We start from the raw sequence: 72,089 nt of genomic DNA, 5'->3' as shown, positions 1-72,089 counted from the left end.
TCTCTTGTGATCCCGGTGCGTCTCCCTATTCCGTCCGGCCACTCGTTTATCGTCGCGGGACTCAATACACACACCGTGGATATGGATCTTTGCCATAACTCAATAATCTACATGATTTGGGCGTGTATTAGTAATATACAAACTGGAAATGGATCGCCTCGATCCCCACCACATAACTGGGATCTGTTTGCTCCACTCTCATCGCCCAACGGTACGAGGAGACTGACGTGAGTTTCAGCGTTTTTGTTTATCATTTTCGATACAAACTGCTCTGATCAATATATCACCCATACTACATAAATCATTTAACGTCGGTCACAGAATTATAAACGACCCCCCCCCCCCCTCCGTTCACCCGCGCATGATCAGTCATAACGTTTAGGACCATGTACAGTTGACATTTTTAATATAGCGTGCATCGGTATCAAACGGCATTTGATAATCTAATATATGCATTTATGTCTATATCTCACATTCTAGGAAATACTGCAGAAAACGATAAAAATATATTTATACTCTAGACGGTATTTTCGTATGAATGTGTGAATGAAAAAGTAAAACGTTCCTACATCCTGAACGATAGATAATCGATGTTGAATGGGCCATATAGTAATGTCAATTTAGCAATACAATTTAAAAAGTTATAGCCCTGCAAAGAAGGTGAACATCTCCATAGACTTACAGTACTGGCAGAGAATGGTATAAGATGATCAAAGTGGTGGCAGGGAATGGGTTAATAGAGCAAATAGCCGGGTTGATTTGCTCAATTTGAAATGTGTTCATCCAACCAGCACAGGACCTCCTTTGCTGGCAAATGTTCTGACAGACATTTACAAAAGCCCTAACCAGGCCTTGTGAGGTCTGAGAGTCAGCCAGGTGAAGAAGGTGTAGGATGTTAACCTAACTAGAATGGCACATTTCCACCAGACATTCCATTTACACACTATAGCATACTACTACACGATTATACTATTACACTATTACACACTAATACACTGTCACACTATTGCACAATTACACACTATCACACTATTAAACAGTATTACACTTAATAATAATAATAATAATAATAATAACTTTATTTGTACCTTTCATACAGGGGATTGCAGTTCAATGTGCTTTACATCAGTAAGAAATAAGACATAAAATCAGTGTAAAACAAGCAGCAAGAGCAAAGCATAAAGTGGGATAAAATAATGCAGATATATTAATCAAATCATATCAGAACCTCATGTTCCAATAGGCTTCTTGAATTTCTGTAATCTGTTACAAAACATGATAAAGGTTATAGTATGCACTATTACACTGACTATTGAGTGGAATAAACCTTTAAAAACGATTTCAATGGACAATGATGGAAATTAATTAATAAATGTTTTTAATGCATATATCAAGACAGTATAGGTTCACTATGGAATGTTGTAAACAGGTGCCAGAGAGCGGATTACCAGCGAACCTGTATAGTATACAGTCGATATTTGTATTTGACCGATCTGAAAGGTATTCCAGAATCCTGGTCGTTGGTTTGCTGTCAGCCTATGAGCAACGTTTCATCCAGATCGGCCCTGTACAGTAGTTTGCACAATTAGCTGCGGACAGAGAGACCGACAGACAGATTTGCGCACGCAACCGATTGCATGATCTCCCCGCAGGCTTCCACCTGGTGGAGATAATAATATCCGCAGTGAAACACAGCAGACCATTTTTCACTCTGATATATAGCCTTAATGCACCACATGCATCTGAAAACTGTCTGGCGCTGGGTGAAATATTACAGAAATATGCAGTGGAAATTATCAGTAAAGAAATATGGGACACAAAAAGGGTTTACCGACAATAATTTGAGGTCTCTGTTTGCACACTCACTCAGAAGGCTTCTGATGAGAAAAATACCCAATATAACATAGTGACATTAACCTTAGCCTATAGCACTGTGCAGATCTGGAGTCCAATACAACACACCATCAGACATCAGCCTACTAACGGTCCTGCGTTTATCTTTGGTCCAAAGAAGTCATGGCCCATTGATTTTGTATTATGCAACAGCAACAGGTAGGCTATGGGGTTATAAACACCCTCGTTATCGGTATATAAAAACATAATACCACAAAAGCCAGAAGGGCTATATCTAAGTAGATTGGCCTTTTTGTATGGTAATTGTATTATTGTCGTCAATTTGAGCCGCCGGTAGAGCCCCCTGCATGAAGAGCCCTCTTTGGCCACGAAGAATACATATAGGGAATAACAGTGCGCGCCATTCCAACGATGAGACAGACAGGCCGCAGGGTGAGAGGAGGACGGTATCATCCTCTCGCTTTTTCAACAGATGTCTTTGCTGCTATCTCCTTTTGAATGGGCAGCCCAGAAGAACGCGCCGTTGCGAGTTCTTTGCAAGGTCACACACGGCAGACGTCCGCTGGAATTAACCGAAGCGAGACGTGCTTTTTGATTGTTATCAGTCCTGAGTCGATCTCACAATCTGCAGCCACCTAAAGATGATTGATATCGGTCAGTCTGTTCCAAGCCGCGAATATGGCGAGTATAGCTGACAAAAAGGGTGAAGGTGATTGCATAAACCTACAACAATCATATTTCTAGATGGCTATAACTGTATAGATCATCCACTAATTTCGCACAATAAGCTTAGCCTGGGCTTGTGGCCTAATGATGATAATGAGGATGGTGAGGAGGAGGAGGAGGAGGAGGAGGATGATGAAGAAGAAGATGATAAAGGCCTTATGGCCAATTGACCACCTTAACCTAACATGACAAAATAGTAAATACTATAGCCAAATAGCCTGGACTATTTCAACACAACCTCAGGTCTGGGCTCAATGCGAGGATGCTGCCGCGACGTGCATTTGGCAATAGGCCCAATTGCTTTACAGATCGATCTTATAATTGCCATGGCAAACACGCCCATCGTCTATTCCTCGATGTCGTGAAGACTCGTGATGCTGCACGAGCTATACTTTTAGTGGATACAAATGGAAACCAACAACAACCAATTAATATACTATAATTTCGGCCACAGTATAAATAGTGACAGTTGATCTCACCTTGGTGCTGCTGCGACGGTAACCGACCCCTGCTTTGACTTGCAGCATGTCCCCCTGCTATAGATGATGGTGGTGGTGGTGCGAGGCTCTGGTACAGAGTGGTGCTCGTCACTTTGTGGACGGGCTCCTCCACGCCACCCAGATGCCTCCCAGTGACGACGATGCGAGCATCGCGAGGAAGAGCCTACACAGTGCGCAGGGGTCCCCTCCCCTCCCCCTCCCTCTCCGAGAATACACATTGAAACACATTAACGCCTATAGCTATCCTCCACACAACCTGTAGTCAGTTTGTCTGACCTTCTGCATTATATTGCACACAGCTCGTGTCGGCTTTTAGGTCCCCTTAGGTCCCCAACACGCAAATGTATGGATTAGGTCTAGAATGTATAAGGCTCAACACCAACACTGAACACACAGCCTATATCAGATTGTGCAGTGGCCTTAAATACACACAGTACACGCGTTTGGACACGCGAGCGGCCCGGGTACAACACACGCAGTTTACTAAAAAAAAAAACAATATGTGTATATGCAGCTGGATTGAGGGGTGAATTAGATTGCGTGCATGAATATGAATTTATGTGCAGACAACACAACACGCGCAAGCAAGCACACGCCTGCCTCTTCTTGTTGCTATGCCAACCACTTGCCTTTTCTTGATCACCGCATCACAGGACCTGCTACGTGAGCCTTCTCGACAGCCAGTGAGTGTTGCAGATGCGTCTCATCATAAAAACCTCTGCAGATGATTATTACACACACGTAGCTAAAAGCTTTTTTCCCCCATCTGAAAACCATTGGGAACCGCCCCCATTTAATAACAATGTAGGAAATGTCTTGCTTAATTATTTGTATAATGTTGTATACATGTTAGACTGTTTAGACGTCACATGCCAGAGGAGTTTTATTTTATTTTAATGGCATTTATGTTTAAACATAAAACATACTTTTTTCCCCTCGAAAATGATCATCTGCAACGTGGAAATATAGGCGGGGGTGGGGGCATGGCTAATTATAGTTATTTTCAAAAATGTGTCTGACAATTTCACATTAGACGGTGAGTTGAGTTTTTCTGTGTACTCAAATTGGCTACAATTCATTCCAACGGAAAATCGTCAGGAGCCTATTTATTTAACACAACTCTCTTAAATTGGGCAGTTGACAATATTTTAGTTGGAAGTGATTGGTATGCGGCCATAAAATATGGCCTAGGTTGAAAATAACCCGAAATGTGGCTGAAGGAATGGTTAAGCCTACATACTTGTGTTACTTCCTATACCAGTCACACTAAACATCACACTGTTCTATTTCTGATTCAAAGCCACCCAATTAAAGGGGCACTTCGCTAAAAACAATGATTCATTTTGCACATAATCTCACTTGCATCCAAAAACTCCAAATGGTTTTGCACAGATTAATTTAGTTAATTCAAGGGTACGACTATTGTTGTGAAGGGCCAGATTAAACCGAATATATATATTTATTTATATATATATATTTAATTGTATTTGTATATTCTCTAATATTCCCTGATATCCCTTGTATATTCCTTGTACAATATGCATTGAATATCCATTCTAGCCTACTGAACATCCCATAATAGTCTCCATTCTACTATTGGTCGAGACCTTGGTGCCAGGCTGCCATACCCCTCAGACCCAGTTCAAACGTACCGCTCGACATGTACGAACAAGTCCTAGTTCCGCGTAGGAATTTGGCTACCGCACCACTAATGGGACTATTTGTTCATAGTGCGTATATATACTGCGCTACTAAAGTAGGACTTTCTTTTCAGTCCAGTTTCTTACCCTCCAATAGAGTCACAGACGTAAAGCCTCCCCGCGACGCCACGTGTGGGAGTAAGGCCAAGTTCGCCTACCATCGGTATTGAGACATCGTGTATATTAATATTTGAATAGTCATATTTGGCACTATATCGTCGAGTTGGACGTAGTCTATTAAGCTAATAATAGTCTGTTAATATATAGTGCTTCGTGCGGTGAGAGTACTACCGTAGTCAGTACCCCATCGTTTCGGGCAGAGAACTGGCTGCTTACCCAGGGTGGTTGACCCTATGTGAAGCTGCACCCGAGGAGCCCCAGAGCCGACGAGCGAGTGGACCTGTATACCGGATTATTCTACCGACGACAGCCCGCCTTCCCAGGCACGGATTATGCTTTGGATACTTTGATTATTCCATGGATAAAGACCCCCGACACTGCCGTGTGTTGGAACCCCCCCCCCTGGAGAGGACGCAAGGTGAGGAGACGCTCTGCAAGACGAGGTCTCTTCACGTCTCTCCCCCGTGAACCGGAGAGAGCCGGCCCACAAAGAGTCCACCTGCTTTCATCTGTGGTCCAAGGATCGCCGGCGCATTGAACGGCACTACAGTGGGTTCACCTGGGATACCCTTGGCCGGACGAGGCAGCCGGATTCTACCCCCCCCCCCTCCTACTCCTGTCGGCTTACAAGCGACCGGATTAACCCCCTCTAGTGTATCCAGCCTATAATCATTAAAGTATCATTGCTGTTATTCCTTAACTATTCCAGGTCGTATATTTACCACCTGCGCCTTCAGAGATTGGACATTCTCTATTGATATACCGACGAATACTCCTTGCCATAAAAGTGCATACTATTTCAATTCATAAATGTAATTAAGTGATTAAGTGCTTATTCTACACACCATCGCTGTGTAGGAAATAAAGACCTGTTTCTAATTCGTACATTTGTGTTGGATCCGTTTCATCTACGTGAGAGTGTTCATGATAATATATTTATGCCGTGTACTGGGTGGCCGAATATTAAGTACAAAGGTAGTGGTAGTAAGTATCATATCTAGTAATACAGTCAGGGAATTGTACCCCTCAGTTACAATTGGTCCTTCGAGCCGGATGGTAATTAGTGTAATATTAATATAGTGTTATTAATATTGAAATGGCCTATGATGAACACTCCACGAAACGATCCTCCTAACCAACGCCCGCAGCGCAAACGACGGCTCCCTCAGTACTTAGAGGCTTACGCTGTCAGTCAACAACCTAGTCTTCTACTAACAGTAAACGCGGTAAAACTAGAAAGTAAAAGTATGTCTAACCCCAACGCCCAGACTACCCCGACCATAGAGGCCCCTACGGGCTCTAATGTAACTGACCAAGTTCACGGTGGGGACCAGTGGGAACCAGACATGACTTCACACCCCGCCAGTACTGAAGAAGTAGTCCCCGATGAGTCCCGGGAGGAATACAACGCTACCGAGAGAGAACTCGGCACGGAAGAAGACGGGGAGAGCACCGTGGAGATAGAGCTCCAAGGCTCCGCAAGGAGTACCCCGAGGGAAGGCTCCCCTATACAACCGCCTTCTCCCAGCGAGGCAGAGAGGACCCTACAGCAGGCATTCCTCGTCAGCCTGAAAGCCTCTACTGAACGCGATAGACTCCAGGGTGAACGCGATCGATTGCAGCTACAGCAACGGAGCGAAGAAGAGCACATACGCCTGGAAATAAGACGCATTCAGATGGAAGAGAATGTGGCCCGAGACCGAGCAGACAGCCAGCGAGCAGCTGCTGGTGCTCTACGGGACGCAGAGCGCGACAGACAGCAAGCGCAACTAATAGAACAGCTGATCAGACGGACAACACCCTCTCCCTCCGCCAGAGGCTCCAGGAACTCGTCTAGACACACCTCCAGGGCGGCATCCCCTAGCCGAGTAAACAACCCTGAACTTGACCAACAGACGAGGTCTATACCCCCCACAGACCACCTCCCCCCACCGGTCCAAGCGAGACCTAGCAACCGGGAAGGAGCAGCATATCCTGTGGAGAGGCTAAACCAGAGACTACAAGCACTGGATGACCTAACTGAAGACGAAGAGGAAGAGGAGGAGAACCACGCCCGAAGACAGCACAGTACTCTACCGGACCAGGAGGTCCGGTACAGCCCAGGCTATACTCCCGCGGAGCTGCGCTACAGACCCCCGACTCTATACACGGGTGAGCACGACGCACGACCCGCACCGAGGAACAGCACCTGGACAAGCGGGCCATGGTACACTGCCGGTACCAGCCCATACCAAGGAGCGGGAGGAGACTCGCCTAGGAGGCCTCTCCCCCAACGCTCGCCGATGTATCCACAGTCAGCGTCATACATTGGCACGCCTATGGTACCCGACTTCACCCAAGAGAACCGGGCCCAGTATACAGAACTCTGCATGTGTCTGGAGACCATGTTGGTGGATGTATTGGATGAACGCCACAAATACGCCATCCTACTGCAGCACTTAAAGGTGCCCCGCGCACATAATATAGCGCTCGCCTACGCGACTTCCACCACCCCATACACAGCAGCGCTGGTAGCATTGGACCAGAGGTATGGGCGCATATGGGATTACGTGATCCAGGAGATCCGACACATCGACCGCTTACCCCCAGCAATAGACAATCGAGCACTGGACGACCTGTCCATCAGAGTGCAGTCCCTGGTAGGGATGTTGGGAGCGCAAAGAGAGAAGGGGAGGCATGAACTTTACGCCAACTCAAATGTGGAAAGGATTCTGGAGAAGCTGCCGCCCGCTCGTCAGGAGCGCTTTAGGCGGCAGAGGGACCACAGAGACCCGAATGGCCCCGAACCGAACCTCCTCGATCTAGCAGACTTCCTGGCGAGAGAAGTCAGCAGCCTACGGCTAGATACATTCGGACGGAGCACCCCTGGCTCCAGAGAAGGAACCAGACGACTAAATGATGGAAGAAGATCGGTGACTGTGATGCACCAATCGGAGTCAGTACCGAGCAGCAGGAGCCACAGTACCCCCTCCAGAACGGAGAAGTGGAAGATAGTGTGCCCCTACTGTGAGAAAGAACACTGGTTAGCGCAATGTGACTCCTTCCCCAAGCTGAACGCGGAGGAAGCAGGTCAATGGATAAAGTCCAACAAGCGCTGTTTTCGCTGTGCGCGCTCACACATGGCAGCCGAATGCCGCTTAAAGAAAAGGTGCACCAAGTGCGATGGAGCCCATCTGGACATACTTCACGACAGTAACAGACGGCGCCCTTCACCTGCACCTTCCAGCCGCAAAGCGAGCGTCATGTACATCGATCCCGCCAGCAGCAGTGGAGCCCGAGTACTCCTAAAAGTAGTGCGTGTGACACTAAGCTACCAGAATAAAGTCCTGGACACTTACGCCGTCCTCGATGACGGGTCAGAGAAGACCCTGCTGCTCGCCTCCGCTGCGGCCCAGCTAGGGCTGCGGGGAAGCGAAACCCAAATGACAATTCGGACAATAAGACGAGATTTGAAGACGATAAAGGGCGAGAATGTCTCATTCTCTATCGCAGCAAGCGGCCAGCCTGAGCGACGGTACCAGATTGCAGACGCTTTCACCAGCCAAGAAATAGGACTGTCGCGGTACACATACCCGTCGCCAAGCTGATGGAGAAATATGCACATCTGCGCAAGTTACCGATCCCGCTCATAGACAATGCTATGCCGACCCTGTTGATAGGCTCCGACCATGCAGACCTCATTGTCCCGATAGACCGGGTTCATACCGGACCCCGAGGCTGCCCTGCAGCAGTCGAGACCCGTTTGGGATGGACTCTCCAAGGCCCGCTCGCCAAATCTCTCAACCGAAGTACAGCCACTAGATGTCTCCACTCCCGAGTCACAGAGGGAGAAACCGCACTCCTGCAACACGTAGAGCGGCTATGGACCCTGGAACAAATGCCCTTTAAGAACGGAAAGAAAGACATTCGCTCTAAAGATGACATTTACGCAATTCACCTCCTCGAGACAGGGACCAAGAGAGTCCCGGTCAACGGCGTGTTGAGATACGCCACGCCACTCCTGCGGCGAGAAGGAATGCCTACTTTCCACGCCAAGACAGACGCCACAGAACGGTACCTGCTGAACACGGAGCGGCGCTTAGCCAAGAACCCCGCCCAAGAGAGTGTATACCGCGCTGAGATTGAGAAGCTCATCACAGCGGGACACGTCACAAAGATGGACATTAAAGAGGCTGACCAGACCACTGAATCGTGGTACGTGCCCCACCACAAGGTCCATCACAACGGTAAAGACCGCATAGTATTTAACTGCAGCTACCAGATCGGATCCCAAAATCTGAATAAAGAGTTACTGCCCGGTCCCACACTCGGCCCCTCCCTACTCGGCGTTCTACTCCGCTTCCGCCAGGAAAAGGTGGCCATCAGCGGGGACATTAAAGGAATGTTCCTGCAGGTGAGATTAGTAGAGACGGACAAGCCCCTGTTACGGTTCCTATGGAGAGAGAAGCCAGGAGATGAGCACCCAGCCATCTACCAATGGGAAGTCCTCCCCTTCGGAACGACGTGCAGCCCCTGCTGTGCGACATTTGCACTACAGAAACATGTAGCAGAGGACCCAGCAGCGGACGAAGAGGTCCGACACAGCGTAAAGAACAGCTTCTACGTAGACAACTGTCTACAAAGCCTTTCAACCCAGGAAGAAGCCGAGGCTCTCCTGATTAAACTCCGCGCCTCATTGATCAAAGGCGGCTTTGATCTCAGGCAGTGGGCCAGCAGCGATCCGCAAGTACTGCGCAGCCTCTCCTCCGAGGACAAGGCAGCCAGCAGCGAGACCTGGATGGCTACAATCCCGGGAGAAGCCCAGGAGATGACCCTGGGATTGGTGTGGCGATTCAAAACAGATTCGCTTCACTACAGACACAAGCCCCTGACTACGGAGCAGGGAAGGCCGGCGGCGGCGCCGACCACCAGACGGAGTGTGTACACAACACTCGCCCGACAATATGACCCGCTAGGATGTATTCTACCGTACACCACCAGGGCAAAAATGATTGTACGAGCATTGTGGGACAAGGACCAGGGCTGGGACGACCCCATTCCCGCACACCTTGCATCCACCTGGAGAGAGTGGGAGATGGAGCTCCACTCACTCCCAGGCGTTAATATGCGCCGAAGCTACTTCCCACCCACGGTGAGGCCGGAGACATGTAAAATGGACTTACACGTCTTCAGTGACGCCTCAGAGGTCGCATACGGATCAGTAGCCTACTTGCGGGCCCAAGACCAGGGGGGAGAGATCTACACAGCATTTGTCCTCGCCCGCTCGAGAATAGCCCCACGCAAGCAACAATCTATCCCACGTCTAGAGCTCTGCGCAGCCCTAGCCGGAGCGCACCTAGCCACGCTCATCCAACGTGAGCTCACCATACCGGTGTCTAGAACAATCCTGTGGTCAGATTCCACGACGGTACTCGCCTGGATCAAATCGGACTCATGCAAGTACAAAGTCTTCGTGGGAGTCAGAGTCACCGAGATTCAAGACCTAACCGAAGAGTTAACCGGAGAAACAGAGTGGCGCTACGTTGATACAAAACAGAACCCAGCTGACGTCATCACCCGGGGGATGCCCCTGGATGACCTCACCCGTCGCAATGTCTACAGTGACGGCCCCGCATTCCTAAGACTCCCGGAAGGACAGTGGCCCATGCCTATCCCGAGGGAAGCAAGTCCAGAGGAGGTGGAAATTAAGAAGTCTGTGTTCTGTGGATTGAGCACCGTAGCCTCCACCGACCCTAACATAAACGATTGCACGTCCATAGAGAGTGCACAACAAAGAACATTCCTGCGGTACCACCCGGAGTGCAAGTCCCCCGCTGATATGTCAGCAGCTAACTACGAGGAAGCAGAATTGCTTCTACTGCAGCGAGCCCAGAGAGACTCGTTCCCCGATGAATTGGCCTGTCTACAGGGAGGAAAGCCCGTCCCATCCGACAGCAGATTAATTCATCTGGCCCCCGAGAGCGACGCTCATACCCTCATCAGAGTGGGTGGTCGCCTACGCAGAGACCCCAACACACTCCTGATGGGGCGGCTAGATCCCACATTACCCCAGACCATGTACCGGCCTGAAGAAGCGAACGGCCGACGAATGTGGAGGTACAGCCAAGTATTAGCCGACAAGTTTTGGAACAGTTTCCTACTGCACTACCTACCGTCTCTACAGACCCGCCAGAAGTGGGTAAAGGAGAGAGACAATTTGACAGAAGGAACAGTCGTCATGATTATTGATCAATCACTGCCCAGAGCTATGTGGCCGGCCGGCCGCGTAAGCAAAGTGATCACCGGTGCCGACGGCAAGGTCCGAGCAGCTGAAGTGCTCGTCCAGGGTCGCACTTACACCCGTCCCGTGGCAAGGCTCATAGAGCTGCCTCGACTCCCAGACACAATCGATGATGACCATGACCCTACAACCCTATGACTTTGTGAAGTTGACTGACCCCTACAGCAAACCCTTATGTGTAAATAGACAACGCGATTAATCTGTCTCTGTTTAACTGATTAGGTCTGGGACCTATTCAGGGGGTGGCTGTTGTGAAGGGCCAGATTAAACCGAATATATATATTTATTTATATATATATATTTAATTGTATTTGTATATTCTCTAATATTCCCTGATATCCCTTGTATATTCCTTGTACAATATGCATTGAATATCCATTCTAGCCTACTGAACATCCCATAATAGTCTCCATTCTACTATTGGTCGAGACCTTGGTGCCAGGCTGCCATACCCCTCAGACCCAGTTCAAACGTACCGCTCGACATGTACGAACAAGTCCTAGTTCCGCGTAGGAATTTGGCTACCGCACCACTAATGGGACTATTTGTTCATAGTGCGTATATATACTGCGCTACTAAAGTAGGACTTTCTTTTCAGTCCAGTTTCTTACCCTCCAATAGAGTCACAGACGTAAAGCCTCCCCGCGACGCCACGTGTGGGAGTAAGGCCAAGTTCGCCTACCATCGGTATTGAGACATCGTGTATATTAATATTTGAATAGTCATATTTGGCACTATATCGTCGAGTTGGACGTAGTCTATTAAGCTAATAATAGTCTGTTAATATATAGTGCTTCGTGCGGTGAGAGTACTACCGTAGTCAGTACCCCATCGTTTCGGGCAGAGAACTGGCTGCTTACCCAGGGTGGTTGACCCTATGTGAAGCTGCACCCGAGGAGCCCCAGAGCCGACGAGCGAGTGGACCTGTATACCGGATTATTCTACCGACGACAGCCCGCCTTCCCAGGCACGGATTATGCTTTGGATACTTTGATTATTCCATGGATAAAGACCCCCGACACTGCCGTGTGTTGGAACCCCCCCCCCTGGAGAGGACGCAAGGTGAGGAGACGCTCTGCAAGACGAGGTCTCTTCACGTCTCTCCCCCGTGGACCGGAGAGAGCCGGCCCACAAAGAGTCCACCTGCTTTCATCTGTGGTCCAAGGATCGCCGGCGCATTGAACGGCACTACAGTGGGTTCACCTGGGATACCCTTGGCCGGACGAGGCAGCCGGATTCTACCCCCCCCCCCCCTCCTGTCGGCTTACAAGCGACCGGATTAACCCCCTCTAGTGTATCCAGCCTATAATCATTAAAGTATCATTGCTGTTATTCCTTAACTATTCCAGGTCGTATATTTACCACCTGCGCCTTCAGAGATTGGACATTCTCTATTGATATACCGACGAATACTCCTTGCCATAAAAGTGCATATTATTTCAATTCATAAATGTAATTAAGTGATTAAGTGCTTATTCTACACACCATCGCTGTGTAGGAAATAAAGACCTGTTTCTAATTCGTACATTTGTGTTGGATCCGTTTCATCTATGTGAGAGTGTTCATGATAATATATTTATGCCGTGTACTGGGTGGCCGAATATTAAGTACAAAGGTAGTGGTAGTAAGTATCATATCTAGTAATACAGTCAGGGAATTGTACCCCTCAGTTACAACTATGCTTGCACCGCATGGTACCAAAGCACCTCAAAGGCGCTAAAAACAAAATTACAAACATCTCAAAACAAACTGGTCAGACTACTGCTTGACCTTACTCCTAGAACCCACCTCACCCCTGCCCACTTTGACAACCTAGGATGGCTTAGAGTAGACGACAGAGTACAGCAACTTGCAATGGGCCTGGTCTACAAAATACACTACACGACCAAGGTACCCATGTAGCCTACATGTCAAAATACTCCACAAAGGTCAGTGAATACCACGATCACAACACCAGAGGGAGCTCCACAAATCATGTTAAACCCAGATTCGGCTGAAACAAGGGACTAAACACGTTTAGCAATTATGCCACATTAATGTGGAACGCCTTACCCAAAGCTGTAAAGGAATGTGAATCACTACCCACTTTCAAAAACACTCTCAAAGAACACCTACGGGAGACTGCAATTCGAAACTGGCCCCTGTAAATGTCCTAACACAACCCCCTCCAATGTACAGTAAATTACCTAGTATGGTTGTCAATATTCCAATGTACAGTTTTGCTTGTACAGTTATAGTGTCGTCCCCCCCCCCCCTCCTACCCAACCCCCCCCCACCCAACCTTCTCCAATGTACAGCTCTTACGTCAAATGTATACTCTCTTTTCTGGACTCTTTTTGTATCACAAACAGTACTGTATTTGCAAATCTGGTATGTCATAAATGTATAGATGTAGCAGTACTGTCTATCTGTATGTCATATATGTCCTGATGAATTGAAAATGGGGGACCCTGATGTAAACAAGACGAAAGTCTTTCTCTGGTCTGCATCCCCATAACAATTGTGTGTATTGAGCTGTACTGTATTGTACCCATTCTGCAATCTGTTAATAAAGTTTTCAATCAATCAATGACAGTTATTGTAAATAAATGCGTTTGAATATGGCCAGTGATGTCATTGGGGACATTGAATCCTTGTGTTTACAGCTCCATAAAATAATGTAGATATCAACTTTTCTTATCGGGACTGCTACCTTATAATTTAATTGAGTTATAATTAACACAATGCACAAAGACTCAACTCAATGAATGTGTGTAAAACTGTTTCGTTTTTGGATGTGTGCCCCTTTAAGACCTGCTGAAGTGTGGAAACATGACTCATCAACTGAGGTCTGGGGGATTAGCCTATATGAAAATGTAATGAAAGGTGACAAGGAAATTGAATCAATAGGCTCTGCATTTATACAGCACTTTTATCCAAAGCACTTTACAACTTATGCCTCACATTAACGCACTCACACACGATGGCGGAGGCAACCATGCAAGGAACCTTGAAACTGCTCATCAGGAGTAGTTAGGGGTTCAGTGTCTTGCTCAAGGACACTTCCGAATCAGACCATGCTGCCAGGAGCCAGGATCAAACCGGGAACCTTCAGATTACCAGACGACCGCTCTACCTCCTGAGCTATAGCCACCCATTATAAAGCAGAGCTCACCAAAACCTTTTCACTTAGGAAAGACAATAAACATTATATTTAATATGGATATTGCACTGCCTACTCGCAAATATTATTCTTGTTCTTTTCCCAAAAATATACTAGGAACTAGGGGACAAAGGGGGTTGGTTGGCCGCTTTGAGGATGAGAAGCACTTGGAAAGGTGGGCAATAGAGTAGAACTATTATGGATAAAACAGAAAACAGTAAATATGATGCGAGGTCTGAAATACAGCCTCATGATGAAAATGTTTCTCAAACCACCATGTAGCTCAGAGGAACTTGACATGACAGTATCTGTCCAAGGTTCTGAAATTAACAGACTATAAGCTAAAGGCGAAATGTAGGTTTCATGAGCTTTGCTAAGTATACTTAAAACATTTTTGCACTAATTTCAGCGTAAATACTGTTGAGCTACAAAGAGCATCAGATGATTCTGATGACGTTTCTTTAATTGACCTCCTGAACTGATGCATTTGGCTTAACGTTACATGTGCACTTGCTGATTGATTGAAAACGTTAACAGATTGCAGAATGGGTACAGTACAGCTCAAGTCAATACACACAATTGTTAAGGGGATGCAGACCAGAGAAAGACTTTCGTCCTGTTTACATCAGGATCCCCCATTTGCAATTCATGCTACATACAAACTGGGTAAAAAAAGATTTCAGAAAAGAAATAGCCTACAGGTGTGCCTGTGACTTTTCACTGACACATTAGGATGTGAGATTTACAACACAAATGTTGGTGTGCTTTTGAGTCAGTAACGTGACAAACGAGTGGATGGCTGTGACCGCTTCTGAGGCTCACTGGGACAGAGACAAGGGAAGGAGGAAACTCCAGGTTATTGATTGGATATTGCAGATAATAGGATTGCTTGCAGATAGTTTTTTTTTTTTTTTTCTATTGACGGATTTACAAACAGTAAATTAACGTGGGTATGATTCTTGCTTGGAATCTTTTTTCATATGAAAGTCCATTATAAGGATGCAGTATGATAACTTCATCTTTTGTTTTTTCAAAACTTTGCTGATAGGTTCTTGATGCAGCTGTCAACCTACACTTTCATAACAGGTGAAAAGGCTCGGTTTTGCAAGACTGCTCTGCAATTATTTTGGTAGGGACAATTCATGTTTCCATGGCTTTGGTAGGGACATGTCCCTAGTGTCCCTATAGAAAACTATATCTATGAGATTTGTAAAGTTTCTTCATTATTATACCAAGGTCATGCATATCAAGTTTGGTCAATGTCAGACCTTGCAATACACTGTAAGGCACTGTAAGGCTACTGTCCTGCCTCACTTCCAGTGATGAAGCTAAGCTATGCTAACGGAGCGTCTATTCCCAAAGCTAAAATGCACACACAGAGACAAAAAAGGTATGCATCTTCTTGTCTAACTCCAGGGAAGATGTTAAATAAGCTAATTTCCAAAAAAAAGTGGAGTTCCCCTTTAACTGTGTCTGCAAAACCTTTTTCTCTACTCCCCATAGGTAGCTAGCTGACCTCAGTGCACATGCTAGGCCAATTGCACAAGTTAAGGTAGACAACTGCTACACCCCTCCCTTAAGACCTGTATATCTCATGGGGTTAAGAAAAAAAAGAATGTATCCACCTGTATTAAAACCTTTATTCCTCACATGTTGGAATTCTGTACAATGACAAAGAAAAGATACAAAGTCTTCGCGCACAATAGTTTCACAATTGCAAACTACAGTAGATCTAGATATTTAAAAAAGAAAAATAGCAAAATGGGAGCGGCTAGCTAATGTCCATGGTCGTCTTAAGGTGGCATGGGTCCTCTCATGGGGACCCGGGGTGGGGCACCGGGGGGTCTTGGCGGCATGGGAGGCCCTCTCTGGAAGCCAAAGGGAGGCGGGCGAGGAGGTCCACTGCCGTAGCCAGGTGGAGGCATAGGAGGAGGCCCTCTCATACCCGGATGCATGGGGGGACCTGAACACGGAGAGGAAAGAGGGGTTACAATGTGAGAAACTACCAATAATTATATTTACCAGGCTCTGACCAGAAACTCTGTTCACGTGCTTAAAATCAACCCCAACTGTCAATTCATCAGTTCTATCAATGAATCTACTTTACACTACAAATTACAGACCAGGGGTATTCAATTAAAATTCAAAAGAGGTGCAGTCAGAGAAAATGTCCTCAAGCTAAGATCTGCAACATCATAATGTATAACTTGTGTTATAGTGATGGTGTAGTGGTTAACACTGCCGCCTCACAGCTAGAAGGTCCAGGGTTCGATTCCTGCTTGGGGACCAGGTTTCCACGTTGCCAGGTACCCAGGTGGGGTATCTCCCGGGCCTTTCTGTGTGGAGTTTGCATGTTCTCCCCGTGCTCGCAAGGGTTCCCCCACCCCGATAAGATAAAAACCCAATGGAAAAACAGGCACAACAGAATGCTAACGCTGTCGCGTCCCTAACGAAGATGGACAGGAGCACTTGGATTGGTCCCCAAGGCGCGGCCCCACGCCGCAGGCTCCATTCTGCTCCTGGCTGCCCTTGGGGGGAAGGACGACGGGATGGGTCAAGTGCAGAGAGAGACTCAATCGCATCGTCGAACCAATAGAAATTGCATGCGTGTGTGTTCCTGTGTGTGTGCCGCCCATCGCATGTGTGTCACTGCATGCCGAATAAAGACTTCTTCAAAGTCCAGTTATTATGATGATTCAGTGCCATATATATATTGAAGTAGCCTAGTAGTTGTATCAACGTCAATGTAATCGACAACTGTCAAATCAAATAAAGAAAGTACAATTCAATAATATTTCAACAATATTCATTGTGAGTTTTTTCACATTGAACTAGCTTGTAGCTCTAGCTTGTCCTGCCAGGATTTAAAATCTGGACTGGAATGGTGTCAGGGCCATTCTCATACACATGTGTAGGTGCTCATAGGATTCTGGTGGATCCATCATACTGGGCTCTTAAATCTTAAATCCTTCGTTTTCTGTGCCATCAGTTTGGATTTGAGTGGGTATGTCTGCTCAAAAGATGTGTGCTTTGTCTCATAGTGGCGCTTCACGTCACTGCTTTTAATAATCATCACAGTCTTGGAATATATGAGACACAGGGTTTTGAACTGTGCATGGGAAAAATTAACATGCAAGTCTGTCCAATACTTGATTAAAAAGCCCCTTTTTCTTTTCTCTTTTTAGTTATTTACACTACTACTTACTATGTACAGTGTTCTATGTTATGTTCAATGGTCATTGGTCTGTAATGATTTTAAGTTATTATCAGGGTATTATACATAGGGCTGCCGCGGTATTGATTTTTTCCTTACCGCACAAATTTGCAAAATATTTCCTACCGCCGCGGTTACAGCAAAAAATAATAAAAAAAAAAAGTTTGAATGCATTTTTTTTTTTTTGTAGTAGTAGTCTACTCTTTATAGCATATAGCCTGCCTCTAGTCTAAATGTCTATCTTTAGAGGATGACTTTGCAGCATGAATATGGTTTGGGATTCGGCAAGCACGCATTCATTATTGAAAGTGAAACACGGATTCGAAGTCTCCCCTCTGGTCGTGCGCCGTTCACTCGGTGTCGTGGGCAGCGGTGGTAGTGCCCGGCGGTTACCCCCCGCGACCCTTTCTTCTTATTATTATTATAAAGTTACTACTTATGATTAACAAAGGCATTCGATGTGTGTTCTATTATGATATGTGTGTAGTGTTCTGATAACGACTATTGGTGAAGCGATGTCGAGATTAATTTGGTTTGGCAGCGGGAGCTAGATTTGCGAGAAGCATGCAACTGCAGAGCCACAGAGCTGACAGTTGTGCACGCACAGTGCAATACTCCAATTCAGCCATTGGCAATTCAGCTGTTGGGTGGGTGGCGCTGCTGAGCGGTCCCCAGACCGGACCTGAGAGCGCCGCTGGCTCTGCGGCTCTGCGGCTCTGCAGTTGCATACTATTGGTATGTTCTTCATTGGGAGGCGGAGATATAATAGTCATCACGCAACGTTTATATTTCACGATAATGTTGCCGTCTCTCTCTGCCAAATTTCTCAGTTCTTCGCTTGATATAATTAATACAAATGTCCAATATAACGGAATTCGTTAGCTCATAAAAATGTGATTATAACACACTAATGTCGGGCCGACTGCCGCGCATTGCTTTGGTTGAGAGTATTATTATAAAAAACAGCGGTGATGCGGTATTCAGCTAAACTCTGCGGTGGGCGTGATGTAACAGCGATACCGCGGTAATGCGATAACCGTGGCAGCTCTAATTATACATTTAGATTTAGTCATTTAGCTGACGCTTTTATCCAAAGCGACTTACAAGTTTGTGCCCTCCAGTGATGAGCTAGCTACACATAAGCCTAATCTAATATATATTCTACATCATTCTACAAATCATTAGCCTTCATCTTCATCCAGCCTAGGACATCACTGCTGGACAGCCCTTCCATTGCAGTGTGGCAATAGACATGTTTTAATTCTAACTTCATTGGGGGAAAGATTGGGGTCGTCACAAAAGACGTCCCAGAAGGTTAGCAGAAACATTGTAAACAACACTAAAGTATGAAACAAAAAAACACTTTCCCAACATAATGCATCTGCAATTAAATAAATTAACTTCAGACAGAAACAATAGAAACAATAGACCACTGCAACACTTCTCAGAGAGACCAATCCCAAGCTGATCGACAAGTTCTCTGCCGAGCTAGTCACTTTTCCGCACCTACTCCCGAACTCTGCATGCAGATTGCATGCAGAGTTCGGGAGTAGGTGCGGAAAGGTGATTATAGCTCGGCCGAGAGAACGTGCCGATCAACTTGGGACTGGTCTCTGTGTTCAGGAGACTCGGACGTATAAAAGTCTATTGGATCATGTCTCCAGCACCCCCACAGCCTAGCTACAACCACTTAATGTCAAGGCTCTCATCCACATTCATTCATTTTCTCCCGCCGCTCGCTCTCCCAGGAGCTCAATGTAACGCAGAAGTGCAGTGGTCAATGGTGTGATGGCAGTTACGCAAAGTGCATTACTGAGCCAATTCCTCCAGGGCACACTGGCAAATCTATCCCTACTATTATCTACTAGAAACCTGGGTTTTTGAGATAATAAACATAGGTTACCTAGTGAACCATTCAGATCCTGTGGTGCTAATTTTCTCCAATTCAATACAAGCAGAAGTGGTGTGGTTTATGGATGTTAAGTTGATATTAATGATGGTACTACATGGGGGGGGGTCATCGATATTTTGAGTGCCGATATTATATCGATACACTGACGCCAAGTATCAATAAAGTAAAATTAGATAATGACAATAATCAATTCCCAATCCCATTTTGCTGCAATAAAAATTAATGTGTGAGGTAAACGGACAGAAAACGTTAAAAAAAAAACAGGTGTTATAATATATATATATATATTAAAAAAAATTGCTACAAATGTTGACGTTTTTCATTAGGGACATAATTTGCAGTTCAAAAAAGGTAATAAACAGCAATATCACAATATTGTGACTCTACTATCGTGATAATATGGTATCGTGGGGCCTCTGGTGATGCGCACCCTTAGTACTACAGCACTTACCCATGGGTGGTCCGTATCCCCGGGGTGGCATCCCCATGTGTGGGTGTGGGTGCATGCCAGGCGGTGGTGCCCGATGCTGGTTGGAGCCTGGAGGTCCAGGGGGTGGCGGCACCATGCCGGGGGGTCCATGGGGCGGCATGGGCATCTGAGGCATGCCTGAGTGGAAGAAAACAGATAATTTTTGTTTTACAAGCAGGTATAAGCAGACATGAACATCCATGCCCGCACCAGAGTTCTCCTTTAACCTTTAGGAAATTCATATGAAGCATGGTCATCAAAACGGTCATCAAAACTATTTCTTCCTGTACCTTCTCGACGCCCCTTCATTTTGCATTCAACTCCACAAACGGTAGCAACATAAAACATCAGAGATTCCATACTTGGTGTAGTAAGGATGGAGGAGATTTGTGCATCAACAGAATCTTTGTGTGGGCTTGTCTTATAAAGCATTAAAATTGTTTTGTGCCACGTTCATCCAAGTCAAGTCAAGTCAAGTCAAGTCAAGAGTTTTAATTGTCACGGCATACAGGTATACAATGAAATGCGGGTGGTCTTGCCCGCAACGATGTGCAATACAGTGGTACATATAATAGAATCAAAAGAAGGAAACAACATTGTGCAGTAACAGGTAGCAGGTAACATGGAGTGACATCTCGGTATCTGTACATAGTTATTTACAGAGCATATGGGACATGCTAGTTAGCTTTGGTAGTGCAATACACTGTTCCTGTTATTCTAATTTAAAGTGTCCTTTCCTTTGGCCATAAGTGTGCGTGTGTGCGACATGAGTGTGTGCCCGCTCATGTTAAAGTGTTAAGTGGCTGCTCGTGTGTGAGCGTGCACAGTGTGCGTGTCGTGTGTGTGTTCATGTGTGCTTGTGTGTGGACAGTTCAATGTTCTGGGCACTCAATGTTCATTGTTCATGGCTCTGATGGCCTGGGGGAAGAAGCTGAGCCTAAGCCGCTCTGTCCTAGTAGCTGGGGTTCGCAGGCGTCTGCCTGACCTCAGCAGCTGAAACAGGCTGTTATTGGGGTGGTGAGGGTCTTTCATTATCCTGCAGGCTCTGGATTTGCACCTCTTGTTGTATAGAACCTGCAGGGGGGGTAGTGCAATACCCGTGGTACGCTCGGCTGAGCGCACCACTCTCTGTAGGGCAGTGATGTTTCCGGTCAGGATGCTCTCTACAGCTCCTGAGTAGAAGGACTGGAGTATCTTTCCCGATACTCTGAACTTCCTTAACTGTCTCAGGTGGTAGAGACGCTGTTTCGCCTTCTTTACTACTGTGTCTATGTGTGTTGACCATGTCAGGTCCTCTGAGATGGGGACCAACAGGTACTTGAAGCTGCTCACCCTGTCCACGGTAGCCCCGTTAATCATCCAGTGGGGACTTCCTGAATAGATGTATCATTTCAAAAAGGCTCAACTCTTGGAATTACTTTTTCATTCACAAAATTGCAAAACTCATAAGGCAAAGCTAAGCAAGGATTTTCTTTGTGATGTAATCAAGCTAATTCAGATTTTTTGTTGGTTCCTAAATTGTTAAGCGATCATTAAGAGTCTTACCACCCCCCCCCCCCCCCCCCCCCCGCAACATATATATATATTTTTTTTATTATGCTTTTGGTAGACATTTTATTGCTTTTTTCCGGGCAGTCCGGCAGAGAGAGAGAGGAAGTATGGGAGGATAGATGGGGGAAGACATTCGGCAAAGGTCACCGGGTCCGGGAGTCGAACCCGGGACGGCCGCGTTGCACCGCAGTGCTGTAACGTGGTGCGCCACCCTGGCGCCCCCCCACCTCACTATTCCACCAAACCTTCAGAGAGAACCATGGAGGAAATGCCTATTCTGGTGCAACCCATCTAAGCGTCAAAAGAGACTGAATTATTCTTGCTATAAGTCAACCATTGTATAATAAAGTATATGAATATATATAATATATATATATATTGAGCCCAGTGGAGCACTGACCTGGGTGCATGCCGCCTGGGGGGAAGGGAGGTGGCCCTGGTGGTGGTGCCGAGCCTGCGGGCTGTGGTCCAGGAGTCCCGGGGTTTGGAGGCATGGGCATGCCAGGTGGCATCCCCGGGGGCATGGATCCTGGAGGAGGCACAGGAGGGAAGGAACCAGGAGGGGGCATACCTGTAGGGGGAAGAATATAGATATAGCTTTACATGATACATAGTGCAGAATAATGAATTTAAGCCAACAGCCACTTTGTATGGATTTGACTGAAATCGTATTTAGGTGCAGAGGGAAAATTACTATGTACTCCTTTCTGTTTGGCAAGGGTTTTTACTCTTAGGTGTGCTGTAGCAAGGCAGGAAAGGAAATAATCTATTTAAAATGTGGTGTGTCCTAGAGAAAAAAGAGGTGGTGGGAAATAAATAATTAGAGACTATTTTTTTTTTGTTGCAAAAATTGTATACAATTGTTGAAAAGATACATAATATGTTCCCATTAACCCTTTGAGCGGTTTTCAATTAGACAAGAGATTATTCCAAGCTTTGCGATGACATCACACCATGCTAGCCAACAAGGAAATGTGGATCATGAGGAAATAAATGTTTTGTATGTAATGGAACTTAAGACAACAAGATGGCATCTCAAGTACAAATGTATCATTCATTACAGACATCCTATAGCTCAAATTAAATGTTAGAAAATCAGCCGAGGAATAATATGTACTTAGGGATACAGATAAAAATAGTTTCCTCATTTCTTATTCTGCAGGAAGTTTAGGTTTAAGAATGGACCATCTGTCCTACCAGGCATGGACATCCCCGCTCCCAGTGTGGTGAGGACCGGTGTGGGGGCGCTGGGAGGTGGCGGCGCATCTGCAAACAGCTGGTGAGGCCTGTCAGCCTGGGACAGCGGGTTCTGGGCCGCCAGGAGACGCTCGGCGGCCGAGCCGTGCCGCTCTCCTTTGGAGTCCTTCTTGAAGGCGTAGGACACGGTGATGGGTCTGTTGCAGAGGTACTGGCCGTTCATGGCCTCGATGGCGGCGTCCGACGCGTCAAAGCTGGCGAAATTGATGAAGGCGTAGCCCTTGGAGTTGCCGGTGTCTGGGTCGCGCATGATCTTGGGCGTCTGCAGGATGACGCCGAAGGCACTGAACGTGTCATACAGCAGCTTCTCGTCAATCTCGGGGTCCAGGTTGCCGATGAAGATGTTGGCGCCCACGTCCAGGTTTTTGTTGTGCGCCGAGGCCTTGTTGACTCGGATGGGTTTGCCGTAGAGCTTGATCATATTCATAATTTTGATGGCGTAGTCTGCATCCTCCTCACTGAGGAACTCCACGAAACCATAGCCTGGGAGAGAGTGAAGGCAGTTAACATGTTAACAGTGGCAAGTGCACAACCGCACCATCTGTTGATTATTTTACTACAAGAGAGACAGGGTTCTTCAGAGAAAATAAATATCAACTGTCAAATATATAAACTACAGTTTAATTTACCCATATCTCATTTACTGCAACATTGTTTGGGCAAGTACATATCCATCTAACTTACAGAAATGACTCATTATACAAAGGAGATTCACAAGGCTAGCCACCTTATCTAAATCGCTCCATCTGCTCCTCTGTTCTCAACTCAACTGACTCATCCCCCCCTCAGCCACACCACGGCCCCGGCAGACCAGCCGCGCACGCAGGCACTCGCGGGTTCCGTGCGAGATCGCGCTCGTGGCCTGGCACACCGAGTCCGAATTCAGAGCGGGTGAAAGTGCACAGAGGAAGGCACGTTTACATTGGAACAGCTGTAAATGCCTAGTCTATATGCGAAGTCAGTCCCCGTTTGAAGATTTCCAGTTCCAGTGTTCTATTGTCCATTTTGCATGTATAACCAGTTATTATATAATTAATTAGAATGTTAGAATTCATTTTAGAATGATGATGAGTGTGACTGTACTCCTGAAAAAGTATAGTAATATGGTTTATTTGTATTGGGAAAGATACACATTAGCTGGTTGAACAACATCTATATGTGTGGTAATAATGCAGATATTGAGTGTATTTCTGTGAAAATGCACGTGGCGCATGCCTCTGAATCGAACTGAAGCGAAAACTATCGCTTCCGCCACGCACCCGCTTGCGGCCAGTGGGCACAGCTACGTCCGTTAACATGGGAGCGAAAGTGAAGCGCTGGTCGCCCGCCAGCTGAAAAGTTGCGGCTGGTGTGCCGGGGCCGTCACTCGCAGATGGTGCGAAGTTGCAATATTCAGTCGATTGTTTGTAAAGTGCAATGTTTATAATCACAGCATTGTTTGCATATAGCTTTTCCTCAAACTGAGCTAAACTAATCTGACACGTTGCGATTGCATTTGCGGGTGACTGACCAGTGGCCATGCAAAAATTGAGTGACCCCCATTTTGACAAGGCAGGTCACATGAAAATGCAATCACGTGCCAGATTGCGTAGCTCAGTTTGAGGAAAATATGATACACGTTGTATTTTCAAAACGATGGAATGAATATTACAACTTCTAGCCATCGGCGTGACCAAGGTATTTTCACTGTGCGGTTGAGCACAGTAGAGGTTGAGTCTACCAGCTAAGTATAGGTTGAGTTTACCAGCTAATGCTACCACTGCCCCCATCTCTGTCAACACTTTCATGATCTATACAAGTCATCTAAACACACGTTTCACGTTGAAGCCTGAATTAATTCAAGCATATAACTGATATACTCACCCTGGTGTTGTCCCGTCACCCTGTCTTTGGGCATGTGTGTGTTAACCACAGGTCCAGCCTGGAGGAACAGCTCCCATAGTAGAGGCTCGGACACTTTCTCATCCAAACCACCCACATACACAGTGGCATCTATGTGGGAACACAAACAAGAAATGGCGGGTGGTGATGCATCAGGTAGGCACTGGTATATAGACCAGCGGTGGGGAATATTTTACAGTAGCCCGTAGTTGGTTAATAGCTACACAAACAACAATGGACCAGCGAGCACAAATGAAGGCTAACAATATCGTCGGGCCAATACACTGCAAGATACACACACGTTGCTAATGTTTAGGTGCGCTAGGAATGATCATTTGCTGGTCGACACAATGAAATTGTAACTATATCGCAAATGTTCAGATCAGATAAAACATGCCAAACAATTAACTGAAGAGACCTATAACATGTGTTTTCAGTTTGACTGGATTATCTCACCAAGTTACGTTAGCTAGTTAGCTAGTCTGGCAGTGTGTCAAACATAACGTTACTAAATAACGTTGCTGTTGTGGAAGTAGATTAAAACGTGTTAGAATATATTGGAGGGTATGGTTTACTAGTATAAACGTCAGACAGACATAGACATTTAAACTAAACAGATTAGGTTAGCTGGTTATGCTACCTTGATTTCGTTCCGAAATTGGTCCCGCCGCCATGTTGAATGAATGCAGGGTGAGCGACGAGCGTCGGAAGTAGGGTCAAAGGTAAGAAAACTAGAGAGTTTTTTTTTCGTGTCTCCCCCTGCTGGTAGCGTTCAGAACCGAGACCAAACCAAATACTTTTTTTATTTGCTTGACAAACAAGAATATTGCATTGTTGTGATTATATATATTAAAATATATTTTATTTTATTATTATATATATATTTATATATTATTACCACAACCTTTCATGGGAATGCAAGAGAGAATTTATTTTATTATTATTATTATTATTATTATTATTATTATTATTATTATTAATGATTGATTTATTGTTTTTACTTGTATTGTGCTGCCATACCATGTTTAGGGGAAAACAATCAACTCGATAAGTAAGAGAAATGATCATAAATCCTCAAATTATGTAAAAACGAAGAAATAAAAATAAGTACCATAGAGGCTGATTTGGATGAATGTGTAGTTCTCTTCCAGTATGGCTGCCTGTAACCATTGGTAAACAAAAAAATATATATATAATAATATATATAAATAAAACGCCTTTTGTGCAGTGGTAGAGTAGGTAAAACGTTATGTAAAAAAAGCATAATACTGTTCCACTGACTTGTTTATAATATCCAGTAATAAGACACAACATTTCAATATTTCTGTTGATATATATAGGGTTTGAGGTATCTTGATGTTAACAGGCGATAAAACACAAAATATCATCAGTTTGGAAAAAAAATTCAACCTGAAAATCTAATAAATTCCCAATAATGTAATTGTAATGTAATATACATTCAATTACATAAAATTGTATTACAATATCAGTCAGGACATTTTATTACATTATTGGTTGAGTTATTACATTATTTGGTTGTATTACATTTTCAATCACGTTAAGTGCCAAATTAGTTTTCAGGAGTTAATACATTATTGGGAAATTATTACATTATCGGGTACTACAAGACTATATAAACTAGCCTAACTACTGAACCGTTCAACAAATAAAATTAAGACTCAATAAAAAGTGGTATTTGCTGCTTTATTATAGTATATAAATTTACTTAAAGTATAAACATGGAATACAAAAAAAACAGCTTCAAATTGGTCGTAGAAAATACAGACAATAGGGGTCTTTATGAAACAAAATGTATTTTTTTTTTATAAAATAACACTGTTTAAAGTCTATATAATAGAAAACAAATTGTGAGTAATGAATCATGCAACGTTGAAAACCAAAGATGTTTGTAGTAATTGGACAGTAACAAAAACATTGTATACGCTTAATATTGTATAAAATAGAAATATAATGGTGAGAAAATCAAGATATCAATGATGGTTATGACGAGTTGTGAAGATAACGGCTTTAAAGCATGTGGTAATTCACAATGTGTAAAAAGTTACTGGATACAAATAAAAATAAACAATTAAACAAATGATGCCAGATTACCACCATCAAGCACCAGAGATAGAAACAAAAGCAACAATGTCCAGAGGTGATAACAACATGGGTGGGTGGGGTGGGCAGTAGGCTATGGGTTCACACATATTTTAACACTAGAACAGCTGGGCCGGTATTTTAGGAAAAGTCCAGGAGGGAGGGAGGGTCTTGTTATTTTTGTTCCAAATTATTGAAATTCTAAAATAATAAAAAAAAAAAGAAAAAGTTATTTGACCGGTCCAGCTGTTCTAGTGTTAAAAGCTGTGATGCCAATCAAACCTAAAGCCCCAAAGCCAAACTCAAAGAGACGGTGGTCGTGATGTTACCCCGTATGAACTTCCACTCATGAATGACCTCTCTTGAGTTGATTGTGTAGGGAGCAAACCGTTAAGTGAAACATTTGCAAATCAGTAACACTTCCTCACCGACTAGAATAGTTTAAATGTGAAAAAAAAACACATCACAAGTAATATAATAATAATATAATAATATAACACATAGATGAAGACTCATAAGTAACATACGTCAGCGCTCTCCATGAAAAGTAATATAATGTAACTTATAAATGCAGCTGTAATGTCACATAATGTAACCTCGCATGAAAGCAAATATGTAATCTGTAACATTACTTTTTTTTCTTTTGTACGTAACACTGGTACAAGTTATATGATAAAAGTTGTTCTTGAAACAATGACTTCAAAATGCCTTTTCCTAGAGTGCAATATTGCATTAAATGACAATCTTAATATAAAGAGGCGTTACAGACGGTCAAGCCTGCCTTCTCCCTCCCCAGGCTGTTTCCATTCAGATCCCCACCTGCACTTCAGTAAATCAACATCAACCATCATTTGTCAAGAGCCTGTTCAATTTCACTGGAAACCAGCTCCTTGTTCTTTAGAGTATCTCAATATATTATAGCGCAACATGGATTTGAAGGCCCCATTGTTATGTATCGTAAATATACATTCTGCTACTCTCGTGTTCACCAAACATATGGTAGTGTTTGCAGTGGCGTGCACAGATTCTGTAAGGCCCCAGGGCCGAAAATGTAAAGAGGGGCACCGACATGGGGCTCCACCTTGGTTTGTGGAGGTATGCATGCCATGGCCGAATTATACCACAAGGGGATAATGATAAAAAAGAAAAAAACAGCGCTGTGATCCTCATTTCAAGGGCCTTTTGGTAAAAGGATGTCTGACCAAATTGGGCCCCCTGTACTTTAAATAGTATGCTTGGGGCCCTTTCAATTAAAATTATGCTTGCATAATTACAATTGAAATTAGTGAATTATGCAATTAGAACCTTGGGGCTCTTTGGGCCTTTGGTTGTCTGGAGCCTTGAAGGCCTGGGGCCCCTTGAGCTGACCAGAGGGATACTGGAGCTCACCAGAGGGGCACTTGAGCTGACCAGAGGGGCACTTGAGCTGACTGGAGGGGGTAGAAAATTAAAGGCAGTGGTGGTAGCCCCTTCCTGTGCACGCCACTGTGTCTGGAAGGCTCAAAACATTTTCTCAATACTTCATATAAAGATTATAAGACACAAAATATAGATGATTCACTATGGATAAAGAGAGTGATCCATACCTTAAAAACAAGTGTTTGGCTTTGATGGATCATACTGCTGTACGTCCAGTAGTACATTCGTTAATGAAAGGCAGGTTTTGTCTCTTTACTTTGAGCAAACGCGGTCTGAAATAACGTAGGTTCCATAAAATGCACAAACCCCCGGGTCATCTAATGTGCCCGCGCAACATTTATAGGTCATTTTCAAAACAAAACGATATTGTCCCGTGATTATCTAGGCACAAGGAGGTATAGCACTAACTAACCACTTAGAGCCCCGCACTGTCTCTAGCGGGGCTGTTCGACTCTCAAGTCTTTTCATTATTACTGGCTGAATAAACACAGATTCTCCTCCAGACTACGTAGGTTATGAATGTCATCGATGAGGAGGATTAACATGAGATTAACACGAGTTATAAAACCACATAAAGTAGAAATGTGGTTCTCCATCTTCCCTGGACGTCTTGTACTATAATGCGCAAAATGCGAATTGGCGTTTTTTATATCCGTCTTCCAAATATTCAGTACCCCGGATAAAACAAGTACATTTCATCCTCCAGTTGTGGAGGGGGGGGGGGGCATTAAAAGGGTACATAGAATACATAATGACTATTGGTCCTTTAACAATGCTTCTCTCTTCATTTTACCGTTATTTCTGTTGGTTAATGTTCAAATCGAGGTCTCCGCTCTCCAACATCCCGGTTCATTTGGTAACAACATCGAGACCTGATTGGCTCTGAATCCCGTTCCTTTGGGCTCGAGTGTCTGCGTGTCCTCACAGCGTGGCAAGATACAAAAACCTAAAAGCTGAGACAGAGATCACCGTTATCCGTTATATAAAATACTGGTACCACAGGAATCCAAGTGGGAAGGCATTTCTCCGCGGAGAAAAACCCAGTGGATTTAGTGTGAGGGGAGTGTGGCGGCGTTGGCGGCGTTCAGCTGGCCCACGGCCAACATCAGGATGTCCTTCTTCTCCTTGTGGAAGCGCAGCTCTCTGCCGGCCAGCCGGGCGTCCTCCAGCTCCCGCTCCGTGGAAGCCAGCTCCTGGGACATGGTGCCCGCCACGCCCTGCTCCCTGTTCACCCAGTCGGCGGCCATTTGCGTGCGCATGTCGTCGTCCAAAGCCCGGTGGGAATAATGAGCCAGCACCTCCTGAGAGGAAAGACGAAAAGCTTCCGTGAATCAAATGGTGGTGTGATGCGGCGTTTCTTAAACCCCGGTTATGTGGGGCCAATGCGGGTCCCCTGGAGTTTTGCAGAGTAGGTCTGGTTAGTTGACATAGGTGTAGCGTTAGACAGATTTTCGTTTTTAGTTTTTGGTGACTGAAGCTTCAATATGACAATTTGACTATTTCTTCTTTTTTTTCATATAGCAATCAGAACACTTTCTGTAAAAATTTACACTTTTATTTGATCTTACCTCATTTTGATCGTACTACTATTAGTTATTGTTATTGGACACACATAAACACACCCTGCACTGCACCTTAACATGCATTGCACATACACCATACGCAAGACACTTTCTGGAAATAATTGACTATTATCTTACTTATTTAATATTTTATTTGATCTTGATTTTATTTTATTTGAAATCTTTATTTCGAACATGCAATGAATACAAACAAATAATAACAAAAGCAAAACACAACTCAATCTACATGTTCGAAAAGGAGTAGGAAGAACTTGTATACACTTATTTAATTCTACCCCTTTTCCACTACTCAAATGAGTGTACTATTTTAAAACATAAAAAAAAAAAAGAAAAAAAAAATATATATATATATATATATATGCAAAACAAAAACTATATGTAAAACATGAAATAAATAAAATAAAAATTTAAACACCCGTGAATATCAAGTCCCTTCCTCATCCCTGTACCTTGTGAACATAATTTCCTTATACATCAGTTTGAATTGTCTCATGTCTGGACATTGCTTTAGCACCACATTTAGACTGTTCCACAGTTTCACTCCACATATCGAGATGCAGTGTCTTCTCATGGTAGTGCGTACATTTACCACTTTTAAATTGTGTTCTCCCCTCAGATTATAACACCCCTCCCTATCAAAGAACAATTCTTGAATGTTTCTTGGAAGTGCATGACTTTTTGCTTTATACATTAATTGTGCTGTTTTAAATTCCACAAGATCATTTAGCTTCAATGTCTTTGACTCCAAAAATAATATGTTAGTGTGATCACGATAACCTGCAATGTGAACTATCCTTATGGCCCTTACTACTACTACTACTACTACTACTACTACTACTACTACTACTACTACTACTACTACTACTACTACTACTACTACTACTACTACTACTACTTATGGTTACCATTCTTTTATTCGTTGTTGTTTCTTAATTGTGCACTGTTGAGTTTGAGCTCGAAACACAAGAATTTCATTACCTGCAATGCCCCTGTATTGTTGTGTATCTGACAAATAAAGAACTTGAACTTGAACATGCAATACATTCAGGAAAATGTTTCATGCCTCTCCGTTGTTTCTCTTCTCTTCCTCTTCTCTCCATTGTGTGTGTATCTGGCCAGAGGCCTCGTTGCCTAGCAACTCACAAACTCAAGCAGGCTCACTGGCTTTCTCTGGCTTCGAGAGCATGCATTGTTCATTGCTGTTTTATGCACTTATTTTAGCCACTAAGCTGCTCACTAAGCCACTAAGTGTCTACTCACCGAGAAAAACATCTGCAGCGTATAGCAGAGTAGAGCACAGAGATCTTTAGTTATTTTTCACTATCTGACACCTATAATGAAGGAGACGGGACGCCATGGAGTCAGGTGAATGACAACAAGAGTTGAGTTTACTGAGTTACCCGGAAGTCCCCTACATTGCATTATGGGTACTGTAGTCTCTATGTTACACTTCTATCCAGTTAACACAACAGTTTATCAATCCCCTAACCCCCCACCCCACCCCTCTTAATAAAGGTTAAATAAACCCTTGAAGAATCTCAGTCGACTGAGGTGTTTCTGACAGATGATTTGACTTTCAGGGGACAGCCCTAATCAGGGTGTCGTATTTATGCTTTAGATAATAATCATTCAGGACAAGGAGAGTACGTTAGCTTCTTTATTGCAACGTCAGCAACATGAGTGTGACTCTATCCTAGGCTAGCAGCCAACTGGCCATCAGGACCCCGTGTGCGGGTAGTTAAACAGAAAGGTGCGAATATTACATGAGGCATGAATATTATACAGGGGACAGCCCTATTCCTGACCCTGTTGTTCGTCTGTTTGGCGCTTCCCAGCTCGCTTGGAACCAGGCAGCGGGCCAGAACTCCAACCACAGGACTCTGTGAGTAAGCTAATAGCATTGCATCAACTACACTACACTAACACATATTCCATACAACTGAAAAAGTTGTAAGAGTAGGGTATATCTGCAGAGCCGCACTGCCGTCTCTGTGATGTTTACACGTTTATAAAAATGATTTAAAATGTTTATTAGCAACGCCAAGCTTTCAAACCATTGCGTTTCTCTGTCCAAGACCAAGACCCTCATGCAACTGTGAGTACCTTTGACATTTCTCTGCGATACTTGTATAACGAACGTTTCGCGTCGGGTCGGACCAGTTTCCTATGGGGGAGCAAGGGACTGTGGATTCACTCGGCCAAACCTTGTTGGCGTGCATCACAGTCAAGAAAGGGGCTACCCTTCCTGCTGACCTGTTGTACAGAACTTGTTTGTCGCTTTGCATAAAAGTGTCAGCTAAATTACTAAATGTAATGTTAATGTCAGGCCAACCTTAACCCTAACCCTGGTCACACCAACTCTAACCCTAACCATGGACAGACCAACTCTAACCCTAACCATGGACAGATCAAAGCAACTAATATCTCCCCAAAGACAGCACAAGGCTTAGAGACTGAAAGCCCAGAAAGGTCTTATGAAAGAGCATTACTGTATATTGCTTATATTGCTTTTATGTGTTTGTGTCTGTGACCACCATTGATGTTACCTTGTTATTATGGGCTTTACATCTCATTATTATCACTATGTTTAATAACTGACTTGAGATTAAATTAAATTATACTGTGTGTGGTGTTTGGTACCAAATTGTACAGAGGTTTTTATTAACCCTTTGACTACCACACTACCAAAGGGTTAACCCTTTCACTGCGACAATACAGAAGGTTAACCCTTTCACTGCCACATGACAAAGGGTTAACCGTCTGTAGTGTGGTAGTGAAAGGGTTAACTAAGGAACTTTCTCATTATATTGTTTGACCATTCCAACTATTCTGATGGAAACATATAGCCGACCCATGAATCACCCATGAATCACCCACGAATCACCCACAAATCACCCATGAATCATCCAGGGCATGACATGCAGAGATCCCTGCAGCCTGCCCTCAGGTCAGTTCATATGTGCGTTTCTGCACTGATGATGTGGACGGAGAGATCTCCTAACAACATTGGTGTGGTCTTTAAAAACAGCTTCTCCAGGGATTAAAAGGTATGTGGGGGTAGGATTTTATTAGTGTTTGTTTATGGCGGTTACCGCGACGGTTTGAATGGCTTCACTAATTTGTGCGGTAAGGAAAAGATCAATACCGCGGCAGCTCTAGGTCACATACCAGTCTATGTTATTGTTGTAGCAACGTAGGTTGTAGTTCGTGTAAATCACGAGATGAAAGATTCTGGGAGAGAGATTCTGGGAGAGAAGCATCCTAAGTTATACCATATGTGGAGATGAAACTGATACTTTGTTTGTCTTGTCCCATATACCACCTAACAAATGAACTTTAGCTCACTTCTCCTCTCTTCTCTTACTCTCTTCTATCCTTTCCTATCACTTATTCTAATTGTATTAGTGGTCTGATGACTAATAAACATCGGTGTTGAACTACAGTCAACGCCCCCTGGTTGTTATAATATTATTATCATCCACATTCAAGAAAAGCATCATAACACCAATTAATCATAATTCTGTGTGCAACCCTGTCGACTTTTATGTTATTTGTTTGTGTATTATGTTATGTAGTAGTCAGTCATTCAACTTGTTTTAGAAAAAAGCTCTGTTTTGAATACCTTCATGCTCACATGACCATAGCCTTAAAATAATGACTTTCAGAAAGACTGATAAATGTTGATTCAAAGTGTATCACAAGAAATATACTTACTCTCTAGGCCTGACATGGAGTGGTACCCCTTTCATTTTAATAAATTAATTTCTTTCATCATTTCATTTAATCAGTTCATCTCAATATTAATCACACGCATTTAGATGAATCCAGGCAATATAAATGTATACCGGTGGTTACGAACACTCGTTTCCCTTTGATTGACAACAATGTTTGCTTGTTAGATTTTAAGGGAGAAGTATCGATCAATCAATTCAAAGCACGAAGATGTGCTTCAATAATGGGAAAATGTTGTTTACTTACTAGCGTTGTTTTCCAATTAATTTAGTATTTTTCATTGAAATGTGACGTTTTCTCAACTTTTTAGTATTTGTGTGCTTTTACTATATAATTTGTGTTTGTTTTAATGTTGTTTTATATATGATAATTGTCTGTATGCTGCCTTCTTAACCAGGGTCCACGAGAAGGAAATCTCAATGTGATTACCCTGGTTAAAGAAAAAAAGAAAAAGAAAAAAAGAAATAGTGGCAAAAAGTTGTATAGTATAGACTTAAAGCAGTAATCAGTAAGATCCACATTTTTGTTTGATTTGCCGACATCTACTGGTGATAAGCAGTCATTTCTGTTGCAGTTTTTGCACTAAATTGTAAATCGACTTGCTTTCCATCTTGAAAATTCATGCTAAACACAGTCTATTAATTCCCAACCTGCTGTTGCTGCTGGTGACATAGAACGCATCACTTTCTGTAAACCAGTGATTCTCAAACAGAACATTTTCGGAAAATTGAAATATTCCCCCATAAACGGCATTTATTGGAATATTCTCGAATACACTAGACACGTTGTCATTTGTCGGCCTATTTATGAATAGTTTTCAAATAAACACTAGATTATCGATAGTATATGTGTACTTATGCACGCTATAGAGGCGGGCTGAAAAATCTATTCTCTCGTTTCCTCAAGATCACACACACACATACAGGACACGCTGTTATCTCAGTGAATACAGCTCCGATTACCCCAAGACTGGTAACATAGACTCCTTACCTTAGATCAGATGTTCTCCAAAAAGATTATTCCAATTCCTGATCGCCATTCCAAATATCGATTACGTTTATTGATTGATTATTGGCTGCTGTAAATATATATTCCAGGCTGCTTTCCGTCTCGCGATCAGATCCCTCATCATCAGACAGCTCGCCAGCATAATGGAGCCAGTTGGCTCCACCTCTACAGATCCCACAGGGATCTCTCAGTATAATCAACTGACCTGCAGTTACACAGGGATAGACGATAGGGGGCGGTTTTTTCCCATCTGAGCTCCTGGAGGGGCTGCTGTACCAACGGGAGACTCGGTTGATGAAATATGAATTCAGATCGCTAATAAAAAAATCAAACGACAAATCGCGTCGTCGGCACTCAACGGGGGGCATGATAAGACGACAATTCTCGTCGTCGGCATTCAAAGTGTTAACGTCCAAGTGCACTTACTTCCTAAACATTTGAACAGTGCTAGCTAGTGCTACCTAGCGGTGCCAGGCAGATAACAGCAAGCAGCCAAGAAAAAGACCATGAGGATATTTATTCCCCTCTTGGGAATAAATCAGCAGTGTGGAAATATTTTGGAAACATCCCTGTGCTAGCGTTAAGGTGTCAGAAGCCTGCTCACCAGCTCTTTTGACCAGCTTTTCCCCCACAAAAACCGAACCACAATTCTAAAGGAGCGATGAGTATCACAGCTGGCATTTCATATTTCACTTGCAAAGACATGAGACCTTACAGTGTTGTCGAGAACGACAATTTCCGTGAGCTACTGCATAGTCTGGAGCCGAGATATGCAATCCCACCGAGACAGCACTTCAGTGAAACTCGCACACAATCGAGTTTAAGATGAGATTAAACTTGAGTTCATGAACACAGAACAAGTCGCTATCACTACCTATGTAACTGGAGAGAGATGCAACTTTCCAGTGAGGCTGCAGAGCTCAGGAAGTAAGTTCATATTTTTTGTCTATTTGTAGAAATGCAAAGACTATATTCATTACTTAGTTTAGTGTTAAAACATTTTCCATTTGCTATTGTGTGTGTGTGTGTGTTTGTGTTTGAGTCTCCCTTTTCCCCCTTTTATTTTATTCATTTATAAAAAAGAAAAATCTGTTATTATTTAAATTATTATTGTTGTTTTTCTGTCACATCTATTATGTTTATCTATTTTTATGTATGTGTATTCTGTATTGTTAAACGTATACGTTTGTTGTCGGTCTCCTTGGGTGAGATGGGATGGGGTAAAGGAATAAAAATTGTGGATAGGAAAATTTAAGATTTCTTTCATTTGCACTTTGATATTTTTGTACCTGCATAATGCTTCCAATAAAGAAAATAAAAAGGTGTGTAGTGATGCTAGTACATGAATGGTTGTTATCAATGTTACAAAGGTTTAGCGGTGGCCAAGTTCCCTGAGCCGAAGAAGCGAGGCAACCGCGGTTTCAACACCGGCCGGCGACCCTCTGGTCATAGAGAATGGAAGGATTTCCTGTTTGGTTTCCTACCTGTCGGGAACATTGTCTCTCTCTCATGGCCTTGAGGCTTCCATTCCAATGTAGGAGCTGGAAGACGGTCATTAGTTCCTGAAGGAGAAACACAGCTGAGCAGGCCAGAACAAGAGAGAGCCTTCTAGACGTACGTCTCGTACACCATGCATGTTATAAAGGGGCATTTCCACTATTTCTAACCTGAATCCTATCGTTCTGTTGTGAGGAGGACATGTGAGGAGGACATGTGAGGAGGACATGTGAAGAGGACATGTGAAGAGGACATGTGAGGAGGACATGTGAGGAGGACATGTGAGGACATGTGAGGAGGACATGTGAGGAGGACATGTGAAGAGGACATGTGAAGAGGACATGTGAGAAGGACATGTGAGGAGGACATGTGAAGAGGACATGTGAAGAGGACATGTGAGGAGGACATGTGAGGAGGACATGTGAGGAGGACATGTGAGGAGGACGTGTGAGGAGGACATGTGAAGAGGACGTGTGAGGAGGACATGTGAGGAGGACATGTGAGGAGGACATGTGAGGAGGACATGTGAGGAGGACATGTGAAGAGGACATGTGAGGAGGACATGTGAAGAGGACATGTGAGGAGGACATGTGAGGAGGACATGTGAGGAGGACATGTGAAGAGGACATGTGAGGAGGACATGTGAAGAGGACATGTAAGGAGGACATGTGAGGAGGACATGTGAAGAGGACATGTGAAGAGGACATGTGAGGAGGACATGTGAAGAGGACATGTGAGGAGGACATGTGAGGAGGACATGTGAAGAGGACATGTGAGGAGGACATGTGAGGAGGACATGTGAGGAGGACATGTGAAGAGGACATGTGAAGAGGACATGTGAGGAGGACATGTGAGGAGGACATGTGAAGAGGACATGTGAAGAGGACATGTGAGGAGGACATGTGAGGAGGACATGTGAAGAGGACATGTGAGGAGGACATGTGAGGAGGACATGTGAGGAGGACATGTGAGGAGGACATGTGAAGAGGACGTGTGAGGAGGACATGTGAGGATGATATGTGAGGAGGACATGTGAAGAGGACATGTGAGGAGGACATGTGAAGAGGACATGTGAGGAGGACATGTGAAGAGGACATGTGAGGAGGACATGTGAAGAGGACATGTGAGAGGAGGACATGTGAGGAGGACATAAACCAACGTGTTCCGTATCTCCAGAGCTCGGCCGCTTCCCCCCCCCCCCCACTCCACTCTGAGAAACCCCAGTGGAGAGCAGATGTTGAGTGAACTGCAAACAATTTCCTCAACTATTTATTCAACTCTCCTCGAGTTGGGCCTACTACAGTTGAAATAGCTGAGGAAATAGTGTCTGTAGTTTATTAAAGGTCTGCTCCCTGCCAGTTGACGTCTTCTGGCGAAGTTACTGGGGGGGGGGGGGGCAATGCGGCTGAGCTCTCGAGACGTTGGTGAGTCTGATTATCACATGAACTCTGGCCTTATTTTTTTAATCTGTAAACTAGCAATGGATGAACTTGGTCAATACTGAACCAAAACCATGTGGTTCTGGATAATGCTGTGAACTGAAGGCATAGAAGGGCAAGAGTGATTAATTGGTTCAATTGATACAATCCAAATCAGCATTGATTATGCCCAATTACCAATGTTTCCTATTTCCAAACATGTTAGTAATAGTTTTCAGTATCTATGGAGACAGGTGGTTACAGAATATATATATACAATTCCATTTCAATAAATCTGTACATCATAATGAATCAGTTTCAGTTTATGTCACAACATTCACTAGAGTTGTTTTCATGACCTTGTATGACCATGGTCAGTCTATTTTGCAAAGGCTGGCACTCCCTCTAGAGGTCATGGTCTTGACTGATTCTTGCATGCATGCACACATAACATTGCCACATCATTTCTAGCACACCATACAGTGTAATATATTGTCTTTTTGCATATTCCTCAGAGAAACACACATACATGATGCAGGCATTCCACCAGGGAAGTCAGTAGGTGTTATTTTAGAGCCCCCCGGGCATGTATCCAGGGGGGGATACCAGGGTGGCCAGGTGGCTAGATAGATCGTCTTGTAACATGAATAGAAGGTCACAGGTTGGATCTATTTCATGTACCTGAAACTCCAGCATGGATTTCCCTTTGTTTGACTCGAGCATGAAGCGAAAGGCCCCAATTCCTGTGCTGGGGTTGTCCGCCTCTTCCCTGTTCCCCTGTGAAGTACAACAACAAGATGTTATCGTCGACAACACAGGGTTCAAGAAGCCGCTATCGCGGTCACGTTTCTACATCCCTTCTACAACCAACGTGGGTTCGTTCGGGTGTCCCTTTTCTCAACAACAGAAGTGTTTACTGCAGCACTAATTTGTATATTTGTTTAAAGGATCCCCATTAGCTGGACGCCTTGATGACAGCAAAGTAAAATAAAAATGACAAACAATCATGGCATTTTTAATCAATTAGTTCATCTTTGTTTAAAAGATGTTCCAGTATGATATTATGGTAGTGAGAGAAAATGGTGGTTTTTTCAATGTATATTTGGTTATAAACTGATATAAAGAGACGCTTTAACACTTTGACTGCCGGGAAACGCTTTACAGCGTCATTCCCGGCCATGCTCAAGTTGCCGAAGGACGCTGTACAGCGTCTTTAATATCAATATTTCAAAAATCTGTGAACGGATTCATATTTCCCCTCCGCTGGCCTGAGATCCACCAGGAGGACCCACTGAGCTCTCTGGCGGTTCAGGAGTGCCATCTGGTGGCCGATCAGCGCAATCGCCAAACAGGAAGTGCTGTGGAGGTTGTGCTGGTCGGCCATATTACTTCCGGGCACTCGGTACATGTCCCGGGACTCTGGCTCGTCACAATATAATAGCGATCCATTGCCAATAACTCGATAAACAACATGATTTGGACGTATATAGTATTATACAAGCTGGAAATGGTTCATCAGGATAAACATCCCATAATCGAAAACGGTCTACACCACGCTGATCGTCCAACGGCGCGAGGAAGATCCGGTAAGATCCAGCGTTATTTTCTAACGTATTCCATATAAACTGTTATGATGAACATACACACTAGATGAATGATATAACGCTGCCCACGGAATTATAAACGATCCCCCGCCCATCCGGTCATCATCAGATCATACGTAGATCATTCTAGAAGTACGTCCAATTGAAATTTTTTATATCGCCCCGATTGCCATCAAACTGTATTTCATCATCAATATAATGCATTTGGGGCTATAGATCACGTTCTGGAAAAAGCTGCAGAAAGAGATGAAAACATACTTATACATTAGACCATACTTTACTATGAATATGTGAATGAAAAAGTTTAACGTTGCTACACAATGAACAATACATATAGGACTTTGAATGGGCCCTAATAATGGCAATGTAGCAATAGAATTTAAAAGTTATAGCCATGCAAAGAAGGGGTACTTCTCCATAGACAAATAGAGCCGGCAACCTATGGTATATAATGAATTTAACCCATGGCACCCATAGTGTTAAGAGGGTAATATCATTATCATCACGGGATGATATTGACGGTGGTGGAACCAGTGGTTTCACAGGCACAGGCCGCGTCAGCGAGGGTGTTTTGTTTTGAATTCCTTGTAAGAACAAAGATAAGGAGCGGTACAGAGCGAGGGAGAGGGGTGACCTCTTTAATGCAACAGTGAATGAAACGTTTTGAAGTGTGTGTAAAGGTTAAACGCAGTTGTCATGAGCGTCGCATGACAACCAGGAGAGGGGCGGGGGGCCGTCGTTGCTACGGCGAGGATCTATAAGTCGAACGGTGTTTCCGGGTGTAGGGCAGACTAAAATCTGGCAGACCAAAGAAACAAATCCCACAGGAGGGAAGGGACCAAGAGACTCTCTCCTCTTATCACAGAGGGGGGGGGGGGGGAGAATGCCACATCATCATTAGCTTCGGCTACCACGAGGATGGTCTTGGCTAACGAACAGGCCTGACCACTGTTGGACTGAGAGACAGAGGGACAATAGACTGGACTGAAAGATCATTAGATAGACTGAACACACCGAAAGATAATTAAAATAGACTCTTCAAGGACAATACAATCTGTTAACATCTGAGCTGAGGTTTCTGTTTATAGCAATAAATCACGTTTTTTCTTGTAAGGTATTTCACGTTGTCGAAGTGTCGGATTCTTACGGAGGTGGAGAATTATTATGGTTGGCGGATTGTACTAACGGGGAGGGATAAGGATCTTATCAGCCAGTATCTGAGACGTCGGGACCATTAAAATGACACAATGCAGAGGAATTGGATGGAGAGCCAAACAGACAAAGACGTGATACTGGCCAGTTTAATCAGGATCTAACAGTTGATGCCGTTTGGACCCGGATTATTGCTTGCTTTGAAGTTGCTTGAAAGGAAGAGACTGTGTGCAGTGCCGAGGCGTGAAGGGGTAGCCATGGACGCGAGCCAAGCCAGCGAGCGAGCAAGGCCAGCGCCATGGACCCAGCGAGCGAGCCGAGCAAGGCCGGAGAGATAAACAGCGCCATGGACCAGAACAACTGACGGTGAAAAGATAAAGTGAGTCTCAACAACTTCACAAGCCAATAAGAAAACGAACAATAGTATATCCGTAAACGTAATTAGTTTGACACAGAGAGAATGCCAGCTCCATAGTGTGTTTTGGGACAGAGCAGAGCGGCACAGTTTTGTTTTGAAAATCGAAGGTGTTATCTGAAAGGGAACCAAAACAGTCATAGATGACGAAAGAAAGCAAAATAGGGCAGAAGGAGCCATAATGAGAGAGATGAGGAGAGGGGGGGGGGGGGTGCTGAACCAGACTGAAATCTGTTATGGCGGGATTGTTATGACAAGACTGTCGCCTGAGACGGCCCACCTTAAACTGGTCGCTGTGGTCTCAAGACGGCCGGAATTTGTTTTGACGGGAGGAAAGTCGGTCGGGAATTTACCTTAAACTGTGTATTATGTCCGATAAGCAAGAGTTTAGTCCGGGAGAAGCGTCCCCTGATAGGAAACAGAGGAAAACAGCAGTGTTTTTAGGCCTTGGAAGGAAGGGCAGCGGCCATTTGTTTGAGAGAGTAGCCATTTGCACCGAGTCAAGATGGCCGCAAAGGAGCCACGAGGAGTTAACAACAGATAAAGAACCAGGAAGTGACACGTCAACTAAAACACCATAGAGGAGGAGTAGGTCGCCACCTAGTGGCGGAGGGGGGGGTAGTGCTGGGGAGTTTCCATTACCCATAGGGGAATATTTAGAGTTTAATTTAATTAAGGAGTTTAATTGCGGAGGGGGGGGTAGTGCTGGGGAGTTTCCATTACCCATAGGGGAATATTTAGAGTTTAAGTTAATTAAGGAGTTAAATTTTTTCAAAATTACCAACTGCTTGTGTGTATACACGGTGGTGTATGTGAGAACTTTGTAAAGGAACTCAAAGTGTGGTATAGAGCGACGTGACAGCTCCAGGGCGACGGTAGACAGCCCTGTAGGGTATAGAGCGACGTGACAGCTCCAGGGCGACGGTAGACAGCCCCGTAGGGTATAGAGCGACGTGACAGCTCCAGGGCGACGGAAACAGCCCCGTAGGGTATATAGAGCGACGTGACAGTTCCAGGGCGACGGTAGACAGCCCTGTAGGGTATAGAGCGACGGGACAGCTCCAGGGCGACGGTAGACAGCCCCGTAGGGTATAGAGCGACGTGACAGCTCCAGGGCGACGGTAGACAGCCCCGTAGGGTATAGAGCAACGGACAGCTCTGTTGTATGTTAGATGATAGTACGAGTACGTATGTGAGTTAGGGGCAGGGAACCAACCTGCTCTGTTGTATGTTAGAGCGATGCTCGGTTGGATGTTATTATCATAATAATAATATCGATATACGGGTTAATTAAATAGTTTAATTATTGAATGGGTTAAATAAGAATTGCACAGAGAGATGAGATGCGGTTAATTAAATAAGTTTAATTATGAAATAAGAGGGAGTTCGATCTCCAGTGGGGCCTTCTCACACCTAATAAATAGGCAGAGTCTTGAAGACACGTCACCAGAAAGAACTGGCGCGCGCTGGGGGTCACCCGTGGGACGAACAGATAAGAGCGCGGAGTGGGTATCGTTTAGCTGCTGGTGTCACGCCGGAAGACAAACAGGGAACAGCCCTGTAGGATTAGATATGGGTGTTGAGAAGGTGGGGGACTAATAGAGAACAAATAGCGCCATGGGCTGTAGGACACTCACACCGTCCAACAGTCTGGAAAGGCGTGGCCATGGCAGGGGCTTGCAGAGGGAAAATATATAGAGAACGAGCTGCAGGCCCAAAGCCACGGTAGACTAATAGAAAAACACCGGGTCGAGTGTACAGAAAAACTGCTGGCGTGGTGTTTCTGCTTTCCGAGTCTTGAGAGGGCCGACGGCGGTGGAGATGAGCCTCAACCAAGATGACCAACGGGGCGGAGATGGCCGACGGGGCGGAGTCCAGCGGTCGCAGGCGGTGTTGCCCAGGGGAGAACGAGGCGGACATCGGAGGGGTTTTCCTGCGGAGACGAGGGCTTTCCTGCGGAGACGCTGTTTAGAGAGCGTTTTGAAACAACAGAGCATGGGCGGTGAATCATGGACAAACAGGGACTTCCTTTCAGAGTCAATCAGGAGATCGAGAGACGAGACAACAGCGAGAAGTCCTGTGTTCATTGATTAGGAGTATGAGATATAAATGGAGGATTCATATATAAGATATATGTATAGAAGGATATATATATAGAAGGTAGATAAGAGGGAGAACAGTAAAACAACAGGATATAATTATTGGGAGCAGACAGAGGGGCTCTAATTGTTATGAGTCTTGGATGTTGTTGGTTTTGGTGGTCTGTTTCGGTTCCCTTTGTGCACGAAGGGGGGCGCAAGCAGACATCAGCCAGCGAGATCACTGGGTTGACCGTGGGCCGTCTTAATTTCTTGTGCACGAGAGATGAGGTTGGTTTGCTTCAACCACAGGCTATTTTTGGCATAATTAATTAAAAAACCAAATAATGATTTATGATTCTGAAGGGGTGATAAGAATCAAGGGGGGATTGAGAGAAAATGGTGGTTTTTTCAATGTATATTTGGTTATAAACTGATATAAAGAGACGCTTTAAGAGGGTAATATCATTATCATCACGGGATGATATTGACGGTGGTGGAACCAGTGGTTTCACAGGCACAGGCCGCGTCAGCGAGGGTGTTTTGTTTTGAATTCCTTGTAAGAACAAAGATAAGGAGCGGTACAGAGCGAGGGAGAGGGGTGACCTCTTTAATGCAACAGTGAATGAAACGTTTTGAAGTGTGTGTAAAGGTTAAACGCAGTTGTCATGAGCGTCGCATGACAACCAGGAGAGGGGCGGGGGGCCGTCGTTGCTACGGCGAGGATCTATAAGTCGAACGGTGTTTCCGGGTGTAGGGCAGACTAAAATCTGGCAGACCAAAGAAACGAATGCCACAGGAGGGAAGGGACCAAGAGACTCTCTCCTCTTATCACGAATGCCACATCATCATTAGCTTCGGCTACCACGAGGATAGTCTTGGCTAACGAACAGGCCTGACCACTGTTGGACTGAGAGACAGAGGGACAATAGACTGGACTGAAAGATCATTAGATAGACTGAACACACCGAAAGATCATTAAAATAGACTCTTCAAGGACAATACAATCTGTTAACATCTGAGCTGAGGTTTCTGTTTATAGCAATAAATCACGCTTTTCCTTGTAAGGTATTTCACGTTGTCGAAGTGTCGGATTCTTACGGAGGTGGAGAATTATTATGGTTGGCGGATTGTACTAACGGGGAGGGATAAGGATCTTATCAGCCAGTATCTGAGACGTCGGGACCATTAAAATGACACAACGCAGAGGAATTGGATGGAGAGCCAAACAGACGAAGACATGATACTGGCCAGTTTGATCAGGATCTAACAGTAGTAAACCTTGTTTACTCGCACGTGGGTGGATGTATGCATGCACATACTGTACACAACAGATACGCATACTCACATAATGCTGAGGGTGTGGGTGAAGTACAGTGTAGAAGGTGGATGTCATAGCAACACTTTCTTATGCAAGGGATTTTTACATAACAGGCTCATATATTTCCTGCCACTATGGAGATTCATAGCAATGCCGTTATGCATTTTCACTTGAACGTGCCTATAGGTTAGACCTGGGAGGTATCCTCTAGAGGTGCTAGGACTCACATTGAAGGAGGCCAGTGCCTCACATACGCTCTTCTCGATGAAGTCGTCCGTGATGCGACGGGAAGGATGCTCGTTAAAGACGGAGTTCATCAGAGCAATCTTGGCAGCGCTGCGTCTCGCCTCTGCCTTGGTCGGGCAGAACTGTCGAGAGTGGAAGAAGTTAGAAATTAGCTCAACGTAGACTTCAGATACGCATCCAAAAGTGGGCAACGCTTAAAGGAACACGACAACATTTTGGGAAATGTTGTCTCATCTCAGAGAGAGACAAGAAGATAGATACCAGTTTCCTCTCTGTGCGTTCAGTAGAAAGCTATCTGGCTGCACGTTAGCCTAGCTTAGCACAATGAATGGAAGCGGACAGTGCCGGTTAGCTTTCAGGAGAGGTGTTAATTGGACAATGCCTAGGCTAACCAGCACTGTCCGCTTCCATTCATTGTGCTAAGCTAGGCTAACATGCAGTCAGATAGCTTTCTACTGAACGCACAGAGAGGAAACTGGTATCTATCTTCTTGTAAGAAGACAGTAAGCTAATTTCCCAAAATGTTCCTTTAAAGGTGCATTATGGCATTATTCTGTTGTGAGGAGGTCCAACCCCCCCCCCCTTCCAGGGAGCAGACCTCTAGTGAACTGCAGACACTATTCCCTACTGTTTTCAACTGTAGCAGGCCTAGCTCGAGGAAAGTTTAAGAAATAGTTGGGGAGATAGTATCTACAGTTCACTAGAGGACTCCTCTCCTTTGGGTGACGTCCTCCGGTGGAGTTTGTTGGGGGGCGATGCAGCTGAGCTCTCGAGACACGGAACACATTGGTAACCTTTATGTCCACTTATCACATGTCCTCCTCACAACAGAACAATAGGATTCAGGTTAGAAATATGGGAAATGCCCCTTTAACTTAAGCTCTGGTTTATAACACATTCATGATGCCTGAACAAGTGTTTCATAAGAGCTACAATGGCAAGTATGGATACTAATTTCAGTTTTCAATAGGTTTTCATATAGTATGTCATTTGTGACAGAGCTGTGGAACAGCATGGCTATATACTGAGTTAAATCAGTATAATCTTCAATACTAAACTCCAAAAAAACAAGACTAGGCAAGCCTAGTTAAGCCTGACTCAGCCACGACAATCATGCATGTTGAACAATGGAGAGAGATAGGGTTAGGGTAACAGCAGCTTCTACAAGGGGAATTCTCAACAAACTATATCATTGTCAGATTGGTTGTGATACCTTGGTCTAAACAAATGAGACCATTGCTGAAACAAATGGTAGCCTAATTCTCATGATACGACCACTTTTCCCATAAAACCGCTTCCTGTTATGCCGTTAGCTCCCGTAGGGCTGGGCGATAAAACGATAATGATAATTATCGTGATATATTTTAATAATCGATATCGGGAAAAAGAATATATACAGAGACAGTGGACAGACTTGTCTTTCTTGCCTGCAACTTAAAGTAATGGCTTTGCTTGTCCAAATGACAATACTGACCAAATTGAGATATATTTTTCTCTTGTCCATTTATTTAGTTTGCTTTCTAATTTAAAATACAGTTTGAAACCGTCTGTACACAGTAGGCTATGTGTGCTAGCAGAGCTAGTCTCCAGTCACGAGTCACGGTGCACATGTGCGGTGGTTTGTCCACCAAAAAAGCGCCAAAAGATAGAAAAGAAACTAGCAGAGCCAGACCTATTCAACTCCCCTGGAGCCACAGCCAGCAGCGAAGCTCGTTTACTTTCGCTTTCAAACCAGCTTCAGCCTGAGAACTGGAGTGTGAGTGGATGTAACACTAAAGATGGCGGCAACGACAAAGAATTGCTGCAAAATAAACATACATCTGTTTAAAAAAATAAAAATAATTTTTTTTACTACTTATAACAATATCGATAATTAGTGATATCGAGTGATATGATATCTTTATCGATATCGTGATATAATTTTTTGCCATATTGCCCAGCCCTAGCTCCCGCATGGGAAATGTTCACAAAGTGGTTTGATGACGCAAGGAGAAGCTGAGAAGCCTTGCTAACGGTGAACGTGAAGTTATTTTAGTTGATAAAGCAAGTTTTGTTCGCTGGATTTGACCCGGACACACAATATCAATACAAGATATAGAGGATATCAATGATGGACTTGACTCGGTCCCGTTGCTTATATAACTCACAGGGAAGGCAAAATGTTGTTGCAACACCGGTAGTCTTGTGTAGCCATACCTCTCTCCACACTATGTTAGCGCTATGAGAGAGGTCTGGCTAAACCTATTATCATTCTGGTATTCTTTAACCAATCACAATCATCCAGGGCGGTGCTAAGCAGCGACGGTGCCCTTGTAAAACAGTGTCAGGGACGAGAATTTTGACTGAAATAGTCGACCAATGGCATTGCTTATATACCCACAGTCTCATGACGCTGATCAATACTACCACACCGGTGACTTGAGGGGAAGCAGGAGGATTGTCCAATTCTGTTTCTCTATCATCTCCGACTTAGCAGTGGACAGATAATGCAGGCTACTACCGGTGAGCTTGTGGGAGAATTTCTAACCCGCTTGTGATTTTGAAGGTTCAAAATCGAACGCTCATTTCAAATAGATTCTCGACTCGGAATTGAAAATCGTGACACCCCTAACAAAAGAAAAGGTCACTTTAGTTAAAGGGGAAAAAACACAACTGTATGTTCTGTGTGTATAGTTAGTATAGCTAGGATAGTTTAGTATACATAGTATAAATGTATATTGTATAGGATATTGTATAGTAGTGTACATATGACCCATTACCTTTTAATTCGTAAGTTTAGCATTGTATTGTATTTTATCTTAGTACTTTTTATCATGTCTATTTTATTATATCTATTCTATTTTATTCTATTAATATATAATTTTTTGCACAATCAAAGGCGGGCATGGCCACCTTCATTTCACTATATGTATTGTGTATGTATGTATGTGGCGATTAAACCTCTTGAATCTTGAATCTACAAATAGTCAAATAAAAAAGTAAATAAATAGACAGTACCTGGAAACTCCCGAAGCAGCTGCCCCCAGGAAGACTGACGTAGCAGACGTACGGGGGGTTGTTGGCCGGGACCATCTCGTAGACCACCAGAGCCCCGTTCCGCAGGTCTGCGCCTCTGGTCAGTTTCATCTGCCAAAACTCTTGCAAGGCTTCCACCACGTTGACTGGAGGACAAAGACACCGAAGATGGCTTGTGGTGAGATCATGGTATGTCAGTGGCGGACTGCGATAGGTATGGCTGCCGTCATGTTTGATAAATATATATACACAGTATATACTGTATAATTATGTGGTTTGATGTCATTCAGTCTTCTTAATCCACCCCTCAATGCAAACGTGTGTAACATAATGTGTAATGTGTAACATTTGCACTGCTGTGTCGGCTATCAGATGTTACAGCTGACGCTAGCTAGTGACAAGTTGTCTTTGATTAACAGCAGCTAGCGTTAGCCGCAACATTTGGTTGCTGACATTAACTGTACGTTTTGGCAGTTCGTGGCACTGCTAATGCCAAAGAGCTGGGAAGGAGTGTTATGTTATCTAGCATTAGATAACAATGGCTCAGCCAGCACTACCGCACTACCACTCTTCCCATAGGATAACAATGGCTCAGCCAGCACTACCGCTCTCCCCATAGGATAACAATGGCTCAGCCAGCACTACCGCTCTCCTGATAGGATAACAATGGCTCAGCCAGCACTACCGCTCTCCCCATAGGATAACAATAGCTCAGGCAGCACTACCGCTCTCCCCATAGGATAACAATGGCTCAGCCAGCACTACCACTCTCTACCACAGAGTTTAATGTAGTATTATTATTATTATAACAACATCCAGGGTCTTAGGTTACTGACGTTGTACTGCACAGCTGATTTTGTTGATTGACATGGGTAAGGCTGTTCCAAATGCTCTTCTTACTCAGAACCCTTGAACCCTCTTTGACTTCCTAACTTGTTAGTCCAGTATGTCAGTCCAGTCTGCGAGGGCTCAGTCTGCCATACAGAAGACCAGCACATCCGGGTTCCTTTTTTTCCCCGCAGCTGCGCCTATTTTTGGGGAAAACACAGATACTGTTCCTATTGACCGCCATTGTATTTGGCCTGTATAAAAACTGAGAGCTCTTACTTTGTTTTAAAAGTTTGTTTTGTTAGTGCATCATGTTAAGTCAAGCAATGGAATTTCCCTCTGGATAAATAAAGGATTTCTATTCTATTCTTACTATACTTTCCAACACTGGCCACCATTGATAATTCACACCATTGTGAAGAGTTCAAAATTGCGAGAGTGACCCCCCCTGCACAAAAAAGGCAGCAAATTAGACCCAGGCAACTACCGCCCTGTTTCTATTCTTACCTCGATCTCGAAAGTCATGGAAAAAATTTTCTATGAACAGGTCGAAAAGTACCTGGCGGAAAAAAATCGAATCTACGAATTCCAATCTGGCTTCAGAACATCCCACTCCACTGACACATGCGTTCTCTATTTGAACAACCACATCAAACAAGAGGTGGATGCAGGCAAATACTGCGGCATGGTCATGCTGGACCTCCAAAAGGCTTTCGACACTGTCAATCACTCCATTCTGATTGACAAGCTAAAAGCAATTGGTTTTTATAGATTATCAGTGAGCAGGATGCATCCTACCTGGAGGGGAGAGAACAGATGGTAGAGGCAAACGGTACCCTACCCCCCCCCCCCCCAGTGAGCTGTGGTGTTCCACAAGGAAGCATACTAGGACCGTTACTGTTCCTAATTTATGCAAATGACATGTCATCAGCTTCGCTTGTGACTGCAACTTGTTCATGTTTGCGGATGACTCAGCCCTGCTGGCCTCTGACAAGAACAAGTTACAGGTTGAACAAACCCTCAGCTCGGAACTCGGCAGAATCTGCACCTGGCTCGCTGATAACAAACTATCATTACACCTGGGTAAAACAGTCCATTCTCTTCGGATCATATAACAAACTCAGACCACTCTGTTACAGTGGGTAACAATATTATTGTCACAAGGAAAGATGAAATTACATACCTGGGTTCCATCCTAGAGGCAAATCTTTCCTGTGACAAGATGGCATCCAATGTAATCAAAAAAGTCAACCAACGAACAAGATTCTTGTACCGGATCTCCTCTCTGGTAAACAAGAATACCCTGAAGACTCTAACAGGAGCACTCATTCAAGGGTACTACGACTATGCTTGCACCTCATGGTACCAAAGCACCTCAAAGGCACTAAAAACAAGATTACAAACATCACAAAACAAACTGGTCAGACTACTGCTTGACCTTACTCCAAGAACCCACCTCACCCCTGCCCACTTTGACAATCTAGTATGGCTTAGAGTAGACGACAGAGTACAGCAACTTGCAATGGGCCTGGTCTACAAGATACACTACACCACTAAGGTACCCATGTACATGTCGAAATACTTCCCAAAGGTCAGTGAATACCACAACCACAACCCAGATTCGGCTCAAACAAGGGACTAAACACGTTTCGCAATTATGCCACATCAATGTGGAACGCCCTACCCACAGCCGTAAAAAAATGTGAATCCCTACCCACCTTCAAAACCGCTCTCAAAGAGCACCTACGGGAGGCTGCAATTCGAAACTGGCCCCCGTAAATGTCCAAACCCCCCCTCCCTATGCTTGCACCTTGCACCCCCCTACCTTCACCCACCCACCCCCCCCTCCCAATGTAGTCTCCTCCCCCTTGTGTGTATATATTTTCTGTTAGGATCTGTTTAACCCTTTCACTGCCGCACTACCAACGGTTAACCCTTTCACTGCGACAATACACAGGTTAACTCTTTCACTGCCACACAACAGCAGGTTAACACTTTCACTGCCACACTACAGAAGGTTAACCCTATACTATCACACTACCGACGATTATAGTAAGGGTTAACCTTCCGTAGTGCAGCAGTGAAAGGGTTAACAGTACTGTATATTTGCATATCGTGTATGTCACAAATGTAACAGTACTGTATATCTGTATGTCATGTCATAAATGTCATGATATCTGTATATCTGTATGTTGTGTATGTTTATGAATTGAAAATGGGGGACCCTGATGTAAACAAGACGAAAGTCTTTCTTGACATTTAATATTATGTTTATGATTCAAAGTGACCGTAAAACTAAGAGGTAATGACTATTTTTGTGCAACGATGGTCTTCCACGTGATTCATGTCCATGTGTTTTATCCTAAAGTTTTAGTTCATGAACAAACACGAGTTGTTTTCTCCCAAAGGGGGTGTGGCGTGACCAAAATAGAGGCATGGCGATCAAGATTCTGTGCGATTGACATTGCCGGTCTGATGTATGGTGAGGTGTATTCTAGATCAGTAGAGTCACAGTGAGCTGTATATGGTCATGTGACCTGAGCAGTGAACCCAGATCAGCGATCTTACCCTGACCAATGCATACGTGTTCTTTTAAAGGATTTCAGGTCTTCGTTTTTTGGAATGTTTTCTCTCAGTATTCTACCTTAGAATTTTACCACTCAATAGCTTTCAATGACCAGTAGCCAAGGTGATAATTCTCATTACAATGTTTAGTTCTCAAAATTGTTATCTCATATCCGAGATTGTACACACGGAAGGGGCTTTTAATTTTAATGTACACTGGCTCCCAGTCTCATTCCATACTGATTTTTAAAGCCTTACACTCACACAAGTCGTCCACAACACAGCTTGGTTAGGTACGTCTGTGACCTATTAAGCACATAAGGTACCATGTATGGTATCGACACGCTCCCTGTGCTCTCATCCTCAACCCTCATCCCTCTGTGAAAGAGTAGCGGTAGTACTAGTAGTAGTTGTAGTCAGTGTTGTGTAGTACTAGTAGTAGTTGTAGTCAGTGTTGTGTAGTACTAGTAGTAGTTGTAGTCAGTGTTGTAGTACTCGAGTCCAGGACTCTGACTTGGACTCGAGCATTGACTGCATTCGGACTCAGAAAGTGCAGACGAGGACTCAGACTTGTTCATTTATAAATATATATTATATTTTCTTTTTGTAATAGGCCCTAATCATTTGCCATAAGATATTGATGGCTATATTAATACCGTAACATTATTTAATTTTGTACAAGGGCAGACACTTGTGTTCCACCTAAATGCGGATTTGAGACCCTCATGTTCAGTACTTGCCTAAAGAGACTCAACCTTGATGACTTGGACTCGGACTAGGGTAATGGGGACTCGACTCTGACTCTTCTTTGGTGACTCGGACTCGGGACTCGAACACTGGGGATTCGAGACTCGACTCGGACTTGAGATTTAGTGAATCGACTACAACACTAGCAGTAGTAGTAGTAATAGGAATAGTAGTAGTCGACATCGTCATGGTAACAGTAGTAGCCGCCTAGTAGTAGTAGTAACAGTTGTAATAACAGTAGTTATAGTTGTCGTAAGTATAGTTGTCGTTTAGTACAATTTCCATTAGAGTCAGATGTCAGGGAAAACGTGACGTGCAAGCAGCGGCTGCAACTCTGAAATAATGGCAATTACATGAAGGACTGAAATAAACATTTGGTCATAGATTATACTTTGAATTCATGCACCTTTCTCTTTTCAATCTGTGTTATTGCATTGGTTTGTCTTGTGTTGTACCCTGGTAATACCCAGAAAAAAAGTTCTAGTGCTGCTCAAAATCTTTTTTAACATGGGGTCGTCTGGCTCAATTAACTACAGCAGAAGTGATGTGACAAATGTGGAAGTTCGTGGTCATCAGGGGGGCGGGGTATGTAGAATGCTCTACTTACATTATAAGAAACATCTGCCCCCACTCTCGAAATCCCAAACAGTAATCTGAGTATTTTTTTTCTCCCCACAAAAATGAAACAATACTGGAAGCCATAACTACGCTGTAGGCTATAGGCTACAATTAGGGTTTGTGTGGCGTTCGTTATCCTGAGGGGTGTTTTTATGGGTAAATGGGAACACTAGAGTAAAAGAGTAACACGTCTCTAAATAATTTTCCATCCTGTTTGTAGAGCACAGATTGATTGATTGAAAACTTTATTAACAGATTGCAGAATGGGTACAGTATAGTACAGCTCAATACATACAATTGTTAAGGGGATGCAGACCAGAGAAAGACTTTCGTCTTGTTTACATCAGGGTCCCCCATTTTCAATTCAACAGCATTCAATTATTAGCAACATTGTATCGTGTCGACCGTGACCAAGCCCATAATATCATCCTTCGGAATTCTGACTGATAGCCAACGACGCCAGCACGGAACTCCAGTCCACAACCCAAAAAGGACAAGTCCTAGTTACTGTTACACACTCCCCTGACGCGCATTTACTGACAACAATACATCTCTACAGCATATTAGTGCAAAGGAAGGGTATACCTCTCCCATAGCCCTGCGTGTGTTTCGCAAAGCTCCGAACCACAGCCTCCACGGCTTCCTTCAGAACAGCGGGGTTCCCGGGGTTGCACAGTCCAGCGGCCGCCCCTCCGCCGCCGAGCCCCGCCGCGCCGCCGATCACCGTGCCGTACAGGCTGTGGAACTGCAGCGGCGGCGGCGGGGGCGGTGGACCGGAGGACACGCAGAAAGAGGCCGGCGGGGGCAACATGGGTGCGATTGGAACCGTAACCCCGGGCCGGAGAGAAGAACGCAGAGGCAGAGTCCCAGTTGACCCTGTTGTTCCTCCAAACCCGATCCCTGGCTGTAGTCGATGATGAGAACGGATACCATCCGAGACAGATTCCATTGTCCCGACGTCACGTTTACGAAATCACGGCAGGATTTCTTCTAGTTGATGTCCGATGTGCGGTGTAAAAGTGAACTCAGTAATCTAAACAAAAAAGTACTGTAGGCTTTGGACAAAAAAAGGTATGTCGACGAAACAGGGGACTTAAACGATGTTTCCTCAAAACAGAGGCGCTGCTGTCCATGCGTCCTCTGGATTAGACCGCAGGGCTGTCAATCAGAGATGTAGGCGGAGAAATCTCAGACGAGGTCCGAGCTTCCGACGTGGGAAATAGGAGCTTCCCAGAAAAGAAAAAAAATAATCTTGAAAATAATGAACAAACATTTAGTCATACATACCAGTTAATTTAACAAAAATAAACGAATAAAAACAATACAGTCGAGAATAATATAAACATTAAAAAAAGTTTCATTATCATGACAGACGTTTTCAGACAAACATTTTCACTCTAAATGTTCGATTAGAAACAATAAGATGGTGTGAAAGTAAGAGATATAGCTTTATTTATATGAATTTCATAATAAAATAAAACAAATTACATTATTATCATTTGTAATGGCAATGTAGAACCCGTCTACTAGCCTACATGTCCCCTTGTGATGCCACACATAGAAATATGTCTCTTATATGACAATCATGTGTTTATTTAAATTTTTTGCACAATATATAATAAGTCTTAAAATGTTACTCAATGGCAAACTGTAGAATATAATATTTATACTTCATACTTTATTCTTCAGTCTTGCAAAAGGTACATTGTTATCAACATCTAAGAATTCTGAAATATAGGTCACATGCTTGTTGGATATATGATATGACAAATCGTAAAGAGATAGTTCAGATTTTTTGGAACTGTAGATAAGGGGCTACACAACCCGGACTGTATTAAAGATTGTGTTATGGTTTGTAACCGACCCCAATCGCACAACACAAGACAGGTATGAGAGTAAGCCAAGAAACGGGCATTTATTGAACAGAAGGAAAAACCGGCACTGTCCCTTTAAGGGAGAACCACAAAATACTGGAATAACAAGAAGGGAAAGGTACAGTGCCTTTAAGAGGCGAGCTGGCTAAGGGGAAGGCAAGGGAAGGCTAAAGGAAAACAGGGCGGAACTAGGAGGACCGGACGGGAAGGACTAGGAGGACTAGAGAGGGGAGAAAGGGACAGAGGCCCGCGAAGGCGGGCTGGGGACAGGGAGGACAGAATAGGCAAGTCTAACAAGACAGGTACACAAGCAAGGGGGAAAATGTGCTGCTGCTCTGCAGCTTCTCCCGTGGTGGTAGTAGGGGGTAGCAGATGCTGACGTCTGAGCCGCTCTGCAGACTTCTCTCGGCAGAATCTCCGAGGTGTTGCGGGACCGAGAGAGAGAGAGAGAGGGAGCGAGTCAACAAGGGTGCAGGCAGAACGAGCAGGAGAACAGGAGAGGTGACTTGTACCCAAATACAAAGTTATCCAAGTGAACTAATCTTCGTGTAAATACACACAGTGAGCAAAGTTCCAAAACACAATCCCAAGTGAATATCTTCGGTGCAAAAATAGACACTGAGAGTGAAGTCCAAAAAACAATCCAATGTGAATAATATCTTCGGTGTGAACAACACACAGTGGGAGATGTAAAGTCCCAAAATATTATCCCAGTGAGAACAACAAAAAGGCGATCGCTGGGTGAGTGACTGTCTGATAAAAAAGGTGGTAATCTTCAGTGTTAAAGAAACACACGAAAACGGAATTTGATCAAGACAGTCAGTAAAAACTCACCCAGGCGTTTGTGCGTAAAGAGCGCTGGAACAGCAGCGGGGCGAGAGCGTCGCCACCGGGGAGCCGGCTGTCCGAGCGGAGGTCAGAGTGGTGCGCCACTGCTTGGAGTGCGCGCCGTTACAGAGGACGCAATTGCTGCGCGGAGGTCTGGAGTGGAGAGCGCGTCTGCGCGGAATGCGCGCCGGTACGGAGAGACGCATCTGGAGTGCGTCTGCGTGGAAGAGCGCGCCAGGCTCGGAGGTCTGGATGATGCGCGTCTGCTGGGAGTGCGCGCTGGTACGGAGGACGCAATCTGGAGTGCGTCTGCGTGGAAGAGCGCGCCAGGCTCGGAGGTCTGGATGGTGTCTGGGCGTCTGCAGCGCGGAGGTCTGGATGTGCGTCAGGACGACTGCTGCGCGGAGGTCTGAAGTGGATCACTGGGATACCTCCCGTGGAAGTCTAGGGAGCGCAGTCCAGTCTCTCCCTCAGGCAACGGCGACAGGAGGCGAAGGCTGGAGCACATCTTTACGCCGGAGATAAAAACAGCATAGACAGAACAGAGGACCTCCCGAGGGAGTCTTGATGAAAGAGAAATGATACCGAATGTTACGGCATGTTACAACACGACCCCACGAGGAACAGAGGGGAAGAGCCAGGTACTTAAAGGCCACAGGGGAACTAATTAAAATGCACCACAGGTGCGAGAGGTAATTGATAAATCGAACTAAAAGTGTGAGTTCGGCACCAGACCAATCAAACACATAATGACAGGTAGTACAAGGGTGTGGCTGCTGAGAGCAAACGAGAGTAACGAACAAGAGGGTGGGGGCTAGTGAGAGTGAGTGAGAAGGGAATTCCTTAACAGTAGGCTTAAAGGAACAGAGAGAGTAGGTGAGCAGCGGACAAAACCTCACAGATTGTTTAGATTAAACCACTACTAAAGAATATTAATAGCCAGACAGTATAGTTAGACAAAATGGCGGACACTCAATTGACGGCGCGGGGACAAGGATACCAAGTTTACAGTATTTTAATAGTCATAGCAACATACATATTAATTATCACGGTTCTCCTTTAATAATAGAATGTCAGGGTATCAAAGTCAGCGGTAATGAATAGTTCCTAGGTTACGGACTCTCGACCGGAGCTCTGCAGGGAGTGAGAAGAAACGAGGCGATACTGGGAAAAGCAAATGGTAGCTGGAGACGATGGTTTCCCTCTGGAGCTCCAAGCTCCGGAGGAACGGTAGACCGGTCGGATAATCCTGTCGTCGCTGGAAGAAAAGGGGTCTCGTACGGAACCGGTCCTTGTAATCCTAGCGCCCGATGGCAGGGTTAATAGCTATTAATCCAAAAGCCCGTTGGCATAGATGGTAGCTAGCTAGCTTCGTTTGTACTGGAAGCTAACCCGCAGACGGTCTCCAATGAGTAGTTATATCCAAACGCTGCTGGGTTTAACTATACGTTTCTCCACGTTACTTCGCTTACACAAGTCACTATACTGCGCCAATAATGGCTCTACAATATTATAGTCGTATCCAAAATAGCCATTAGCTCTCTATAACGATACACTGCTTGTAGGTCTGTGTACAACTGTACCGGACGTATCACGCTCTCGCTCTGCTACTTCTCCTGTTATGTTACTGCCGCTACTGCCGGCTGCTTGCACCATCTACAATATATATACTCAAACTGATCCCTATGGGGCTCAGCCGATTTACCTGTCCAGAATCAATGCGCCTGCTCTGGGCAAGTCTGAACTTGTCTGAACATGTCTAGAAACCATGTCTAGGGGGGCTCGTCTCTGGCGCCTACAATGTCAAGGGTGGGACCCAATGAGGCGAGCGAAGAATACTATTATGCAAACAGATGGCGTAAAGATATATATCTTATATAAACAATATACAAGTTATACAAAATAATAAACGCAGACTTTCAGTGTTAATCTGGACCTTCAGAACAGCCGCACCCTAATTAGTCCGAACCTAATTAGTAAAATAAAATGTGGGGCACAGATTAATATTAGGGGTCAAGTCAACTTCTCCATAATGTGCTATGGGGAGTTAGAAAATAATCTATAAGGTCAGTGGGTTATCGTCGTCGTCAGGGGGGTCAGGGAACGCAGGAATCTCTATCAACTTGGCTACCGGTCTGGTATAAGTCCGCCCTTGGACGATGACTTCTGCCGCTCTGACCTTCCCATCTGAACCATTAATCACTCTGCTCACACGGCCGGCTGGCCACGTAGCTCGGGGTAGTGACTGGTCTATTATCATCACAACGGTCCCCACGGTCAGGTTGTCCCTGTCTTTAACCCATTTCTGACGGGCTGGAAGGGAGGGTAGGTAGCGTAGGAGGAAGCGGGCCCAAGACTGGTCGGCCAGTACTTGGCTGTGTCTCCACATTCTCCGTCCGTTCATCCCGTCCTGTCTGTACGTCCGAGAAAGGGCAGGGTCCGGCCGCCCCATCAAGAGGCGGTTTGGGGTGATGGGTTCGATGTCAGCTACGTCGCTTGGAGCGTAGCTGAGGGGCTTGGAGTTCAGAACTCCCTCTTCTTGAGCCCTCAGGTAGGCCACTGATCCGTACGCCACTTCTGAGGCGTCGCTGAAGACGTGCAGGTCTGTCTGACACTTCTCCAGTCGCACGGTAGGGGGGAAGTAACTCCGCGGGATGGCCACCTCGCGGAGTAAGACAAGTTCATCCTCCCACTCTCTCCATGTGGTAGCTAGGTGCTCGGGTATGGGGTCTTCCCAGCCCTGCTCCTTGGCCCACAGTTCTCTCACCGGCATCTTCGCTCGCCTCAAGAGTGGGGTTGCGTATCTGAACACTCCGTCGACCTCGACTCTCGTAGTCTTCTGATCTAGTAGAGCGATGGCATACTTGTCCTCTTTGGACCGAACCATCTTGCGTTCGGTCTTGAATGGCAGCGCGTCTAGTGTCCATAGCCTCTCAACGTGCTGTAAGAGAGTGTTGTCTGTGTCGCTCACCTTGGTGTAAAGGCAGCGTGTGGACGTTGGTTGGCTGGCAGGTCCATAGAGGGGGCCCTGGAGCGTCCACCCCAGTCGGGTCTTAACTGCGGCTGGGCATCCTTTGGGTCCGATGTGGGCCGCCTTGGTTGGGACAATGAGGTCCGCGTGGTCGGAGCCAATGAGTAGGGTCGGTGTAGCTCCGCTGATGAGCGGTATGGGCAGTTGGCGTAGGTGGTCGTACTTCTCCATCAGCTGTGGGATGGGGTAATCGTAGCGTGACAAACCTATGTCGTAGCTCATGAGCGCCTTGCTGATGCTGTACCGCTTCTCAGGGTGGTCGATCGCTGCAATGGTGAACGAGACGTTTTCACCTTTGATTGTCTGTAAATCTTGACGAATGGTACGGAGGGTCATGGTCTCCTCTGGTCCCCGCAGGTCCAACTGGGTCGCGGCGGAGGCGAGGAGGAGTGTCTTCTCCGACCCGTCGTCGAGGACGGCGTAGGTGTCGAGTACCTTGTCCCCGTGGCTGAGGAGTACTCGTACTACCTTGAGGAGCACTCTGGGGCTCCCACGATTCGCGGGGTCGATGTGGAGCACTTCTGTTCCCTGGTCGCTTTGTAGAGCTAATCTTCTCTTGTGGGCCTCGCGCAGTGATTCGCAGTAAGCGGCGTCCTTCTTGTCAGCCTCACCCCACTGATTTATTTCGGCGGGGGTCAGTTTCTTCCATACGTCGCACTGTGACAGCCAGTGTCCGCCGTGGCAGTAATAACATGTGCTCTTGAATTCTGGAACCTCCATTTTCCATTCCTCCTTTGCGGGGGGGTTGTGACTCTTCTGTTGTGACACAGACTCGGCCTGGTACATCACTGTGATGGGCCTACTTTGGTCTCCTGGTGGGCGCTTGTTGCTCTCGTGCAGTGCTTCGAGGTGAGCGCTGTCACACTTGCCACACTTCTTCTTAAGGCGGCATTCTGCTGCCATGTGGTCGCGCGCGCAGCGGAAGCAGTGGCGGTTATCTTTAATCCACTGACTCACTTCGGCTGTGGTCAGTCTCTTGAATGCGTCACACTGTGACAGCCAGTGTTCACTGTTGCAGTATTGACAGGCAATCTTCCATTTTCCCTTGGCGGGGGGGTTGTGACTCGTCTGCCGTGACACCGCCTCGGCCTGGTGCATCATGGTGATGGGCCTGCTTTGGTCTTTAAACCTCCTCGGTCCCTCTTTAATGTTTGAGCCACCCCATGCGAAGGTGTCAATTCTTAGGCTGCTAACCTCCCTGGCTAGGAAGTCAGCGAGATCCAGCAGTGACTGTTCTGGGCCATTCGGGTCACGGTAGTTTCGTTGCCGCCGAAAGCGTTCTTGGCGGAATGGGGGGAGCTTCTCCAATATGCGCTCCACGTTGGAGTTGGCGTACAACTCGTACATCCCCTGGTCTCGTTGGGACCCGAGCATCCCTACTAGGGACTGTACCTTGACGGATAGGTCGTCCAGGGCTCGGTTGTCTCTAGCCGGGGGGAGACGTTCAATCTCACGTATCTCCTGAATGACATAGTCCCATGTACGTCCGTAACGTGCGTCGAGGGCAACCAGGGCGTCAGAATAGGGAGTTTGTGAATTGGAGTATGCCAGCGCTATGTTGTGCGCTCTAGTTACCTTGAGGTGCTTAAGGAGAATGGCATACTTGTATGACTCGTCCTGTACTCCGGACATAATTGTCTCTAGGCACATACGCAGCTCGGTATACTGTGCTCGGTCTTCTCTTGTGAAGTCTGGGAATGTGGGTGTCCCAATGTAGTGTGCCATGGAGGGCTGCGACACTGACGCACGTGGGGGGAGAGGCATCCGTGGCGAGTCTCCCTGTACGTTGGGTCGTTGGTTCGTGCTGGGCGGGAACCAGGGGCTGGGTTTCCCGGCACTATTGCTTGGTGCCGTCGGGTGCTCGAACTCCCCACTGGGACGTGTTGGGGGTTCATAACGCAGCGTGTCGGGACTGAGACCGGGGCTGCGCTGAGCCTCCTGGTCTGAGATGGGGTAGTGCGGGTGGGCTTTCTGTCCTCCCTCGTCCTCCGTCAGGCTTTGTAGTCGCTCGGCTAGCTGCTCTGCGATGTAAGCAGGTTCTTCCCGTAGGCGGGGTCCCGTGTAGCTTTGTCGGGGAGGGGAAGGTGCCCTCGACCCGTGTCGTGATGATCTCCGGGAGCTCCGGGTGGAAGAGTGGGGTGTCACCCTCTGGAGCGCTTGCTCCATCATTTGTGCTTGTAGACGGTCTCGCTCCGTCTCGCGCTGTGCATTGGCACGGTCTCGCTCCATCTCGCGCTGCGCGTTGGCGCGGTCTCGCTCCATGGTTTCTTGAGCCTGGAGGCGCCTCTCTTCCAGTCTGAGATGTATCGCGGCGTCAGCCTGGAGGCGACTCTCTTCCAGTCTGAGATGTTCGCGCTCACTCTCTCGTTGCGCCTGGAGGCGGTCATGCTCACCCTGGAGGCGGTCTCTTTCCGCTGAAGCGGTTAGCGTGGCGATCAGGACTTGCGCTAGCCTCTGGTCGGCCTCGCTTGGGGATGACGCTGATGATGGTGATTTGGAGTTGGCAGGGCTTGGCGGTGACCTGGTCTCCTTACGCGCTCCGAGGTCCATCTCGGGGGCGCTGTACTTTGTCTTCTCCCGCGCTCCGAGGTCCATCTCTGGGGCGCGGTGCTCTTTACTCTGGTGCGCTCCGAGGTCCATCTCGGGGGCGCATTCTTTGCCTTCTTGCACTCCGAGGTCCATCTCGGGGGCGCGGCCTTTACCTTCTTGCGCTCCGAGGTCCATCTCAGGGGCACGGTGTTCTATGGGCATAGTCAAGTCATGTCCCGCTTGTGCCCCCCGTGAGCTAAGTCAGTTTCACTTAAACTAGCTTGGGTCTCTACCGGTGGGGTTGACAGGTCGATAAGGTTGGGCATACTTAAGCTACTAATGTTATCCTTGCTTAACGTCCTCGTAGATAAGCTAGGAGGTAGATCTACAGCGTAGTTCTCCAAGTGGGGAGGGGGCTGACGCTGGCGCCTAGGGCGCTCTAATGGGGGAGAGCCAATTGGAGAGTGTCCGCCGCTGGCCATATTATTACTAATATGATTATTATTACTGATACCCTCTGGCTCGAAGGACCAATTATAGCTAAGGGGCTACACAACCCTGACTGTATTAAAGATTGTTTAGATTAAACCACTACTAAAGAATATTAATAGCCAGACAGTATAGTTAGACAAAATGGCGGACACTCAATTGACGGCGCGGGGACAAGGATACCAAGTTTACAGTATTTTAATAGTCATAGCAACATACATATTAATTATCACGGTTCTCCTTTAATAATAGAATGTCAGGGTATCAAAGTCAGCGGTAATGAATAGTTCTTAGGTTACGGATACTCGACCGGAGCTCTGCAGGGAGTGAGAAGAAACGAGGCGATACTGGGAAAAGCAAATGGTAGCTGGAGACGATGGTTTCCCTCTGGAGCTCCAAGCTCCGGAGGAACGGTAGACCGGTCGGATAATCCTGTCGTCGCTGGAAGAAAAGGGGTCTCGTACGGAACCGGTCCTTGTAATCCTAGCGCCCGATGGCAGGGTTAATAGCTATTAATCCAAAAGCCTGTTGGCATAGATGGTAGCTAGCTAGCTTCGTTTGTACTGGAAGCTAACCCGCAGACGGTCTCCAATGAGTAGTTATATCCAAACGCTGCTGGGTTTAACTATATGTTTCTCCACGTTACTTCGCTTACACAAGTCACTATACTGCGCCAATAATGGCTCTACAATATTATAGTCGTATCTAAATAGCCATTAGCTCTCTATAACGATACACTGCTTGTAGGTCTGTGTACAACTGTACCGGACGTATCACGCTCTCGCTCTGCTACTTCTCCTGTTATGTTACTGCCGCTACTGCCGGCTGCTTGCACCATCTACAATATATATACTCAAACTGATCCCTATGGGGCTCAGCCGATTTACCTGTCCAGAATCAATGCGCCTGCTCTGGCCAAGTCTGAACTTGTCTGAACATGTCTAGAAACCATGTCTAGGGGGGCTCGTCTCTGGCGCCTACAATGTCAAGGGTGGGACCCAATGAGGCGAGCGAAGAATACTATTATGCAAACAGATGGCGTAAAGATATATATCTTATATATATAAACAATATACAAGTTATACAAAATAATAAACGCAGACTTTCAGTGTTAATCTGGACCTTCAGAACAGGAACACTACTCCTATTTGCTAATACCAACGATGTTGTTGATCTGTTGTCGGTAGTGTCCTTTCTCAGCACGATCCACACTGTTCGTCATACTAGCACTGACTTGTTAGCCACAAACAAATGGAGTCAAGCTCTTGTCTGTAGCCTACAAGCTGACTGAAAACAACTGAAATGTACTTTGTGTGCACTGTGGAATAGATTTCAGTTGTCTTCATGTGCTCCAGTATCTTCTTGTATCTTCTATGGGACCAGTCATTAAGAAGTGTCCCATTGACCTGCTTCTATAAAAGTTCACATTTATATTTATTGACTTTTAAGCCTGCTGCAGCAGAAAACTGGTCTATTAGCATGTTCAGTCTGATGTTTATTCCTTAAACAATGTGCTGTATCACCAACCAACAAGGTCAATCTGATTTGTTCACCAAAAATCAATAAACATTAATCATTGGACTATGTTAAATATACAGTATAATGAAAGTAATTCAACCACGATTAGAACCAACACATTTTAAATAAAACTTTGCCCAAAACAAAATCTGAATCACTTTGAATAATAAACAATGCTCTACTGTATAAACACCTTATAAAGTCTGGTTTCAATGTTATCTAAATGTAGCAGGGTGGATTATCCCTGCTTCGTGGGAACTGTGGTGCACGGTCACTAGGTAGCGAGACACAGTAGAACTCTGGCTAGCTGCACTTCCGTCTTTGGGGTCAGGAGCGTCAACTGGAGGCTGGCAGTGGGGGTGTATGAGGCCCAGGATTTACAAACCTAGTCCGGTACTCTGGTCTTCCTCCCTCTCTCTTGGGCAGTCAGCAGTACTCCCCAACATGCCCTCACTCTCCCCAATTGTCCCCTTAGCACCGCCCCACACCTAATGACCGAATGGTAAATAAATAACTTGGTTCCCCCCGCAAGCAGTACCCTCCCTCATTAACACCAGAAACCTTACAGTGGAAAAGGGAAGGTTGAATAGGAAGGGGTTAATAATAGATATATTACCCGCATCAAAGGGTTAGGATTAGGCTCAATAAAAGACACACACACCGTGCTCCCATTCAGTCTGAGTATTATTATATCATTGGCCTAGTTACACCATAGCTACGTCTGGTGATTATTGCACCATGGTTATTGTTACACAATAATTACAGTCTGATCATTAGGTGATTACGCTCTAGGCACCAAGTGCTCTCGTTGTACCCAGACTAAGTGCGGCCCACGTCTGGGCTAGACACAATATCAATACCTTCCCTAAGGGTTTACATATACTGCTCTACTCCGTAATATGGGGAAAGAAGGGAGGACATAGGGGAGGAATAACAGGGTTCACTGAATGGGAACATATTATTACACCAACACGGTATCACACTCAAAAGAAATAATCAGAAAACAAAAGAGTGGGCCCACAAAATACCAGTAAAGTCCTATCTTAATGCCGGCATGTATTGTTCGGGGTACCCCTATGGAATGGTAGTAGCAACGTTACTTTCACCCGCAGGCTGCACCACACTGTATACTGTATAATAACTGGGGAGCATCAATGCCCATTTGTACTCATCCACAATGGCCGCCTCGCCACGCCACTGTTGTCCGGAAAGCAAGATGGCGTCGAACGCTCTCGGTGAGGATGTTAGCAGGCGGAGCTGGGCAGAGAGGCAGCGCCGGCTGAGAGCGCGTGCTGAGCGATGATGACCCCTGCTGGACGGGACAAACTCCCGTAGGCTGCAGGCAGCCGGGTGCAGGTCTGATTGAAGGCAGCCGGAGCAGACTGATTGCAGGCAGCCGGGTGCAGATCTGGTTGAAGTCAGCCGGAGCAGCCCGGTTGTTGGCCCACGCTCGTCTCGGGGCTCGCACTCTATACCGCACACAGTAGCTACTATAACTCGATTGTTAAGGTGAAGTGACAAGGGTGAATGGTTCTGATATACAGAACCAGCTAAGTCCCTCTGCGTTGTGATTTGTCCGTCCTAATTCCCTCGTACTACTTTCAAAGACCAGAAAATGGCCTTGTTCGACAGCAGCTATGCAGGAGAATGAAGAGGAGAAGTTGTATCAGCATCTGTTTTTAATTCAAAGTAACAAATAAATAATGATTCTGGTTCAATTACAATGCTATAGTATTGATATACGAGACCCTATGCCGTCTGTAATCAAAACTAGACTAAGAAAGTAGATTAAAGAATGGTAGTTGTTGAGTGTCTTTGTTGTCTTGCTGACAACAAAGGATTCTGTTCTCGTTCCAAAAGCTTCTTCTCCGTGTGTTCCTTTGTTCCTGCTGCCGCTCCTCTGTGTGAATCGGGAGGTGTGTTCTCGTGTCTGTTCCGTTTCTGTGTGTCCTCTAGAAACCCTGAAGTTCCCTTTTATCAATGAGCCTGGAGTGTCTGCGTGATGTCACAGGAGTGACGTCAAGAAGATGTTTTCCTCCAATCACGGGCTCTCTAAGTTTGAATTTGAAATAGAGGGTTTGTCCTTAGTAGGCCAACTCTCTCTTCTTTGTTTCAAATCAGAGAAATAGATTCCGTCTAAACTAACTTAATACTTTTGTTATTAAACCCAAGATATATATATATTCGAATTGAGATTGATTTCATAAACACAGACATATCATTTTTGAGTAGTTTCTCTTGATGCTAAATGAGAATCACAGTAGTTTTATCATTAAGTCCACTTCTATAGTTTCTAATAATATTATTTTAACTTAAATCACTATCTATTTTATACAGTTAGTATTCAGCCCTTTGAGTATTTTCCAATTTAGTTTTAGAAGTGGCTTAATTTCAAAACTCGTGATTCTTTATCATAACCATAGCATTTTTCATATCATTAGCTTCAGGATTATTACCACAATATAGCCGAAATATTTGCAATTCATTTTAAGCAAATTTGAGTACAGAAGCAGACATTTGAAAGTATATTTGGGTTACTGAAATAATGACGCTTCGCTCCTCCTCTGCATCTGTCTCAACATGTAGTGCTCACAGGGGCAGTGTCACAGATAACACAGATATGTGACTACTCCCTCTATTGTCTGCAGCTGTTGCCAACACTTGTATGCAAATCCACCTCTTGTTGTGAGCACAATGTCTCTGTAACCACACACAATCTATGAACTAAGTCACTCTAGTTTTTACCAGTATATTTGATCTCCTACTGTTACACTTTGACTGTTTCTATAAGACTAGAATGATTAGTTACTGAGTTCCTTAACCTAGAAACAGACTAGTGATCTTTTATGACTTGCAGAGGACAGCTGTCTTCTGACCTTCTGTGCTTAAACCTTTTCTTATAGGAACATTTCACAACATGTTTAGGATTTATGGTTTATCAAATAATACTACAGTCCACACTCGGATAGAGATTAACTATCCTTAATTAGCTAGTATAATATGCTAAACATAGATCCTAACTTCTGCTTACTACTACCTGGATAAAAATTTAAACATTTTAAATCATACTTGGATAAAATACATACGACATCCCACACTCGGATCCTAAAAAATCAAAACAACATTCTTTTTCTACATCTCTTTCCTATGTATAGCTCAAACATCTTTATTTGCAGTCCATTTTGTTCACTGTGTGCAGTCTTTGACACTCTTTTTCGTACCAGGATCAATTTCCACTGGTTTCCCTTGGGGGTGTCAAATTCTGACTTGGAACAGGGAGAGGGGGGTCAATGTCTACTGGATTGACCTGTCCACCCCTCCTCCTTTCTCAGAGATGGTGCAGATCAAAACTGTTGATCTCACGCTAACTGCCACTCACATCTCTTGGTTAAACAGGGAGGTAGAATCAGAAAGCCACCTTTTTGCCTTCCGATCCCTCCCCTTCTTCTGTCGAGGCCTGGTGGTCGCCTTGTGCTGTCACTCAATAGGGGCATGACCCCCTGCTGTTGCTGTATGACCTGTTTATTGAAACAGGAGCTCTTTCCTCGGATGTCAGTTGCTTCGATCTTAGGTGGGGTGATTAGATCTCCCCTCTGGCGCTGTCACGGCTGTTGAGGAGGTTGTGTTGTCTCCTACAGTCGTCGCTGATTCGACCCCCGTCGACCCTCGGAATAGTGGAAGAGGTTTGATTCTCCCCACCCTCCGCCTGGTCGTTGATAGGGGCGATAGGGGCTCCACCCCCTTGCTTGATGACACCCGGTCAGTTGCTAAGGCCTTGCAGCCTGTCTGTTGACAGCCGGAGCAGTTGATGAGGCCTTGCAGCCTTTCCCCTCGTACATTGCCTGTCGTTTGGCCTCTCTCGTTCCCCTCCGAAGCCTCAAGACTCGGTCACTGCGTTGGCCGGAACTCTCAACGCTTGAGAGTTAGGCTTCTCCTGGATCTCTTGGTACCCGCAGTGTTGTGGTTCCCCATGGAACCGCTGGGTAGACACTAGCCAGTGTCCTGGATCAACAGTACCGCTGGAGTCCTTGGTCTTCCCCGTACCACACTCTGATGACTGCTGACTCCCCAATCTCCCATCCGTTTCCTGCAGTGAGTATATATCGCTTCGGTGGACAACGCAGGTTACTTCTATCACAACAATTGATTGCGAATCCATATTTTTCCTCCCTCAGACACTCTTTACTGGTCTGAGTTTGACAACTTTCTTTTCTTTTCCAAATCATTTATCTATATATTCCATGGCTTCTAGATCGTTAATATTCAAAATTCAGAAAAATTCACAGGGCTCTCATTATTTTGTGCTGTACTCTATTACTAGACAGTATACCCCACCATCCTTTGATGTGGAATATCATTCTAAACATCATACCTCCATTCCTGGACAGCTACCTCGGGTCGGACAGCCAGTACTGACGAGAGCCCTCCTCCAATAGATCCTACACGCACGGCAACAAATCACAGTCACCTTTAAACACACATCTTCCATACGCTCTGCCAGCCTCTATCAAGCCGTCAGAGTCCCCCACAAGCCAATTATCAATTGCACATGTCCACACCCTACACAAAAGCTATTTGGCCAATGGCGACCAAAACCTACTGAGCTTATCAATGTACAGAGAATCATGTTTTCCAACACTCCCCAATCGCGACACAACCCCCAGATCCTAGATCTGGGCCATCATTCATCAACGTGTTCTACGCACAGATCTGTGCTTACCCTGTGCGTACGATCATTTCTAAGCAAAGAGTGGGATTCATCAATTTCGATTTGAACTTGACTTCGTGCTTACATCTACGCACAGTTCAGACCTGGCGTACCTAGCGCCCAGTGGTAGAATATATTATTACAACAAGGAAATGAGCTTCTGTGCATAATAACACTGGCACGTTCTGTACGAACCGTAGTTCATTATAGTTCATTGTAAAATAGCAACAGTAGTGTAATTATGGTCAAAACCCTATAAATAGCATTTGGAATAATAGATCTTTCTCTCAGAATGAATGCAGCATGGTTTATATAGCGTTATCGGAATATACGGGGTGTAGGCTACTGACTGACTGCGCTCCGCGTAGCTTGATTGATTGATTGATTGAAAAGTTTATTAACAGATTGCAGAATGGGTACAGTACAGTACAGCTCAGTACATACAATTGTTAATTGGGGATGCAGACCAACTTTCATCTTGTTTACATCAGGGTCCCCCATTTTCAATTCATCATAAATCATAAAGCTCAACTCGTTATTATTCTGCGCAGACCGCAGAAACACGGGAACGTTTTGATTATATTTAAAAGACTTTACGTTAAACGAAACAAGTGGAACTTCGAAGCTGTAAGCAGAATACAAGTCATATGAATATAGTGTTCTTCCCCCTTTTTACTGTATAAGAAAGAATAGAAAACGCATTGCAATGACACTATAGTGGACAGACTATGTATATGATGGGATTCAAGTTCGCGTTTTTGTTGCTCATAGGCATGCTGTCAGAGTATGATATCTTAATCAAACATTCTAGAACATTTGTCGTCACAGATCATGTCCTAATAGAACACAGGCTATGGCATGGATCGTGATATTGTGTGGACTGTTATTATTACTGTACACCGGTACCACCCATTGTGACAACAGCCTTGTGAGTCCCGCACACAAACATGATGGAATTCAAGTTCATGTATTGAAAGGCAGGCTATCATACATGCAGTGAGATTCATTGTTCTTGTATATGCTCTCGTATTATATTGTTTATATAGGCTACCCAATACTGACATCAAAATAGATTGTAGTATGCCTCTAGAAATCATATGCAGCAGGTAGAAAATTGACGGGAGATCCATCGCGATTTGGAATAAAATTGAGGAGAACTTTAATCCCTGGGGTATTAATCAAACAACACGGGAAAAGGCAGTCATATTCCAGCGCGGTCTTTATTAGCCGACAACAAAATAGATGCATCTAAAAATCATATAGCCAATCGAACACAACTAATAAAGGCATTCATATTACAGCACGGTTATAATGACACACAACCAACGCCAAACAGTGGTCAACGAACGGTCTTTATTAGTATTTTGAGCTGTCCAGGCAGAATTGCAGCAATGGTCTTAGGGAGCCGTTGATATCTGACATCACCGTTTACGAGTCCGCCTTTTATTTATCCCACAATGCGCGATAGTGTCTTCTTGGTTCGACAGCAGTGAACAATCTTCGTGGAGTTTCTCAGGGTTCCGCTCGGGTCCGTCCATTATTTCACATCCCATGGGGGGTGTTTCCTCATTTTCATGACCATATATGGATAATCATGCACGAGCATTGACGGTAGAACAAAGTGGTATTCATCAACACGGAGGACCATAGAGCCTGCGTATGCACGTGTGATGAATGCCGACTTCCCTGTGCGTACGCTAGTTCTACATTCCGTGCTTACGTGTGGAAGTAGGTCAAGTTCTACATCCACGTTGATGAATGAGGGCCCTGGATTCTTAATGAGCGGAGAACAAAACCATGAACCAGCTCTAGTCCATTCACATTGTTCCCAGTCCACTGTATAGACATATATTACCAGTCCCGCTGTGTCGTCACCATCCTCCGTTCCTAAGAAAAAATAAAGAAAAAAAACAAAACAAAGCAAAACATCCCAAAACAACAACTGAAAGTTTAAAACAATAAACAAAATTTGTGAGCATCACTTTTTCAACTCACTCCTAGAAACAAAATTAACCTATCATCTAGGGGCGTAACCACCCCCGTATGTACTAAGAAACCAAATGAAAAAATCAAAAGAATAAACAAAATGAAAACTTCCGGCCTAAGGCAGGAATTGCTTGTAAAACACTAGGAAATAAAAATAAAAATAAATAAACGTCTATATTTATTATTGATGATTGTTAATGCCCATCTATCAATATCTTCTTACTTTCTTAATCATGCAGTCCACCCTTTGACCAATCTGTTTATTGATCAAGCATGGATAATTACTACTGATCACTAGCTGACGCCGTGTCACATAATTTCTCTGTCTAATATTAAATATCTAATATTAACTGTTTAACCACCAGTTTTGGTTAGTACGATTAGCTCATGCATCCGTCAGTTACTTCATCACTCCACGTTAGTCGCACATCCATTTTAGTAACTTCCACACATAACCTAATCACCTAACCCCTCTATATATTTTCTATTCTATTTTTATTCTAGTCAATCTAGTCAATTCATTTTAATTTTTAATACCTATCTATATTCTTTATTCTGCCGGCGGCCTCTGCAGACATGACCTTTGAAAATGACCTATCAGTCCACAGATCCAGCAAACCTGTCTTTGTTCCCTCTGTGGTGGGCCCCCCGCCTGCAATCGGATGGCCCTGGGTTCATCTGGCCCAGAGTCTGTCCTTGCTCTCTGCCATTACCTCCATGGCTCTCACCTCTGACAGTCCCTTCCTGGTTTCGCCCCCCTTGAGCCTGGTCTGGGGAAAAAACCACATACCTGTCCCGTTCAGCCACCGTCCTTTGAGCCTGCTGTCGGGAGGGGTCTGGAAAACTACCCCGCCCGAGGCTCTCAGCACCCTGTCGAGGCCCCGCTCCCTGTCTGGGCAACGGGGCACAGGGCATTGCTTGATCACGGCGGCCTAATTCCGATGCCCGAAGCATGACCTCAGTCACTGTACCATCTAGCAGTACATTCTTTCTCGCCAGTTCTTGCTCCAGCCTCTGCGTCTCGTGTGCGGCTTGACCAATCTCCCGTTGTGTCTTCATCAGGTCTCGATGAACTGCCTCATGTCGTTCGAACGCTACTATAAACGCTCTCTGTTGTAGCTGTTGGCTATAGGACGGCGCCTCTTCCCCCATCTCAGCGCTGGCGGTCTGACGTCCCATCTCTGGGCCCCGCCTCCCCTCTTGGCTCTGGTGCTGAGGGGGTCCTGGACAGGGGGAGCTTGCGGGCTGTGGGCACTGTTCTTGATACCGACCTTGGTTTTGCCTGTATCCGCCTCTTCGTTTGAGCACCCATCGGGGGACTCCTTCTCTGGGTTGAACGTCCTGATCACAGTCCCTCGATACATGTCTGAGATTTCCGCACGGTCAGCACACCACCCTGGCCCTTGCTGACTGGCTCCTCGTCACCTTGCCACGCCACGCGGCTCTGGTAAAACAGTTGTCTCTGGTTCTCTCTCCTGAAAGACCCCCTGTGTCGGAGTTAAAGACATTATTCCCAGTCCCTCCGTCACGCTCGTCTCAGGAGGGGAGTCAGTCACATTCAAATCAATCAGGTTATCGTCACTGCTCAATTCGGTCAATGAAATGTCTGCAGAAGGTATCGGCATGCCCCCACCATTGGCCTGACTACTGTTGGCCATTTTTTATATTGCTTCTATTTTTTATACTATGGGTTAATGAAATAGACTAATTGTCAACTCTCGTTTTTGTTATCTTATTTTTTCTTCTAGTTGCTCCTATCAAATTTGGTGAATCTGCTCCATATTAATCATTCACACTCACTCTCATACACTCAAATTTTACCGTTTGGAAAGCAAGTTTCTCTGTATTTCAACCTATTTTTACAACCTTGAGTTAAAAATCACTCACACTGGCAGAAAGATTTATTGGTGCAGACAGGAATTGACAAAACGCTTAGTATACTACACCCAGACTTTTAACAGTCCATTGTTCCTCCGTTGGAGTTTGGAATCGTCAGCACTGCTTCTGTCTGCCCTCGAGCAGCTGTGAAGAAGGAAAGAAAAAAAACATACACTTAATTAGCAGTGGCATTTCCCTTTCACAATCCATCATTATCTTTAAGCATGGAATGTCGGGCATCCTCTATACTAATATCACTTTAGAGAGCGTTAGTGAAATCTTCTTTTGAATTTTAACGACACGGCCTTAGCTGTGTTCTGTCTGTTGTCCTCATCGGAAAACTGGATCTTCCAATCCCTTTGTTGTGTAACTGCTTCACATGACTCTGAGGAACACTATTTCGCATCAACCTCTTCCGTCTGTTTCCGGTACGTTTGATGTTCCTTTAAACAATCAGAATTAGTTTTACAGCCTATCATTTCTAAACATTCGTGCTGGATATGGTAATATAGTTGATTAAAATTGCTTCTTCCTCTTAATGAATTTGTAATTCCTTTCTCATAAAATACTTTAACTCTTATTGCTCTTCAAATGACTATGTGTATATGTAATTCTAACATTTCCTTCTATGTGTAGCTGTATTTATTTCTATCTGAGAAAGTCTAACATTGTATTCCTCTCATATATCGCTTTTTACATCACAGTATTCACATAATTTATTCATAATCCATACTCATTTCCCCCGTTAACACCCTAACCTTAGGTGTTAAACATCACGCTTCCAACTCACGAGGAATTAAATACATTTTCAGTGACTTATATCACAGAATCCCTGTGGCTTGGAACAGTGTCCCACAACCTGTTCATTAAACTACAGGTGCAGACACTAACCCCATATTGAAATCCCTGCAGACCAATGATAACCCACCAGTCCGCCATTCGCAGCCCAAGGCCGCTTCCCAGTTTGCAACCTGAAAAGCGAAACCCCGGGCTTCCCACACAAGGATATTCAAAATCCATACAACTCTCAACCCCTGCTGCACTTATACAGCACCTCAGACTCAAATCAACAACAGCAAACACCTTCACCTAAATATCCACACATAATATGACTTAATGCGCGCAGTTTGGCAGCGAGCTACGACGCAGCGCACACATGACGCACCTACATTAATGCGCGCAGTTAGACAGCGAGCTTCGACGCAGCTGTCTACCACCGCACGTCACGACGCCCGCGGTCCTCAGTAGGGGAGTTGGGAGCTGGTACCCCCGTTGAAATGAGAAAAAAAATGACAC

General features: G+C 45.0%; 2 protein-coding genes across 2 annotated transcripts; both read right to left on the bottom strand.

Moving 5' to 3' along the window:
- Nucleotides 1-15,945: 15,945 nt before the first annotated feature.
- Nucleotides 15,946-25,290, bottom strand: sf3b4 (splicing factor 3b, subunit 4). The gene is made up of 6 exons (XM_084312371.1): nucleotides 25,247-25,290; nucleotides 24,589-24,717; nucleotides 22,666-23,208; nucleotides 21,869-22,039; nucleotides 19,900-20,055; nucleotides 15,946-16,285 (listed from the first exon to the last, which is right to left on the bottom strand). Exons 1-6 carry the CDS (start codon nucleotides 25,278-25,280, stop codon nucleotides 16,116-16,118), a joined length of 1,203 nt encoding a protein of 400 aa, XP_084168497.1. The 5' UTR covers nucleotides 25,281-25,290; the 3' UTR covers nucleotides 15,946-16,115.
- Nucleotides 25,291-26,291: 1,001 nt separating this feature from the next.
- lix1l (limb and CNS expressed 1 like) lies at nucleotides 26,292-53,053 on the bottom strand. Its single transcript, XM_084312561.1, has 6 exons — nucleotides 52,538-53,053; nucleotides 47,177-47,340; nucleotides 44,161-44,301; nucleotides 38,045-38,140; nucleotides 35,933-36,010; nucleotides 26,292-29,426 (listed from the first exon to the last, which is right to left on the bottom strand). Exons 1-6 carry the CDS (start codon nucleotides 52,899-52,901, stop codon nucleotides 29,175-29,177), a joined length of 1,095 nt encoding a protein of 364 aa, XP_084168687.1. The 5' UTR covers nucleotides 52,902-53,053; the 3' UTR covers nucleotides 26,292-29,174.
- Nucleotides 53,054-72,089: the final 19,036 nt, after the last annotated feature.

This window comes from Notolepis coatsorum (genome assembly GCF_963971535.1).
Source record: "Notolepis coatsorum genome assembly, chromosome: 4".
Lineage (NCBI taxonomy): Eukaryota > Metazoa > Chordata > Actinopteri > Aulopiformes > Paralepididae > Notolepis > Notolepis coatsorum.
Note: the sequence above shows the minus strand (reverse complement) of the source record. Positions and strands in the feature narration are given on the sequence as shown.

Coding starts and splice junctions, on each gene's coding strand:
- lix1l (XM_084312561.1), bottom strand. CDS start 52,901: ATGGAATCTGTCTCGGATGGTATCCGTTCTCATCATCGACTACAGCCA. Junction 36,011..38,044: donor AATCCATGCTGGAGTTTCAG/GTACATGAAATA, acceptor TTTCTCCTTCAG/GAACTAATGACCGTCTTCCA. Junction 29,427..35,932: donor AGAGACAATGTTCCCGACAG/GTAGGAAACCAA, acceptor CTTTCCTCTCAG/GAGGTGCTGGCTCATTATTC.
- sf3b4 (XM_084312371.1), bottom strand. CDS start 25,280: ATGGCGGCGGGACCAATTTCGGAACGAAATCAAG. Junction 24,718..25,246: donor AATTTCGGAACGAAATCAAG/GTAGCATAACCA, acceptor GTTCCCACATAG/ATGCCACTGTGTATGTGGGT. Junction 16,286..19,899: donor GGGATACGGACCACCCATGG/GTAAGTGCTGTA, acceptor CTCCGTGTTCAG/GTCCCCCCATGCATCCGGGT.